General features: G+C 44.5%; 2 protein-coding genes across 5 annotated transcripts in view; both read left to right on the top strand.

The window, feature by feature from the left end:
* The window catches only part of NDUFA9 (NADH:ubiquinone oxidoreductase subunit A9), a 12,338-nt gene extending 8,971 nt beyond the window's left edge, over positions 1-3,367 (top strand). The window contains exons 10-11 of the mRNA XM_039720384.1: positions 1,633-1,699; positions 3,091-3,367. Of these exons, the coding sequence (XP_039576318.1) occupies positions 1,633-1,699; positions 3,091-3,258 (235 nt within the window). The 3' untranslated portion in view covers positions 3,259-3,367. The remainder of the gene's footprint in view (positions 1-1,632; positions 1,700-3,090) is intronic.
* A 29,164-nt stretch (positions 3,368-32,531) lies between these two features.
* Positions 32,532-58,860, top strand: LOC120507609 (potassium voltage-gated channel subfamily A member 6-like). 4 transcript variants are annotated; one of them, XM_039720495.1, is made up of 4 exons: positions 32,532-39,302; positions 39,605-39,691; positions 41,313-41,387; positions 56,418-58,860. In XM_039720495.1, exon 1 carries the CDS (start codon positions 33,158-33,160, stop codon positions 34,718-34,720), a length of 1,563 nt encoding a protein of 520 aa, XP_039576429.1. In that variant the 5' UTR covers positions 32,532-33,157; the 3' UTR covers positions 34,721-39,302; positions 39,605-39,691; positions 41,313-41,387; positions 56,418-58,860. The 4 variants fall into 4 exon arrangements, with proteins under 4 accessions (XP_039576429.1, XP_039576418.1, XP_039576409.1 ...); XM_039720484.1 differs by having other exon boundaries at positions 41,218-41,387; XM_039720475.1 differs by having other exon boundaries at positions 41,197-41,387.
* The last annotated feature ends 12,210 nt before the right edge of the window (positions 58,861-71,070 follow it).

Below are 71,070 nucleotides of genomic sequence, written 5' to 3'. Positions count from 1 at the left end.
ACATGAAATGTATGCTTGTAGTGAGCTTAATATAGCCATTCATTCCAGAGTCATTTCTCCTGACATCTAGGGACAGGATGAGAGGACGTAGCCTCAAGCTGCACCAGGGGATGCTCAGGTTGGACATCAGGAAGAATTTCTTCACAGGAAGGGTGGCTGAACATTGGAATGGGCTGCCCAGGGAGGTGTTGAAGAAACAAGTGGGCATGGCAGTCAGTAGTCTAGTCTGGTTGACAAGGTGGTGATCAGCAGAGGTTCGACTTGATTATCCTGGACATCTTCTCCTACCTAAGTCATTCTGTGATTTAATGGCTTTGCTGAGCCAAGAAGTAGCAAAAGGTCCTAATTCAATAAAATTAGTAGCAAACCAAATGATTTTTAACAATACCACAGGGAAAATCTGTGTGTATGTTGCTGACTGCAGGCCCTGACAGATAGTTTTGCACAACCTTAAGGACCTGCTACTGAGCCTGGGCCTGATTTTTAGGGAATAGTCACATCTTTTTGAAGAGCTCAAACAATACATGCCATTTCAGAAGTTGCCCTCAGCACGATGGGGCTGTGTTATTGTTTAGCATACTAGTCCTCCTCATTTTTAGTACAATGCAAATTAATAAGCTTAATCAGTTACCAGAGTTAGAACCCTTTTAGCAGTACGACTCAGCATTGGATCCATGGAAGTGCTGATGAAGAACACTTAGAACATCTTAAACTGTTTTGGCTGTTCCTATATTGGCTGCAAGAGGCACCAGGCACATGGCTCTGGTGACAGAGCAGCTTGTTAGAAAGGTGCTGTGTGGATGCTTCTTAGTTTCATTCACATTTGCTGCAGTCCATGTTATGCTTTTTTATTTATGGGCTAAACTAAGTGATAGTTCATATTTTTGTGAAAAGAATGCACCTAAAAGGCCGATGAGCCTGGTTGTGTTTGTGTGCAGTAACTCAGTAACACCCTGATCTGCCAGGTGAGCACTTCACCAAGAGGTCCTGCCTGTTCAGTGAGAGACTCTGCTGTTGGTCCCAAGACACTGAGCAAGAACTGTACCATTATTTTGTTTTCCCCATCAGATTTCATTTCTTTCAAGGGAAAATTCATTTCTGAAAACTGCAGATACCCCAGTCCTCACCCTTTTTATAGATTGCTCCAGATTCCACCAGCATGTTTGTGTTGCTGATAACTGCTGATTAGTTGTCAGCAAGTGTGTTTTCTTCTGGAGGCATTGAATCCAACATCGTGACTAATTGGATTGCTGCCTACACTGGCAGGGAACAGAGTTTGAATGAAAGGCAGGGGCAAGACTCAGCCCTCTGGTGTGTGGGGAATTGGATGGGGGATTTACTTTCCCCACCCACTAATGCTCATTTTAACTTCTAGAGATCTGCTTCTCCATTCATCCAAAGTAAACTAATACAAGATCCAATAATTCAGGAACAGTTAATTAACAGAAACACAAGGAAGAACTTGGTGGCTGGCACATCTAGTGCTTTAATGAACTCAGAGCTTGCAAGAACAGCTGCTTGCTGTTGGAGCAACCTCTTGCTCACCATCTATTAAGTCTGAAATAATTTTTACCAGATTTCTATGTATCTGGATAAATGACTGCGCTTTTATACTATTTCTTCTGTTCACAGTTTAGTTGCAAGATTCTTTGAGATTAATCCGTTTGAACCGTGGTTGACACGGGACAAGGTGGATCGGGTAAGTGTGGGACCAGCCAAAAATCCCTCTTGGGAAATATTTCATGGTGCATTTGTTACTCCCACTTGCAGTTTTGCATTCTCCAAAACCACATGGAATTGAAAACAGCTGAAAGTAGAGGTTGGATGAGCAAAATGAGGGGGGAAGTGCTCCCCACTCTTAATTTATGTTCCTCTAGATGCACTCAAATCACTTCCATCTTCCAGGGAATGGTGTTTTTAACAACTGAAGTTGAACTGACACCCTGTACACATTCCAAAATCTCGCTTAACATTCAAGTGTGTTTCCTGCAAGAACATTGCCACTTCATGTTTATTCCTGACTTCTCAGAGTGTTTCATTGGGGGTGGAGAAATAAGTTGCAAAAAACCAACTGCAAGCAAGGAAAAAGCAGGAATTGGCAAGGGTTAGTGTCAAAATTTGGCATATGTGTAGGGTAGCAAAGATAGTCATGTACATTGCCTAAACTTTCTGCTTTCTGAATTACGGAGTGACTCTCCCAGCTGTTTTGCAGCACTGGAATTTCAATATATTTTGTTACAACACAACATCAATAGCCTACTTAACCTGATTGTCCCCCTGGATATAATTGTAACATCTCCAAAAACCTTCAGCTGCCTTTGTAGTTTCTTTCATTATATTTCATAAAATAAGCCTGCACCAAATCACTAAAACTGCTGCAAGTCAGCTGTAGCATAGGTAGTGTAAGAGGGAGTTTCTCCATGTCACTTCTGGGTCTGATTGTTCGTCTTTCCAAGCTTCTCTTCCTTAAATAATATGTACAATATTAGATGTATTTGATTTAAAAGACCTTTCAAGGAACACCAGCATAAGAGAAATCTCTGTTTTCTATGGGTTGCATATATAGAATATAGTTAATATATAGTAATTCTATAGGTAATATAATTATATTATATTATATAGGTAATATAATTAACTATGGTAATAGAATCAAATATTTGTACCAAGCCATGTTCTAAACCATAAACACAGCAAAACGATTTACCAGAGGTGATAATTCAACACAACATTTTCTTGACAAATCAGAATATCCATAATTGGAGTTCAAGTATAGCCTTGGAGTTTCACTTAATTTTGCTGTTGTGATGCAGTAACCTCCCTGATAATGTATGGAGAATAAAGGAAGGCACTTCGTGCATGGTATTTATTCCTGAATTAAAGCCTGAAGGACTTCTTGCTGGGTGCAGAATACCTGTACCTCCTGTTGAAGGTCTTGGTACTCAAGAGCTTGTGTAATTGTGCCACAGTTCTGTGTGAATCTTTCTTCCTCTACTTCTTTTGTCAGGAGAGTAATTGCATTGGGTGCAAAGCTGTTCATTTCAAGTGAATTATCTTTTGTTTTTTTCCTTACCCTCCCCATTCTTGTTGAAGTTTCACACAACAGACATGACATTTCCTGACCTTCCTGGTTTTGAAGAGCTGGGGATTGAACCAGCCTCCCTGGAGCAAAAAGCCATCGAAGTCCTGCGCCGTCACCGCAGGTTCCGCTGGTTGGACGCTGAGCTGGAGGAAGCAAAGCCAAAAACACAGCCCATGTAACAACTGGCAAGGGGGATATTTAAAGCTTCTTAAACTGCCTTCGGATGACCCAGCTTCTTTGGAGAACTGTGTACATACTGAGTAAAATGTATTAATCATGTAAACTGTATTTCACCAGTGTTGTCTTTTCAGTTAAGGGGGGATTGTCAGTGCAATGTGAATTTTCTCTCTGCCACAGAAGGTAATAACATGGTTGCTTAGCCTGGTGAGCACTGTAATGTTTTGAAGGTTGGAACTAGAGGGAATATGCCATAGTACTTGTCCCTTTCTCCCTTGGCTCTCAAAGCAAATGTGTCACTGAGCTGTAGGTGTTCAAACAGTTTCAAGAGGGTTGCAGTTCGGGACTAGGTCATCCAGAATGTGCCCTTTCCAGTAGGAATTGCTGGGAATGCTGCCTATTCAGACTACGAGATCTCAGACAAAGCCCTGGTTTGAAGTTTTTGACTCTTCTATACTTGGTTTTCTGTGCTGAACATGGCTCTTAAAGAAAGTGCCAGCCTCCTTTCAGGGAGTTGTAGGGAGCCACAGTCACTGAGCCTGCTTTTCTCCAGGTTAAACATCCCCAGCTCCCTCAGCTGTTTGCTGTAGCCAGAGAACAGGATCTCTCACTCTTTCTATATTGCCAAAGTACAATGAAACTCTTGGGCAAAGTGTTCCTCAGATTTCAAGAGCTTCCACATCAAAACTGCTGCTGCTAATGTTTACTCTGTTAGAAGGAGGTGGGCTCTTGTGAGTGTTTTGATCCTGCCTTTGAAGGAAGTATTAAATTTGTCTCTCCCGTGGATTGTTTATTTTTTTTTGATAACGTAAGTTCAAAAGCTAGGGCAAACTGGAAATGAAGTGCATATTGTTAGTAATTTGAACATAAACTTCTATTATTTTTGACTGCCAGCTTTTCTCTATCAGACCCTAACTATAGTCTCATTAGCACTCATTTGCTAAGTGTGGCCCTGATCTTGATTTATTGCACGTTGCTCTCATCCTGCTGTGAAAAGCACTCATGTTCCTGAGCTGCTTCACAGGAGTACAGAGATGCAATTATCACACAGCCCTACGTCTAACGAGCAGTTTCCATTTTCAGATAGCAAAGTGCTGCAGGGAAAGCTGGCAAGGGCAGTGTTGGAATGTGAGGTGCCAGTTCTAGAAATATTTACCATGGTGCAGTGATTTATTTTTCCTGCCCCCCTCATTCGAAGCACAGCTTTTCCAGTTGCACTGCTGAGCTCTCCTACAGGATCTTAGTTCAGACAGCCATTAGAGAGTGGGAAAGGAGTGAATATCCATGAGAAATTTACTTGAAGTAGCTGTTGCACATCAGGAATATAGGTAGAGCATCACACCACAATGCCTTACACAGCACTTCCCCTTCCCACCTTGCAGAAACTGTGCTGTGATTTCTCCTTAGTTACCTTTCTGAAGCAATTCCTTTATTTTGTAATACAGCCCTGAGTACAGAATTGCTGTAATCCATAGAATTGCTAAGGTTGGAAAAGACCTCCAGGATTGTTGAGTCCAATCTTGGGTTACCACCTTGATAATTAGACCAGAGCACTGAGTGCCACACCCAGTGGTTTCTTGAACACCTTCAGAGATGGGGATTCCACAGTGTCCCCATGACAACCCCTTCCAATGCCTGAGCACCCTTTCCATGAAGAAATTCCTGCTGATGTCCAACCCAAACCTCCTTTGGCACAGCTCGAGGCTGTTTCCTATTGTCCTGTCTCTTCTTATTGGGAGCAGAGCCTGACCCCCACCTGGGTGCACCCGCCTGTCAGGGAGTTGTGGAGGTGTCGAGAGCCAGAAGGTCCCACCGAGCCTTTTTTCCTTCAGGCTGAGAAATGCTTAAGAGTTTCTCCAGTTGCTTAGAGGGCAGATTTTAATGACTGAGAGGAGCATTCATGCTGGCAGTAATTATTCTGTAGTTACTTCTCTCTCCCTGCTGTTATTTCTTTTTTTTTCTTCTGCCCTAAGAAATGCACATGGATACAATTCTATGAGATGAGATCAGAGGACTGATATATTTAAAGCAATCCAAACTTTGAGTAATTAATGAGAATCTTATTGCAGCCTCTTGGAAGTAGGGGAGCAGAAGGTGAAGGGCGCTTACAAAAAAACAGAGAAGCTGGTGGCAGAACTAAGAACAGTGATGGTGTGCTGCTATAGGATTTCTTTCCGGGATCTTACTCCCTAAATACTATTCCGTCTTGAAAAAGCTTAACGTCAGTTGGGCATGTTACTAACTACAGAATGGAAATTGCCTTTCTCATTGTCGCTAGGATACGAAAGGGATTTTGTTATCGAGATTCTGGTTTGAAGCAGCACACGGAATCCACAGCTGGAAGAACATATCTAGCAACACAGACCTGGCTTACACTTAATCGCCAGTAGTCGGAGCTGCTGCTTAGCAAATCCTGATCCCAGTTTTCCATTCACCTCTTCTGGAACCTCCTTCCCCAACGTTCCCCTCTGGGCTGATACAACTGATTAAAAAGCCATAAAATACCTCCCTCCAAAGTTTCTTGTGTATACACATCCAGAGGGGAGTGGTCAACAGTTCACTGTCCTGATGGATATCGGGGACAAGTGCTGTCCCTCGGGAGTTCATGCTGGGACCTGTGTAATTTAATACTTTTTTTAATGATGTAGCCAAAGGGATCGAGTGCACCCTCAGGAAGTTTACAGCTGACACTAAAGCAGAGTTGTCACACCTGAAGAACAGGACGCCATCCAGAGGGACCTGGCACAGGCTGCCCACAGAGAAACTGTGACTGCCCCATCCCTGGAACTGTGCCAGACCAGACTGGATGGGGCTCTGAGCAACCTGGGATAGTGGGATGTTTGCCTGCCCATGGCAGGAGGTTGGAACAAGATGATCTTTACCCTTCCAACCCCAACCATTCTGTTATTTTAGGAACTGAAGTGTACGTTCCTTGCTTTAAAACCATTGAGTTCACTTGTCTCAAGATTATCCCTGAACCTTACTATTGCAAACCTCCTACATGGAGGAGATGCCTCTCAGTTTCTGGTCCCTGGGCAAAGCAGTCTGTACCAAGAAACAGAATCTCAGTTCTGCCAGAGGAGCATCTCAGGTGCTATAAGGGATTTGTCCAACTGCCTGCACCTCAGGAGCCTTTCAAGCGTGCTCAGGTGTGCCTGGAGGGAAGAATGGGGCAAAGGTGACAACAAACGGCTCAAAGCAGCCCTAGATGGGGGAGGTAGGTGCACAGTGAGGAGTCTGGCCCTGACAGTGGTGGTGTGGGAGCTCTGGTGAGATGCTGTTTCCCTTCAGCCAGCAGTGCCTGTGGTAAGTCACTCTTTTGCCCTTTTGTTATCTGAATTATTTGTTGTGGGCTTTACAGATTCAAGAATGAACGGTTTTGCAAGCTGGAGCCTCAGTGAGCAGCTGAAGAATTCTCCCGTTTCTTCCAGTTTTGTGTCTTGTGCTTGGCTTCTCAGGGCTATAATGGCATCATTGCCTCATTTTGTCCCTGTTAAGGTGTTTGTGTTGTCTCTCTGCCATGGAATTAACTGGTGTGTAAGGCTTAAATTTATGTTCTAGTCTTTCTATGAGTGGGTAAAGTGCAGGTTTTGTTCTCTGTAAATTTGTCCTGTCTTTGGCCAACAGGACTTTCTGAGTGAAGGGTGGAGAATAGGAGCACATATGCATTCTGTAGGTACAATTTCCTTAGGAAGTTCACCTCTAACTAATGTTGTTGTTAATTAAAATAAAGCTGATGCTATTAAGGTGTTTGTGTTGTCTCTCTGCCATGGAATTAACTGGTGTGTAAGGCTTAAATTTATGTTCTAGTCTTTCTATGAGTGGGTAAAGTGCAGGTTTTGTTCTCTGTAAATTTGTCCTGTCTTTGGCCAACAGGACTTTCTGAGTGAAGGGTGGAGAATAGGAGCACATATGCATTCTGTAGGTACAATTTCCTTAGGAAGTTCACCTCTAACTATTGTTGTTAATTAAAATAAAGCTGATGCTGCCACTGCATTTTTTGAGCCTCTGAAGTCTGAGGGCAGCCTGGGCAAAGCAGAGGTTGCATCCCAAGAATGTGTCAGAGCAGTAATTTAGTAACACAATTGAGTGAAAATAAAAGCAAAATATGTTCGCCTGTTTCCAGTTTTGCCAGCATTTTTCTTAACTTTTCCTCCCACATACACCCCATGCTTTATACCCTTAAGTTGGGCTTGGGTAGGAAAGAAAGAGCCACTCATTTTTCCATGTTTGTTGCTCCCCAGACCACCTTATTCCTTTCTTTTTGTTGCCTTAAGAGTTTTCCCAGCCTGAACATCAGCGTGTTTATGAATCTATAACAAAACAAGAATAACCTCTCGCATCTTTGTGAAACAAGAAAAATCTAGTTATACAGCATAAATTAAAGACCAATCCCCTTCCCTGTTAATTAACTTTTACTCAAAATATTTGACATTTTTCATTCTAGTCTTCAAAAACTGGCTCAAGTCTATTCGAAATTCCTAATCTGACTCAGGCCACTGACTTAATTTTAGAACCACAGACTCATTGTCCCTGGGCAGCCTATCCCAATGCTAGGTAACCTTTTCTGTGCATAAATTCTTGCTGAAAAGGAGAACGTTCTGAAATGCAGAGGAAATGCTTCCCTCCTTGGTTGTGTGCTCAGGCTTGCTTGGCTTTACTGTGTGTGCAGCAGGAACCTGCCTTGGGAGGAAGAATTTAAAAAGGAAGAAAAGGTTTTATTCAGTAGTGTCTAGTGGAATGGAAAGAAGAGCTGGTCTGGAGACAGGAGCTATTTAAGGGCCTATTAGCTACCATTTTTTTTAAGGGGAAACTAAATCAGAGAACAGACAGAATCATTTAATCTGTTGCTGAGGGATTTGATTAGTTCTGATCAAACCTTGTGTGGTGAAACTATTATAATCAATAATAAGATAATTTAAAAAAAAAACCCCACAGTGCTTTCATTCACATCTTTTTTTGCTTGACTTCTCTAAAGTCAGGAGATAAATTTAGATTTACCTTTTCATTTTCCTTCTTTGTGAAACTGCAGCCCTGTTGAAATATCAAGTGTGCTTGTTATCAATAGGGTATAGAGCCCTGTTTGCATCAAGTGTGCTCCAGTCAGGACCAGTGGGCAACGTTGAACCAAATTGTTATTTGAATTTCATCTGTCTCTTGTTAAAAGCAAGAGAAGAAGAATTGTAGTTTTCAGGAAGTTAGATGATTTACAATTGGTTTCACCTGTTTGTCTCTGTTCCTGTCCATATCACAGCACAAGTTTCCCATTCCTACACAAAGTACAGGGAGGTCCCATCATTCTCTGGTTCAATTTTTTTTTTTTTTTTTTAAATTTAGTTGATGTTCCTGGGCTTTGTTGATGCTGTTTAACCTGCTGTATATCTCTTTTCCTGTACCCATTTTCCAGTGCAGTGCATTTTGCATTAATTTTCTGGTATGTAACCTGAGGGATTTTTTAAGTATTCAGTAGACTGGGAGTCTTTTTCCCTTGTGCTGAGATCCAGGTGAAGTGAGGACAGGACATCCACCAGCTTGGCAATTAATTACCAGCACTCAGAGGGCTAAAGGGCAGAACTGCTCGTGGTCAGCCACCAAAAAGCCCTCAGTAAACTGTGGAAGACCAAAGTCTGCCAGTGACAGAGAGGGTCCATCAATCCCACAGGGCAGATCAGGGTCATATCCCATCCTCTGTGCCTGGAATCTGGAGTTTTACATGGAGTTCCCTGCTTGAAACCAAGCACTGACAGTATCTGGGTGTTCAGCTCAACTTTCTGTAGCAAATGTAATTTTAGAAATTGTTTTATACTTCCCAGCAGATTCTGTCTTCAGTTACCAGTCATGACTGTAATCTCAGATTAGATTTCAAACAGTGTTTTTTCTGATTTTCAGGAGACTCGGTGTTACTTCAGAGCATGTTTTTCCATCTATTTACTGTGAATCTACTTGGAGTCCCTAGTTCTCCCAGACAAGGCAAAATAGTACCTGGCAGTGTGTGTTTGCCTGCAGAATTCCCCAGAAATGTGCCATCTGTTTCCAGTGCCTAAAGGATCAACGGTAATGGCAGCAGCTTTGAAGCTGAAACCACACCTTACTTGAGCCCTGCTGTGGTGGGCACAAAGAGCTCTGAAGTCAGTGCTGGCTTCTCATTCCATTTGTATTTCTCTTGCAGTGGTTCAAAAGAGATTTGCAAATGTAGGTCAGTTCTGTGTGGATTATTTAACAGGAATTCTTGCTGGAAGTGTTATTTATGCAAGTGTCAGGACTCAAACCTGGGAGCTCCATGGTGAAATGGTGCACATCTTCCAGCTACTTCTTCTGTGGGGAGTTTGGTAAAGGGGAAATTCTTGTTGTACATAGGCAGTTTGAGGAGGTATTACCAATTTGCTATTATTCAAGGAGTAGTGCTACTGGTATAATTACTAGTGCAATTCAAGATGCTGTGCTAGAGCTCTCTGCTGACAGCCACATCCAAAAAAGGCTGAAACAAATATTTGCAAAACTTTATGTGTGACTCCATAGCATTGCCCAAGTTTGTTTTTGCACCTCATTTAGACTTTGAATTTGTGTGTCTGCTGTGTTTTTGGTAGGTGCTATTAGTGTGGATGAACTGAGGCTGGCTTCTTCTTTACCCCACCCTAGAAATGCTCCCTAACGTGTTCAGCTCAGTTTGCATCGAGTTCCATGTCTGTGGGACTGGCATGCAAGTCAGTTGGTTTAAGTAATAGCACACTGTGCTGCAATCTGCTGCATAATTATACACTTAATTAGATTCACAGTTTGCTACCTGTGTCACACTGTGACAGGGCTTGCTGCTCTTTAGGGAAGGGAAAAAAACCCTCATCTGCTTATAGCTCAGAAAAGCAGCATAACAGTTGATTTTCTCCCTGAAGGTTTGAGTTCCTCTTAGAAGAACCTGCAGAACAGATTAAAGATCAAGTAATTACTGTTTATTAAATATGAGTGGTGAACACCCCCCAATTAAAATAGGCCTTTGGGCTTGCAGGGGAAAAGCCCTAAGAACAAGATGATGATGGCAAACACAGAGCTATGGGATAAACAGAGAGAAAATTTCAGTGTGTGAGTTCAGAGGGACCTGTGATTGTGAGGTCTTATATGACCACCACAGATGGCCTAGGTTAGGAGGAACATTACACATCATCCAGTTCTAACCCCCCTGCCATGGGCAGGGACAACTTCCACTAGCCCAGCTTGCTCAGAGCCCCATCCAACCTGGCCTGGAACACTGCCAGGGATGGGGCAGCCACAGCTGCTCTGGGAAACCTGTGCCAGGGCCTCACCACCCTCACAGGGAGGAATTTCTTCCCAATATCCCATCTAAACCAGACTCTCTGTCAGCATGAAGCCATTCCCCCTTGTCCTGTCACTCCAGGCCCTTGTCAGGAGTCTCTCTGCATCTTTCTGTAGGCTCCCTTCAGCCCTGGAAGTCCGAAGCCATTCCCCCTTGTCCTGTCACTCCAGGCCCTTGTCAGGAGTCTCTCTGCATCTGTAGGCTCCCTTCAGCCCTGGAAAGTCCACAATGAGGTTGTTATCTCATGAGGTGGATCACCATCACACGGGGTAAACATGTTCTTACTTGTTATTCTACAAAAATATCTCTCTTCAAAGTATCTTATACATGTTTAATCTGCCTTAAAACTCTCTGTGATGGGCACTGCTTGTGTGTGTCAGCAAATAGGAAAGAGCCTTAATTTACCATTATTCATTTTAAACAATAGAATGCTTTGGAATGGAGGTATCCATGGGGCTCTGAGCAACATGGTCTAGTGGAAGGTGTCCCTGCAATGGCAGAGGAGTTGGAACTGGATGAACCCTTCCAACCTAAGCAATTCTATGATTCTATAATTATGTCATTCGATCCTTCACAGAGCAATCTTTCTATCCTTCTCCGTGAAATGAGATGAAAAAAGGGCATAAAAATTTTATTTCTCATTCTGTTCATCCTCTTCCTTTCAAGACAGAAACCTTAGAAGTGTCTGACTGCTCAAAGCCTCCACAGATGGGCTGTTTCCCTAAGCATGACACTGCAACAGTGCAGCATTTCAGGGACTGTGTCAAGCTGTCCACACTTTTGAGTATTCAGAAACATAAGCCAACATTTCCCTCTGTAAGGGAGGAGTCCTTCACAACATCTTGCTGCTGCAATTATGGCAGATTGCGTTTGCACAGACCCTGCTAAGATATTGTGAAGTTGGTTATTGTGCATTTCACTGAGCAATGCCAGGATTTAGGAGCCTATGCTGTTAATTAGGACACTGGTGAGGCCACACCTCGAGTGCTGTGCCCGGTTTTGGGCCTCTCACTTCAAGTAAGGTCCCTTCTGTTCACACCATCCCACTCTCTTTGCTTGATAACCCCATACACCATTTCTACACAAAACTGCTGGTCACACTCTCTCCCTCCTCCATCATTCTTAGTTTAAAACTCTCCTAAGCAGGTTGGACAGTTCTCTGTCTTGGCCTTTTGAACTCTGGTGTTTTCATCACCTCAAAAAGATTACTAGGAGCAGGAAAGATTCAGTAAACTTTGACCAAAAAATAGAAATAGTAATAAAGCCTGTGCAAGTGTTTCATATCTCTGATCTGTAGCAGTTTCCTATAATGCTGTTTAAGGTAATTTCTCATGCAAGCACAGTGCACACAGCCTATAAATCTTGTAATGGAAGAACGACTCAAGCTCTGTGTCAGAAAGGTCTCCTTTGCCCCTGCTCATGGAAGGCTGTTCCAGAACTTCATAGTTCTGATCCTTAGAAACTTCAAACCAATTTTCAACCCATGTCTTTCCTTGGAGAGTGGAGATGAACAAGTCCATATGTTCTTCTTAAGCCAGGAATGTCTTTTAGATTAGAAATTTCTCTCCTTTCTATTTTTCCCTCCTGGGAAACCAAAGAAGCAGTCAGTTTCTTAGGCAATTTAATTTCCAACTTCATTTTCTTAGACAAAGTAAGCATTTTTTTTCTTCTTAGTTTCTTTTCATTCAAAGGATTTTCTTAACTGCCTTCGTAGTCTTGTCCTATTGATCTCTCATAGTCATCCTGTAATCAAGCAACAAATGGAGCCTTCATTTTTTTTCAGTCTGAACACATAACAGAGGAGAAATTCTGTTCAATCTCTGAATAGACACTGTTTACTCCGTTTATTTCATGTGATTTCTATAATTATAGTCCTTTAGGTCACCCAATTTTTTTGACTGATTTCCCAGCCTTTCTGAAAAAGCCTGATTAACAAACTAATGCTATGACTCTTAATTGTCATGGCTATGTAAGCAGCATTTTAGAAGTGATATCTGGAGTAGAAACTATCAAGTATTTTTGGCAATGAGAATGAAAAACCAAGTAAACCACAAAGCAGCCAGATCTCCTTGTCTTTTGCACTTAAATAATAATGTTTTATGCAAGACACTGCTGGGGGGGGTATGACCAACAACAACAACAAAAAAAACCCTGAAAATATGTAACTGCTTAAAGAATAAAAAGGGCAGGAAAAAGTTTGTCTCCGTTTCACTTGGGAATATAGGGTGGTCCTCAGCTTTGAAAATAAGATCAAGGAAATTTACAAATTGGCACCTGCCTGAACCAATTTTGGAGTTTAAGGAGAGTGTGTTTCAAGGTTGAATGAAGTGCCTTTGGAGTCCACAGGCAAGGACAATTCATTTTATTGTCACTAGGACTGAAAATTTTTAGAAGGAATTATGACTTTTGCAAAATTTGCTTCTACCCAGTCTCAAGGCTTGAAGTCCTCTGGCTCCTGCAGAGCATGGGTCTAGAGAAAACTGTCCACAGGAATGACAGGGGGTTTCCTGAATCATTTCTTTACAGCAGGAGCTCTGGGAGGTTTTGGATGAGGAAAACCTATGCTGTTCTTGAACATGAGGTGCTTCACAGCTGGGTACGGCTCAGGACAGTGTGAGAAGCTGCTGCTCTGAGTTGGATGCTTCACAGCTCAATGAGCAGCCTTAAGCTAGCTCTCAGGGGTGAAACATGGGAAAAGAAGGTAAATGCATTCCTTAGTGTGGAGCTACCAGAGTGGGGACTCCTACCAGCCAAGTTGGGGAGTCCAGTTGCCAAAAGGGACACAAATTTGGAGGTCACTGTGAGTTTAGCTGAATGTGAGGCAGTGGTTCAGCCAGGTTAGTCCAGTGCGAGTGAAGTAAACACAAAGCCAAGCACTGAAATACTTGCAAGACTTTAGGAAATATTCAGAAAACAGAGGCCTTGCTGCTTTGTGTCTCTGGTAGTTTTGCATTACCTAAATTCCTTCCTAACCTGGAGATTTGTCTCCAGGTAGGTTTGTTCCTTGTAAATACTTTTTGAAAATGATGAAGAGCTGCATAATTAATCAGAGAAGAGTTCTGTTTTCTAAATAGTTGAGCTGCATCTCTTCCCACTTCCTACTTCTGTTTATATTCCTCCCCTGGTGAAAGCCAGAAACATGCAGTGAGATAGGCAGGCAGGGATTTAGCCCCAAATGTCCTCTCTTTCCAAAATGTTAACAGAGCACTCACACAAGATCCCAGCAGGCTTAAAACATGGCCACCCCATAAGAAGAGCCTTTACTGAATTTCTTAGATACGGATCAAGAGGCAGGCTCTGTGCTGCTGCCCCTGCTCAGCAGCCCTTGTGTAACCATTGCAAACCTGATATTTTCCTGAGGAATGTGTGCACAAACACCCAGGGCACACATCAGGAGACACCTGAGCACTGGAGCTGATCTCATCTTATTTCCTGCACAGGGATGAATTGTGGAAGGATTCTTCTCTGTTAACAAATGTTGAGGGGTTTTTTTTTTCCTTTGGAAGAGGAATTTCTAGGCTTTCTCTCCTCTCTGGAAACTTGCTATATCAGAGATTTATGGCTTTCTGGTGCTTTTAGTTGAAATCAGGCAGTGGTGGCACACTAGAGAGACAAGGGCAGCTGCTTGGGCAGAGAGAAATCAGGTGGCACTTGAGTAAAGAGCAGTTCTTGGACACTTTTAGCACAGGTCCTGCTCCGAGGCTGTGTTTTATGGCCTCTTTGTAGATGTGCTGGTATATGAGCTGACAGGGAATGAGCTAGTGAGGGTTTGTAAGACTGATTTTGTTCGGGTTCTGCTGACAGTGGCTTAGAGGAACCTTTGTGTCCTCTAGGGGAGCATCAGTGCTCCTGGGGAGTCATTTTCATCTCACAGGTAGGAAAAGTTGTGGGAGCTCAGCTGTCAGTGGTTGGTGCCTCAAGATTCTTTGACAAGGGGTAATTTCACACACACTCCTATTCAGTTTGGGAAATTGGTCTAAAAATGTTACCATAAACAGGCTCAATTATTATAAAATACAGTTTATACTAACATAAACAAAGCCTGCCATGGCCTGCCTGAGCTTCTACTAGCTCAGGTTGCTTAGAGTCCCATCCAACCTGGCCTTGGATACTTCCAAGGACTGGGCAGCCACAGCTTCTCTAGGCAACCTGTGCCAGGGCCTCACCATCCTCACAGGGAAGAATTTCTTCCTGATATCTAATCTAAATCTTCTTTCAGTGTGGAGCCACTCTCTTTTCTCCTGTCACTAAATGCTCATGTAAATAGTTTCTCTCTTCTTAGCAGATTATTATTAAAATAGTAAAAAGTTGAGGAATAGATACTTGGCTAACAGATAATATGTCTGAAATTGATTATTCCCTCTCCCCCCCCCCCCCCCCCCCCCCAGGAATAAATCCAGCTCCCTGGATTTACCTCTTCATGATGGTGTAAGAGTGCAAATATTCACTTGTATAGAACTTCCAGGTGAGAAAAGCTGCAGGTCTTGGTGGAGTAAAATTTCATAATGAAGTTCTTATTATAGGGTTTTGGTCTTAAAGGTCATTTAAGGTTGGCAATTGGTACAAAAATGTTGGCCTGGCCTCAGGGTCAAACTTTTATTTATAATACAACAGATGGGAGCAAAACTGGTTGTGCACCTCTCATGAGCAAACAAGTTTCAAGATAAGTGTATGACAAAGCTCAGCTGCGTGGGATTTGAATGTGAGTGACTGTCTGGGGCAGGAAGCATATCTGGCAGTGTTTGTACAGCATAATATAGCTTGGATGTTGCCTTTGGGAAATGTTTTAACGGGGGCTCGAGGTATCCACTCACTTTATTTTGCATAGAATAGTCCATCTAACATATCTAATGATGGTGGGTGAGATAATTTATCTAATTTTTCCTGTATTGAACCCAGGAACTAATTCATATGGCCTCTCTAGTTAGGTATAATCATCACATTAAAAAAAAATATTGAGAAAGAGTAAAGTCATCCATGTGAATGTCAGGGTATAAATGCAGTTTTTTCTTTTGCAGTAAAACTACTAAATCATGTCTTCTCAGCCTGAAACCTCAGGGTTTGCATATGAAATTGCAGAGAAGAGGATATTTACTTTACCTGATCCCTTTGCTTCCCTACTGAAAGAGTGAAGAGCTTTGATCTGTAGTTAATAAAAAAGAAGCATAATCTATATAAAACAGATGTACGCAGGGGACTTTTCAAATAGCTTTAAAAAAAAAAAAGGGTTTTAATTGATGGCTAGGAAGTTGTGCCAAAAAAAGAGAGACCTTTTTCAAGCTGAGATGCACAGCCATTTTTCTATCTGACTCTTTAACAGAGGCTACGTGAGGAGGTATCAGTCCTTTGACTCCTCAGCTGATCCTTCTCCATGCAGATTTGATTCCCCACCTTCCTGCTGGAAAATTCATGTAATAGAGAGTAGGATATTTGTGATTAGGATGATAAGTGGAGTGGCTGTAGAGTTTTAAGAGGTCTGTTCAATATTACTTTTATATGCACTTCTGTATGATCAGTGAGTTGCCAGAGTTCTTCTGAGGAGCTTTTGAAAACTCATGGAAGTATTGCTGGAGGGCACCTCTGGGAATCCTCCTGCAAGGGCAAATTGCCACCAGGTCACATCAGTCACGGCTTTGCCTGTCTGGATCTTGATGGCTTTTGCTGATGAAGTTTCTGTGACAGAGGAGCCCTTGAAAATGATACTTTGTCATTTGTGTTAACTCATTCCCCACAAAAGCTTGCAGGAATCTGTGGCTAAAGGAGAAAAAATGTGCCCACAGCTGCAGAAATAAAGATTAATTGGTTTGTTGCCTTTCAAATGAATTGGTGCATTATATTTTAATAGTTTAAGCTGGTTCTATATTTAGCATCTATACTTCTAGAAAAAATTAAAAGGCTTTTGTTCCACTGATCCTGAGAATAATCAGGCTACAAATTAGACATCAGGACATGCAGAATAGGTTAGGGGAGTTAATTATTCAGAAACTGGATGGCTCAGATTTTTTCTTGTCTTTCAAAAGCTCTAAAGCTTAACTGTTTTTCCCAAAATAGGAGATTTTCATAGGATCAGAGAGTTATAGAATGGTTTGTGTTGGAAGGGGCCCTCAGGATCACCCAGCTCCAATTCCCTGCCATGGGCAAGGACAACTTCTACTAGCCCATCTTGCTCAGAGTCCCATCCAGCCTGGCCTGGAACACTGACAGGGCTGGGGCAGCCACAGCTGCTCTTGGCAGCCTGTGCCAGGGCCTCAGCCCCCCCACAGGGAACAATTTTTTTCTAATATCCAACTTAACCCTCTTCTCTGTGAGTGTGAAGCCATTCCCCCTTGTTCTGTCACCCCAGGCCCTTGTCAAGACTCTCTCTCCACTATGGATGCACAGTTTAAAGAAACATATGGCCTTGGTCTCCATCTTCTGCCTTTACAGGGGATGGTTTAGAGGACAAGGAGCCACACCCTGTTCTTTATTAGTTGCTGTGTGTTTGCACAAAACAAGTAAGAGCTTCACAGGCCTCTGAGCTACTATCATTTTATGGCATAATTCAGGGCCACAGGGCAGAATGACAGAATTACTCAATTTAATCAAGTGTTTCTGGATGTCCATAGTCCAGCCTGTTGCTCAAAGCAACATTATATCTCAAGTGAGGTCAGGTTGTACAGAAATGTGTCAGGTTTGGTCTTGAAAACCTTTAGCACTGTGTAGATTGCCTGTCCCCACAACATCTCTAGGCAACCTGTTCCTGTGTTTTGATATTTTCCTGTGCCTTTTTCCCCACCCTTACATCCAGTAAGAACCCCTCTTGCTTCAATTCAGAACCCTTATCCATTGTTCTGGAGCTGGGAATGTGAGATCCCTGCTCTTTGGCCTTTGCAAAAGCCTGTCAGGGATTGGGAGGTGGCTTTAACGTTTTATTTTCAGTGTAATCAAGCTCCATTGCCTCAGCGTCTCTTCACAGGACAAACTCTCAAGGCTGGACAACTTTGGTGCCATTCCACTAAAGTCATTCCAGGTTACTTTTAAAAGACTCCCTGAAATAGCTGTTCATGCTTTAGAAGTGGTTTATGATTCATCCAAAAGCATGGCTAATCCTGGTTAAAACATTTTGACTGGCTTTCCTACAGGCCTGTGCACAAATATATGAACACAGCATCTGTTTTGTGTTCCCTTGACTTCCTGTCTGGGTCATCTCTTTAATTTTGTGTCTCTCCCATGACACCCAAGAAGTCCTATCTTGCCACAGAGAAAATACAGAGGTTTTGCCTTGGATTTGAATGAAACAATAAAAGGGTTCTTTAAGTTTTTGCCTTACTTCTATTGCTTGTGTCATTAAATAGGCAAAGCATAAAGAAAATTCTTCTTCGAAATGTACATCTATGGTTCTTCAGGTAGAAAAGACCCTGGATATCACTGCATATGTCTTATTATTATGGTAAATGTTAAAAAGTGCAAGTAATATATGTTAATGTTGAGTTTTCCGGTTAATTCAGATGAACACATTATGAATAAAGCCTGGATTCCCAACTTCTCATGCCACTACAAAATAATGTTCCTTCTCTTCTCAGACTCGGTCAAGAAAATCACTTCAGGAATAGAAATGAATTATATAAGGCTGTACCCTGGCTATCTGACAACCTCACATCTTCCCAGTAGGCACAGTACTAACTTTATCCCAGCACAGTGCTCGGGCTAATATGAGTCATCTGATAACCTCCTCATTGTGCACTGACCTCAACCTTGGACCAAAATAAACAGAAATGCAATTACAAACCTCTCCTTGGTGCTCTCACCCTCCCTCCAGTGTGTCTGAAGCTCTGAGCAGTGTGGCAGACTCGGCTTGGCTTTCTTCCCCATCCGGCTGTGGTGAAATGGGAGCTGAGCCTTGGGATGGGTTGTGTTTGTCCTCCAAAGAGACTCAGGCTCTGATCCTGTGTTCAGTGGGTTCAGCACTTGGTCTGCTCACTGCAGGTGAGTTGCTCCTGCCTGATGTTGAGCAGGAGTCCGCTGTGATATGGGAAAAGCCTTGCATCTCCCCCTCAAGGCAGGACCTGGCATCTAATAGCTAATTTCTTCACTTTCCCTGCTTGCATTAACAGCTGGGAAAGATTTTATTTTTAGGTTTATAATTTTTTTGCCATTCTCCCTTCCTGATAGCCAGATGCAAGTTGGGGATCTTCAGGAAGAGAATAGGGCACTTGGGGCAGAGAAAGAGCAGGGAGGATCAGTGATAGGATATTTTTGGGATTAATTTTCCTCTGAAACAAGTCCACTTTGAAGACACAAACCTCTGTCTGTATCCAGGAATGACCACCTCAGATGTGCTGTGTGTGACAAGAGAGGGATGGCACATTGCCACACATGGATATCAGCTTGTTAAAGCACTGCACTGAACAGAGATAATTCCAAGATAACTTCAGCCCTGCCACTGGACACTCACCTTGTGCCTCTTCCCCATCTACAAAACAGGGCCCACCACTAAGCCTGTTCCACAGCCATACCCTTTTAATGGAAAGATTTAGGGTTTTGTAGTTAGTCTGGAGAAGGTTCCATGGGGTCAATTAATGGAGGGTGCTTAGCATCCCTGCACCAAAAACAAAGCTGCTCATCTTCTAAAGCCTTGATTTAAATCTCCCTGAGCTGTTCTCTATGAGTAAATTATAGAACAAATTACCTTGGTCTCTAGAGCGATCCAGTCCTGATCTGTCTTGAAATAAATATTTGAAACTTCACAGTGAAAAGCATATGTTAAATTCATGTTATTCTGCATTGTCTCTGAACTGTTTGCTTGAAGATAAGCCCCCTTTCCTGTTCTTGCTGATCATTGGTCATTTGTTCTTCAGTATCTGAAATTACTAAAGCAGGAAAGTCATGCATGAGGGGGAAAAAAGGTAATGCAACAGTTTTAAAGTGCATTTTCAGATGCATCATGCAAAAATTCCCTAAAAGATTTAATAACATTGTCATGTGTGAATTTACAAGGACACATGTATTTCTACAGCCAGGGGATAATTCTGTAAATAAGCACAGCCCTGCAACCAAACATGCATGCAAATATGCCCAAATATACCTTAAGATTTATACAAAGCTTGCACTTATTTGGCTTTAATAACTACCCACATATCTGGGAAAAGTAAAGGTGAATCTGACAAAAATTCTAAGGGTGAGTCAAGAAGTTTGGGTGGAAGGCACTACTGAAACATGGAATCATTCTGTAGAAGAAGACCCTTAAAAAGTTGGGACTTGCAGACACCAAACTTTCAGCACTGAATGTGATAGAGAAAGAAAATATGGTTCTGTTCTAAGAAAGAGCCTACTCACTTAATTTGTACCCAAACCACCCTGGAATGAAAGGGTTCTTTCATCTAAAAGCTTCAGGCTCAACGCACCTTTTGTTTTACATGAAGCCTGAGGCATTCACCTCCTGTCACTTTGCTGGTGAAGTGTTTTACCTCCTTTATGATGCAATCTGAAGATCTTTGTACTCAGCAGAAGATTTCCTTTTCATGTCAGTTGGGGAAGAGCTGTGCACCTCGTTCCTTTGAAAAATGGATTAATGATTCAGAAGTGCATTAACATTGAATGTCCGTAGTTAGGCACCTCAGAGAATGTGATCTTGACTAGCTTGGAAAATTAACTTCCTCTTTCCAACGTGGACGAAAACCACTCAAACATAGCAGTTTCTTGTGGAAATGAAATAATGAGCTCACACATAAATTAAAGTTTCTCTGGAAGCAACATTCTTTGAGTCTGGGATAAGATTTTGAGCTTGAGATTGAGTGTAGTGCCTCTGTAATAAGCACAGAAGGAAAAAAAAAAGAGGTGGAGATAATGGTTTGCTTCCTAAGAAATCAATATGAGATGATTTGGCATGGTGTAGTGCTTGGAGCTCATTATGGAATTCCTTGGTGAAAGTATTGGCAATCACTTGGGAATAGCAGAGAGAAATCCATTTTGTGATGATCCCTAATAATTTTTTGTTCCTCACACAATTATCTGAATTGCAATGTTGGTCTGTGCCTCTGACTTTATGTGTAGTTCACCCACTGAGAAGATTCTGGAGCACACAAATTCCATCCCTCAGCAGTACTTAGGTTTTTTTTCTCTTGCCACAAATTCTACCTGTTTTAATACCCTTTAAAGGAGCAGCTCTGTAGCTTAAACAACTATCAAGTTTATATTTTAAATTTAAACTTGTGTATGTTAGAAGGTCCCTGTCCATTCATTTTCTCTTCTGATCCAGGACAAAGTTTTGCATACATTTGCCATCCTGAAAGCGAAATCCCAGTGTCCTGTGGGTCCCTTGGACCTCAATTACCTTGATGTAATCCTGATGGCTGCCAGCAAATGTCTGCATGTTTACCCAGGGATAATCAATAACACTTTGGGCTCAGAAACAATGATTGTTGACTGGAGCCTCTTCCACTTGTCTTCCTGTGAATTAAAAATTGGTGATCAGAAAAACCTCCTTTCAAACAGTGAGGATGGTAGTCCTTCCTTACTTGCAAAGATTTGGGAATTACATTTTAACCAATGCTGTCTGAGAATCTTCTGTGAGGACAGTTCTCTGATGAAAAATGCATATTATTAGGCATCAACAGCAGCTGAGATTTAATGCCAAGAAAGGTGTTTATTTGCCCTCTCTAGGATGAATATAGGGAATGATCCTTGGTTCTCTGCTCAGAGGAAACTCGGGAGCAGCTGCTGGGTGGGAATGAACTGCAGCCACCTTCCTGCTTGTTCCACTCAGCAGCATCCTTGGAAGCCAGGCACTGGGAAAGGGCAGAGCAGAAAGACACAGGAGGCTGTTCCTCAGCCTTATGGTTCTTACAAACAGCCACTGTTGGATCCTCTTTCTCCTTAGGAGCAGGCGGGGAAAAGGGGGCAAGAAAGAAATGCATAGGTAAGGCACCAAACCCTTAATGACAAGCACGTAGAATTTCCACAGGTGTATTTCTGGTGTAGTGAACTGATAAAAAGTGGAAGACAGGCATATGGCGTTCCTTTAGATTATAATTTCCTTGGCTGTCAGAGGTTAGGTGAATTCATCTGTCAGGAGGCAGGAGTGGACATAGAAGGAGTGGTTTGGATTGGAAGAGACCTTTAAGATTGTCTTGTTCCACCCCACTGCCATGGGCAGGGACACCTTTCACTAGCCCAGCTTTCTCAGAGCCCTGTCCAACATGGTCTGGAACACTGCCAGGGGTGGGGCAGCCACAGCTTCTCTGGGCAACCTGTGCCAGAGCCTCAGCACCCTCACAGGGAAGAATTTCTTCCTAATACCTAATCTAAACCTCCTCTGTTTTAATCTATTCCTCTTCGTCCTGTCACTACATCTCCACATGTTTTTTGTAGCCTCCTTTCAGGTAATGGAGGGCTGAGCAGTTTGATGTTGCTTTGTTGCCACAGTGCTCAGCTGGATCCAGCTGCAATGTCCCCATAAGTCAGAGATAATCATCAGAGGAGACATCTCAGAGCAGGAACAGCATGGCCACAGAAACCTCTGAATCTGTCACTGCAAACTGGATAGGCTTACATGTAATTGAAGGAATGCTGGAAGCAAACCCATTAAGTGGGTTTTCAGTAGCACTGATGTCCTTCTAACAATACAGCAGAGGAATGACTCTCAGGTCAGTGTTACCCCTGCAAGGAGGCTGGAGCTCCTTTCTCAGAACATGTTCTTGCATTACCTTTGCAGAAACGTCTGCCGAAGGGGCTCACTGGAGTGGAAAGCAGCCTGATCCTTCCAGTGTTCCTGGGGGATGTGCTTGGGAGAGAGCACTGCTTGGCTGCAGAGAAAGAAATCTGTGCAAGAACCTTCCTCTGAAGGCTTATCAAATATTCTTGTGTGTAACCTCCCTCCTACATTGTTTGGGAGCACACAGGGAGTGTTTTACTGGGCTGCAATGATCTCCACAGCCTGGGCATCAGGTGCTGCAAAGAGCTCAGCATTTGCAGAATTAGCTCAGCATTTGCAGAATTATTGGTCATTTTGGGCAAACAAAAATAGATGTGATTTTTAAGGCTCCATTCCAATCGCTGGCTCTGATGACAGCTCAAAATGTCTCACAAAATGAAGTGCAGTTAATGCTATTTCTGTCCTGAGCTGATCTATGGGGGTTTTTTTAAAATTATTATTCTTAAATATTAATAGCAGTGTCTCCACAAATGATCTGAAGTTCAGAATTCCACATTTCTTGATCATTTAGTCAATCCATTCCTTAAGCTAGGTGCTACTTATGCTAAAATGGCTGAAAGTGCACTTCTCAGCAGGGTAAAAACCTACAGGATTGGGGTCACTGTCCTTAGGTGAAATGGTTCCCTTGAGAAAAATCCTAGAGAAGCTGCTCCTGAGAACCTACTGGGAAATAAGAGGAGTTTTGTTTGCTTTTTAAAAGTCCAGAATAATTCATTTATTTTTAGATGTCTAGCAGTGAATCTGGCTGCTTTGGGGATGCTTAAGCTCTTCTTAAATTCAAGTGAGTTTCCTTATTTTTCCTTCAACACTGAGATGCCAGCAGAATAGTTTTGATTCCACAGACCTATCAGTTCAGTTTTGTTTGCTTAATTGACAGTCTGATAAAGCCGTGTGTGCAAATGTTTTGGTTCCAAGGGTTTGACTGGCCCATCACAAAGGCAGGGATTTATAACAGGAAAAGATTAGGAGATTATAAATGTTGTAAAGAAAGCTCTTCCTAAAAATCAGGGGCTACTCAAAGCAGAGTTCTAGAAAGGGTTAGCATGTGATGATGTATACAAACAGAAAATGAAATTTATGGGCTTTCAGGGCTGTGGAACTAAAACATGATAGGAGCTTTATGGCTCAAATTAAAAAAGAGCTTCCATGGTAAATTTAAAGCTCCTCTTTATCTTTTAAGAAATAATTTAGATATTTTCCCACAGAGGATTATTGACTTCAGTAAGGGCAAAATCAGAAAAAAAATCCAGTCTAAACAGAAGCAACTGGAGTTTGAAACCTTGCTATGCGAAAGGCATTATGTATTTTTCATAGAAAGCAATGAAATATTAATTCCTTTTAGTGACTTAGATGAGCACTATAAAAAAAAAACCAACTTATTAGAACTGGGGCAAAAGAATTGCATTATTCAACCACATCCTCTTCATTACATGTTATTAAAGAGATGTTCGATATTTTGAGAGGAAAAAGGCTTTTATAGTTCTGGTTATTAGAGTAAAAAGTTAAAATTTTGTCAGTCTTGGGAGAGAGAACTGAGGCTGAGGGAGATCTTCCCACTCCTTTCTTTCTAAAGAAGTGAGCATCAACATTATAATTAAGGAATTTTGTTTGACCTTTGTGCTGGAACAGTATTTTACAGAAGTGTTCATCAGAAAAGCCTTCAGCAGTGTTAGAGCCTGGCTCCACTGGCATTCCAGGCTCCCTCCCAGTGCTCCCAAAAGAAGTCAGAGGGATTCCACCAGCCAAGGAAAACTGCTCCCATGCCTGTACCTCCAACAGTAACTAAGTCACTATAAAAGGCTTCTCCTGGGTCCAAGATTGTGTAGTATGTGTTCCTTACAATCACAGTCCATTGGGTGCTGACATCTTCACAGCAAGCCTTGACCTGGTCAATGCTATAAAAAGTTAATTTTATGGATTTCTCATTAAACTCCAAAGGGTGGTTTAGGAAGGTTTGTTTTACAGGCAGCTTGTGCCTATTCAGGGTGGGTTTTAAAAAAAAAATAATGAAAGTCGTGCTGCTGTTGTTCCTCCTCCCAAGAGCTGAGGCCTGGCTTGGCAGGCATTAGGAAACTGTTGGATAAAAGAGGATAAGACAGATCTAATAGGAGAGGTGTAATGGAAAGAGGATGATTCACTGTTTTGGGCTGTGCATAGAGCTCAAATCCTTGGTTTAATCTGGTGTTAAGTGCCAGCTCCATTTCTGTAGCTTCACACTAGGACAGAGAGCTTTTTTCCTTGGCTCCTGGTGATCCTGAAACTCCTCTTCCCCTTTGGAGGAACCTTTCCTGCATGCCTCAGGTTGATCCCAATGAGATAATTCTATACTGGTGCTGTAGATGTGTCTTGCAAGCAGCAGCTGGAGCTTGGAGAAAACACCCTTTCCTTTGGTCTCAAAGAGGTTTTACAGCAAAATTCTCCCAGGTCTGCTTCCAGCATTAACATAGAGGGCTTTAAGCTGTATCTAGTGCTTAAAACTGTGACTCTGCCAAGCTCCAAACCTTGAAGAAACCTAACATCAGAGGTCTCGTATTAGACAAATTTGCAGTATAGCTCTCTTCCATTGCAGTTTAACACATTGCTCAGATTCCATTAAGTTGTAGCACAGGACATAGCCAGGGAAGTGCAATGGCTTTTGTTTCCTAGATAATGGACATTAAGGATGAGGCAACACTGTATTCCTGGTAAAACAAGGAAGGCAACATTGCTGGGAAAACTAAAGAAAAACCCCAAAAAGCAGTGCGCACCTCAGATTTTCTCCTGTCCTTTTTCTCTACCTTCCCTACCTCACTGAGCAATTTATGTATTGGCTTTCCTTTTTATTGCCCGTTTATTTATGGAGCCAGTTCCTCTTGCTCTGAAATCTGAAAGAATCAGAACTTGTGGCTCTGCAGTGGTTTCCAGAAAGTCCCAGAGCAGACACAGATGATTTTTGCATGGGCGACTTCTGTCAGATATTTTTCATCCTCACCCTATTTGTGACTCTTACATTTTTTTTTCAGCTTCCCTGCAATGCCCCACTACTTTCCAGCAATTTTCATGCAGGGGAAGAGATGGTTTTTGTTACAGAGCTAATCTTACATCTGCTTTTATCGCTGTGTATTTGAAGATTGACTTTGTGTTTCAGTGGTCAAGAAGAGGGGAAGTGATTTCTGCCCTTTGTAGCCAAGAAGGGTGGGAAGGCTGTGTGAATGGGTTTAGTCTGGTACTGGGTTTTGTACATCAGGTTAAGATTTAATTGAATTTGGTGTCTATTTGGTTTATATTTAGTAATAATAATAATAATACCAAAATACTAAGTTCAATGATCATGCTACTGTTATATTTTGAGGAGTTTGATAAAGCCCTCTCTGTCCCAGCTGGAAGGTTTCTTGTTGATATTAAAACTGCTAAAATGAGATCTTTTTCATGTTGCTTGTCTACCTCTGAGCTAATTTGCTTGTTTGTTTTTATTTTGAAAGCTTCTGCTAAAACAAACCAGGGGAAAAAAAAATAGGTTTGGCTGTCTCTGAAACAAAGTTGGTAGAAAATGTTCTGCTCTGCCTGTCAGAAGTTATTACACTCATTTTGCTACAAAGCTCTCCTACTTTTTGGGCAGAGCCAGAAAATTTGGCAGGGAGGCTATTCTGATGTCATGGTGCTCTCTGCCATCCTTGAAGAAATTTTCTCAATGCATTTATTTTTTTAACACGTATTTTATTAGAGACTTGTCAGAGCTTTACTATGGAAATGCATGAGGATTTCTTAGTTCTGGGAAGACCAGATGTTCCCGTATCAGTAGGAGGGAACTGTTCTGGCTGGCCAAGACCTGCTGCTCCTGGCAGGAAGGGATGGGATAACAAGTGGCAGGCTGAGAACTGTGTCTCCAGGGCTCTCCATGCCTGCAGGCAGGACACTGGGAAGTGGGAGGGCACAGAATGGGATGAAGGGAGAGGCAGCCTGAGGTGAGAGAAGGAACACAGTGCTGCCAGCTGTGTCCTCACAGGTGGGGACATAAACCTGTTTTAGCCAGATGACCTCTGGAAATCTCATCACTTCCATTCCAGGGCTGAACAGAAATCCCTGTGAAGAGCAATTTTAAGTCACAGAAAGGCCAAATTCTTTCCCTCCTCCTTGTGGCTGGGTACTCTGGACAGGCAGAGGGGGCAGGATGGACGCATGACACACAAGGGGTGGGGGCTTCTCTTGCAACAGAGAGTTCCCTTCACATCAGAGCAATACAAATCTCAGTAAAATCTTTCTTTATTGTTCCTTCCTAATAAAAGAGAGGGTGGCATAAAATAAAGTGAGTTTAGTGATGATACAGGCAACATCTAACAGACTGTTAGAACTTATTAAGGACTAACAAGTTCTAACAAAGTAATGCATTTAAATGTAACAAATTTCCACAGCTGAGGTGTTCATTTGCTACTGTTGGTTGCTTTTCTCTTGGGATTTGTCTGTCTGTTTTGGTTTTGTTTATCTTTTAAATAAAGTTTAAACAGGCTGCAAGTGCATGTGACTGCAGAAATGACCTCAGTGGAAGTTTCTCTGGGTGATCCCAAGCTCTCAGGGATGGGTGTTAAGGGATGCTGTAAGTGGCCAGCAGCTCCTAAACTCTCCCCAAGTTTTCCATCGTTTCACAGGCACCCCTCAATTGTCATGGCTCCTCCTGTTCCTCATTGCCCTCATCCATTGAAATTAGTGATGGAAAAATATGGTGTTTGTCATGTCTCGGCTATCCCTTTGTGTCTCTGTGTGTTTTTATTTTTTTTCCCCCTTTATTATCACCTTTCATAGAATCATAGATTCACAGAATGGTTTGGATTGGAAGGGACCTTAAAGATCATTTTGTTCCAGCCCCCGGCCATGGGTAAGGACACCTTCCACTAGCCCAGCTTGCTCAGAGCCTGGCCTGGAATATTTCCAGGGATGGGGCAGCGACAGTTGCTCTGGCCAACCTATGCCAGGGCCTCAGCACCCCCACAGGGAAGAATTTCTGATTTCTTCCTGATATCCCATCTAAACCCACTCTCTGTCAGTGCAAACCATTCCCCCTTGTCCTGTCCCTCCAGGCCTTGCCAAGAGTCTCTCTTTGCAGTGAAAGGGTCCTTGACTGGGTTGCCTTAAAGAAGCAGAAGCTTTCTCCTTCCACATAGACTTACACAGGATATAAGCCACTGATCATTTCCTGGACCACTCAGAAAACATTACACCACCAGCTAAAACCATCAGAGTTGCCACTGACAGCATGTACGACCTGCTCTTAGCCAAGACTCCTTGCAAGGGCATTCTGGACTTTGGCTAACATAATTTTCCTCACTGTACATTTGGAAGCAGTGGATGGGCACCCAGATGTAGAGGGACTAAATGCCACAGCAGAATTCTCAAGAATATCTTGTCATTTTGGAAATAATGCATTTCTCTTGCATGGAAGCAGGGCTTCATTGAACTATTGGGGTTTTGGTGTGAGCCAAAGTTAAATGAAAGGATTGGAGCAGAAGGAACTGGGAAATGAGGAAGGATAGAACAGCAAACTGAAAAGGCAGGGAGAAGATAGAAAATGGGAAGGAGGATGGGACATGGACAGGAGCTGAGGGACAGAATAAAAGGATAAACAATTGAGACCACCTCAAGGCCTCTAGGATGGAAATAAATTAAAGAAGGGAAATTGAATATTGGAGTGCAGGAGCAAAAGGGGTTGAACAGACCCACAAGAAGACAAAGTCCAGCTGAAGCATGACCAGAGTTGTCCAAGCAGTTGCATCTGATGCTGCAAAACCTGACAGCAGGTTTTTATGCAACTCAGTAATTTTAAGTTGCCTAGAAAAGAACTGTGAAACCCTCCATCTTTCCCTGGTGAGGGATCTGCATGCTGCTGTCACTGTCTGTCACACTCATTCATTTGCTCACACACCACAGGGTTGTGTTGTGAACCTAAAAACTATAACAGACCAGAATGCTTTTCATCCTGTGATAAACAGAAATGTGAAGTCCCTGAAGTACATCCACAGACTCTCTCTGGGAAAGGGCATCTGAAAAAACCCCAACATGTTTACATGGGAAATACTGCAGGGATTTAAAAATAAAGATTTAAAAGTTACTCATCTGTAGATAGAATTTTGGGGGGAAACCCAAGACAAACACAGTATTAAAGGCATTTTAGGTTAACAGAAGTACTTGAAAGATAGGAAATATATGTGTGAAAGTTTCTGGTACAACCTGTTTCGTCTTCCCCTCCCCCATTTATCCCTGTATTGTGACAAAATCTTTAGTTATATCATTATACATTTTTTCCAGTACAAAGACCTGTCTTTAAAGGTTCAACAGACAGAAAGGACAGCATTCCAGGAATAGTCTGGGTTGATCCAGAGAATGGGACTGTCACCTTCACTTCGTGGAAGTGCAATTCTTCCTCCATCAGTGAGCAGTGAAACAAGCACCCTTTTCAAAGGGCAGCATAGAGACTGCTCAAGGCCTGGCTGCATGGGACTCTCAGCAACCTGGACTAGGAGAAGATGTCCTTCCTGCCCATGGCAGGGCTTTGGAATAGGATGGTCTTTAAGATCCCTGCCAATCCTGGCCATTCTATGATTCTAAGACTGGGATGGAGGGTTTCCCATCAGAAAATATTCAGGGTTACTTCTATTTTGAGAAAATTGGGATTTTTTTAAAATCCCTGCTCATTGTGGTGATGCATGAAATCATGATTGATACGTAGGTATTGTTAGATGCCCCAGCCCTCCTCACCTTGTCTGGTTCTTTGAGATCTGCATTTACATGAATTGAGAACTCTTTGAGTACTTTCTTCTCTCTAGGAGTGTAAAAAAATAGGAAAGCCAAGGTTTCATTGCCAATATGCAGTGAAATCACTGTTCTTTCATACCCTAAGTGAGTCTGGCATTCTGTGAGATGCAATGTTTCAAACCCAGGCCTTCACTTGGACTAGAATAAGGAGGCTGAAGGCACTCAGGGATCTGACCATGAACATTATGCTGCAGCAGGTGATGCCTGGAAGGACATTAATAAACATCCTTCAGGTTTCTCCTGCTTTCTGGTGAGAGAACAAACCAGGAGAACTCCTGTTTCTGAGTGGTGTGCCTAACAGCTCCAGGGCTCAAGCTAATTCTTCTTCCCTCCCCTGTTCAGCACTCTCATTTACAGATTTATGGCTCTGAGTAAGAAGGGAAGTATGAAGTTGGCTGTAATTGGTACTGTGTATAAGTGTAAATTACCATTTGAAATGGGGATGCTCTGCCAGCTATTGCATGTTTTTTTCATTTTCCTGTCTATTGCTCTTTTTAGACTGTGGGGATTTGTTTGATGTGTGGAATATTTTGGCTCCTGGGAAATGAATCCTACCCCAGGACCTCCGGCCTGGGGGAGGTTTTGTTGTGCCTCCCAGCCTGTGTATTAGGGTGCCGATGGATGATTTTAGATATACATTGATCACCAAAATATACTGCAGGCATGGAAGGTGTTCTTGTGTCTCCATTTGATGGGGGTGAGAGTTACAAGATGTCACATGAGCAAAGCATGTCAAGCTGTTCTGATGAAGGCCCAGTGGCCAGCCAGCATCCCCAGCACGTACTGAGCAGCCTTCAGCCAAAAGGAGTTTTGGAAAAGGGATATGAAAAGTATTTTGCTGCAAGCAAGTGAAGAAACTGTAGTAGGGTTATAGGAATGAGAAGCTCAATAACTGGGAAAAGTACCTGAATGTGGGAAGCAGAAGATAGGGCTAGCACAGGAGCCATGAAGGAGGGAATTGGAAAGGTCAGGAGACGATGGGCTGACTGGGAAATGCAGGAAGACAAGGAAGTGGCTAAGAAGTTTTGCATGCCCTAGCCTCAAACCTGGATTCCCACTTGGGATATGTTAGTTTTGGAGGGTCTCTGGGTTTGGCTTTCCTGAGAAAATGCTACACAGACAATTTTTTGGCAGTTTCAGTGCTGATCATATCAAATTCTGCAGAAAGGAGCTAAAGGAAATCCAAAGGGTGACAGTGTTACCCAAAATACTGAGCCATGTTTGGGGGTGCATCCAAAGGAATGGTTGAAGCTGAACTCCTATGCTGCAGATTGACAGTGCCTGTATGAACCAGGCCTGGAAGGAAAATGTCCCTCCAGTTTTTGGAGCAGGATGAGAGCCCAGAACTGGGTGTCCTGTGCAAGCCAGAACACTTTTCCCTGTGAATCTCTGAAGGGATTTTTGTGCACCTTGGCATTAGTGACCAATACAGCCTGCAGGGGGATGTGGCCATCATAAACTCTTGAACCACTGTGAGGTGCCAGACTTGAAGTGGGAGATGTGATCAGAGCTACTGCCTCAAAGAGGAGCTTAATGGCACCCTGAGGTGGCACTGGCCTCCTGGTGTTGGCTTCAGAGCCAGCACCCAAATCTCTCTCCAGGGAATGTTATGGTATAGCAGTGTGGCTTTTGCGGACACTGTTCTTGTCCCTCCTGACATCTCCAGGTCTCCCTTGCCTCCAGCTCTGCAAATTGTGTGCCATCGGGAGCTGCTGGCCCAGCAGGATCTGCACGGAGGCTGAATTGCGGCAACTGGTATTGCCTCTTAATATAGAAGTGAGGGAGGGGTGAGGCTGCACAGGCAGTGTGGTGTGGAATGGCTTGGGAGCAGGCTGAGTGCTGAGAAGAGTTGTGTTGCATACTGCAAGGGCTTCTGGCTTTAACACCAAGCCTGAGCGCACCAGAGGGACAGCGGCTTCTGAAGGGCTGTCAAGAGCAAGCCCAGGTGGTGCAGAGCAGCTGGAGCGCCTGCTCGGAGCTGGGCTGTGGCAGGAGGGTGGGAAGGGATGGGATGCGAGAGCACCTCGGCTGCCTGGAGCACTGCTTGCCCAGGTATCGGGAAGCCCAGAGCTGTGGCAGCACAAAATGTCTGTATGGGCTAGAAAATGGTCCTGCAAACCTTTCTGGAGCTCCACACTGACTCTGCTTGGCTGACTGAAGCTTGCTCCTTCAAACCCAGCACAGGGTGAGCTCCATCATGTATACATGCCCTGTGTGTCCTCTTAGAAACCTCGGGAGCTTTCCCATCCCTCCTGAAAGCTGTTTTGAAAGGATTTCTCAACAGTTAAGCCTGCAAATGAAATTATGATTCAAATAATCTTGGGAATGAATAATTCATTGTAATAATTGAAAAAGAAATTTCAGCAAGAAGCATTTTACTATTACAAAGGCAAACAATGATTTTTTTTTTTCAAATAGGTATATTCTCCAGCAAAGTCTTTTTCATCTGGCTGCCATACCCCAATTATGTATAATGTGAAACAAAAATACACTTCCTTGTGTGACAGCCCCATAAATGAAAAAAAAAAAAAGCAGCTTTCTTTTGCAACAGCCATCTTCAATGCTAATGAGCAAGAAAGGAAAGGGGATTAAGTGACATTTAATTCATATTCACCTCCTTCCTGAGAACAGAGACAAAGAAAGCAGCCACAGTCAGCTGGTCAAAATGTCCAGAGTCTGAACCAGGGATTGCCAGCTAGTTAGGAGGGACTGGGAGGAGGGAGGCATAAAAAGGAATGTTTTCCTCTAGATCCGTGCTGCTAAGAGATGGTGTAGGCTAAGCACATGGCTTGCAGCCAGCACAGGCATCAGATGCTGCAATGATAAAAGCCTGGTTAATAATATTTAGCACTGACAAAGAGCTTTCAAGGGAAAGACAGACTTTTGTCCTGGGAAGGATGGAACCAGAGTCACCTGTTAGCCCATTTTCTCTCTTTCAGGAGAACGTACAGTGTCGTGAGTTTCTCTGCGCTTTCAAATGCCGAGCGTGATAGGGACGGGGCAAAACACAGGTTTCTAAAGACAAAAAGAGCTGGTAGTCTGATTGCTTGTGAAATGCAGATTCTAATTTTGGGAAGACTTAATGCTAGCTGTGTGGTGATGGACCAAAAAAAAAAAAAAAAAAAAAAAAGCAAGCTCACCTGTTTGGTATGTGGGAAAAGAGGCAAACTCTATCCACCCCAAATGAGGAGAGCAATGCATTTACCTGTATCTTTCCCCGGTTGCACTGTTCACCGTGACAGGCTGTGGATGGTCCGATGCTACCGTCGTGCTTGCATCATGACAATGACATTTATAAATGGAGGTCCACGAGCCACAGGCATGGAGTGACTGGCTCAAGGTCAACTCCAGCCTGCGGCGGGAACGGGAACAACACCGAGGTCAGCCCGGTCCCATGGCCGAGCTCTGAGCCCGGCCCGGAGCCGGCGGTGGTGGACAGCCCCCGGCAGGGGTTTGCCTGAGGGGACAAGGGCAGGACTCCAGGGGGGAGAGGTGGGCGAAAGAAGGGCGGCGGCGGTGCCGCCCTTTGGACCAGCTGTTGCGAAGCTCCTGGCGGGAGGGCTGATCCCCCAGCGGCTTCCCCTCGGGGGTCTCCCCCGAAAAGCCGGCGCCCCTGGGCTGGGGCTGCCGCGTCCTCCGCGGCGGGGGGAGAGGTGGGGCGAGCATCCCCCCTTGGCGGGTGCGCGCATCCGTCTGTAGCTGAGCGTGTCGGCGCTGGCGCGGCGTGCCTGTCTGTGTCTGTCTGTCTCCGTGCGGGTGCCTGCGTGTGTCTGCGTGTGCCCCTCTCCCCGTGTGTGACACCGTGCGTGTGTGCTCGCACACCTCCCTCTCCCGCTCTCTCCCGCGTGTCTCCGTGTCTGTGTGTCCCTGTGTGTGCGCGGGGAGCGCAGCGCGGAGCCGGGCGCGGCAGCAGCAGCAGCGGCGCGGTGCCCCGCGCTCCGCGGCCGGAGGAGGAGCCGCGCCGGGAGCCCCGCGGAGCCGCCGGGCGAGCGCGGCCGCACCGAGGCGCAACAGGCGGATGGCTGCGGGCGGCGGGCGCTGAAGGCGAGCGGGGCGAGGCGGAGGGGCAGGGAAGGGCAGGCGAGGAAGGGCAGCGCCGGGCAGAGCGGGCGGGATGCGGGCGGAGGAGCCGCTGGCGCTGGCGGCCCCGCGGGCGGGCGGCGAGGCGGAGGCGGAGGCGCCGGGCGAGGAGCGGAGCGGCGGCAGCTGCTGCAGCAGCGAGCGCCTGGTGATCAACATCTCGGGGCTGCGCTTCGAGACGCAGCTGCGGACCCTCTCCATCTTCCCCGACACGCTGCTGGGCGACCCCAGCCGCCGGGTGCGCTACTTCGACCCGCTCCGCAACGAGTACTTCTTCGACCGCAACCGGCCCAGCTTCGACGCCATCCTCTACTACTACCAGTCCGGGGGTCGGCTGCGCCGGCCGGTCCATGTGCCCCTCGACATCTTCCTGGAGGAGATCCGCTTCTACCAGCTGGGCCAGGAGGCTATCGAGACATTCCGGGAGGACGAGGGCTTCATCCCAGAGGAGGAGAAGCCCCTGCCCCAGCACCACTTCCAGCGCCAGGTCTGGCTGCTCTTTGAGTACCCCGAGAGCTCCGGGCCAGCCCGGGCCATCGCCATCGTCTCCGTGCTGGTCATCCTCATCTCCATCGTCATTTTCTGCCTGGAAACCCTGCCTGAATTCCGCCAGGAGCCCAAGGGACCCCAGCCTGGCTTCGGGGAGGCTGTGCCTCTCGGCGATGAGGCGCTGCTGCTGCCGCCGCTGCCACCGCCGAGCGGGACTCCCCCGCCCCTGCATCCCGGCGCCGGCTCCGGCCCGTTCTTCACAGACCCCTTCTTCCTCATCGAGACCCTGTGCATCATCTGGTTCTCCTTTGAGCTCCTCGTGCGCTTCTTCGCCTGCCCCAGCAAACCCGAGTTTTCCCGCAACATCATGAACATCATCGACATCGTGGCCATCATCCCCTACTTCATCACCCTGGGCACCGAGCTGGCCCAGCAGCAGCAGCAGAAGCAGAAGCAGCAGCCCGGGAGCAGCAGCAACAATGGGGGCCAGCAGCAAGCCATGTCCCTGGCCATCCTCAGAGTCATCCGCCTGGTCAGAGTCTTCAGGATCTTCAAGCTCTCCAGGCACTCCAAGGGGCTGCAGATCCTAGGGAAGACTCTCCAGGCCAGCATGAGGGAGCTGGGCCTCCTCATCTTCTTCCTCTTCATCGGGGTGATCCTCTTCTCCAGCGCTGTCTACTTTGCAGAGACTGATGATCCTGACTCACTGTTCACCAGCATCCCTGATGCTTTCTGGTGGGCAGTGGTGTCCATGACCACCGTGGGCTATGGGGACATGTATCCAATGACCATCGGTGGCAAGATTGTGGGCTCCTTGTGTGCCATCGCGGGTGTGCTCACCATTGCCCTCCCTGTCCCTGTCATCGTGTCCAACTTCAACTACTTCTACCACCGAGAGACTGACCACGAGGAGCAGTGCCAGTACACCCACGTCACCTGTGGCCAGCAACAGTCACCCTTCTCTGAGCCCAAGAAGGGGGACAGTAATCAGTCCCTCAGCAAATCTGACTTCCTGGAAGCAGAAGACCTGGAGTCCATGAAATATTCCAACTTCATTCCTCCCAATAACCAGGGATATAAAGAGAAGAAAATGCTGACAGAGGTGTGATGGGTTTTGTTGTCCTGGGTCCAGACACAGAGCTTCAAGCTGCTGTTACAGTTGTCTTCCTACAAGCAGCTGGATCTATTCAGCATTTACATGCCAGACTGTGGATTGTGATACCGTAAACAGAATGATTGTGATAATGGGCTCTTCTGGCCTGATTTGCTGTTTCTCATTACTGTGTGCAGCCAGAAATGTTCTTGCTTTATTCCGTGGAGTGCTAGCTGTCATCCCCACTCCCTTGTGCATTTCTTTCTCTGCTTTTGATGACTGCTTTAATCCAACATTTGCTCCGAAACCGTCTTGTAACTCCACTAGCAGAGAAGTCCTTGCCACTACTTCAGCAGAGGCATTCAGCAGAGTAAACAGTTAAAGCAGCTACAAACATCTGGCTTGAGCCATGCTCTCAGTCCCTGTGCCAGCACAGTGCCCTTGGCTGTGGAATCAGTCACGCCTGCCATGCCATTGCCTTTGAATAATGGAAACGCTGCAGCCAGGATCACAGGGTGCTCTGCAGCTGTAGGGGAAAGCCGGCAAGCAGATACCTGCCTTCTTTTCATGGCATGCTAAAAGATCCTCCTGCTTTGTGTTTCAAAAAAAAAAAAAAAAAGAAAAAAGGTGCATAAATCTAAAAGCTCTTTGCTATTTGTGACCATACATCATGTATCAAAAACAGGCTTAAAGCAGTCAACAGGCTTGGTGAAGATTCTCTGTGTTTTGAGCTTATCTCAGCCTTATTTATGCCAGTGCCCTGATGTTAATTGGCTTTTATAGTACTAACACTAACTTAGTCTTCATAGTGGTAAGTGCCTTCTGATGCAAGGCATGTTTGAGTAAATTCATTTGTTATCTGCAGCGTTCATCTTCACACAATAGTGGTTAATGAGATGTGCTTTGTGCTTCAGATACCCAGCTCTATATTCAGGCATGGGAGAGCAGTTGACTCCGCTGCTTTTTTTGATTGAGCATTTGTGTAGCTGAGGGAAGTTTGCATGTTGGCATTTTTTGATGTGGCAGGAAAATCCCAACCACAGAGAGCTCTGCACCTGTGCTGTGTGAGGATCTTGCTGCTTTAGCAAGTCAGAGGCATAAAATGCTCTAGGGTGAGTGTGTCAACATTTGAAACTGAGACTGGCACAGATACAAACTTCCCTAAGCCGTTTGCACAAAGCCAGCAGCATCCTCCAGACCCTTTGAATGAGAGGAGAAACAGCAAGCCCTGAAGAGATGCTCTTGCTGTATTGCTGGCCTAGCCAGTTCCTGGTATTTCATGGATAGGAGTGACAGCAGTGTTTTTGTACTTGGTTTTATGAGAGCAGTTTGTGCCAGCCATGCAAAATATGCATAGCTTGGCCTGCAGAGCCGGGTTTGTCAAGGGACCAGAGATTTCTATCCTCAAATACATGTTTTGCTTCCCAGATAATTTCATTAGTTTCAGTCAGCTCTGCCTTACACCTAACTTTAAAAATGTTTCAAGCTCTGCCAGCAGGTGAGAAAGAAAAATGTATGCTTTCAGATTCCACTGGCAGATTTTCCTGCAAGAAAAAGTCCTTGTTTGAATTCTAAGTGTTTGTTCTGCATTCACATATCTGCATGTGTACGAAAGCAAAGGCAGCCATTAATGCCTTGCATCACACTGTATGAGATACATATTGGAATGTACTACATATTGCATGGGGCACGTGTAATACATAAACCAAACGTAATGCCAGGATGCAAAAATACAGAGAATATATTTTGTATCTATATTGTGCTTTCCAGCCATAAGACTAAGAATGCTAAAGGCATATAATAGAATCATAGAATGACCTGGGTTGGAAGGGACCTTAAAGGTCATCTCTTTCCAAAGGACACTTTCCACTAGACCAGGTTGCTCAGAGCCCTATCATTTAATATAGTCAAAACTGGCTATAGAACTGGTTGTGAGGTGGGATCTGTTTGCATCTTCATTACTCTGCCTGTTTTCAGTTGTTTTGAGATATGGCTCCATGCCTAGAGTGCTTTTATTGTGGTCTCTCTCCATCCTGGCCCTGCTCATATGATAGAAGTTGTTTGTGTAAATCCTAACTACTCAATTTCTCCAGAGTCCTGTTGCCTTCTCAAATGTTTATAGTGTGCAGGGATTTCCCTTGGGGTCAGCACACAACCGTTATATTAAAACCTCTGCCCTCTCTCTCTCTTGCTGAAATCAGAATCATAGGAAAATTCCACTTCTCTCCAGTCTGGGAGACACAAGTTTGATGTGGTGAGGACTCATAGCTCAGAGGGGTTTGCCTGAATAAAGCCCGATTTATCTTTGCTTCATGTGACTGAGACAAAGGTTTGTGAAGGTCTGAGCCTTGGGGACCATTCTGCATTCCTTGACACCTGTAATCAGCTGTTGGGTAAATTGTCCTGGTGAATAAGTGGGACTGAGGGGCATGGTGCCACCTCTGTTGCTTTTGTGTAAAAGTTGTCCAGTTCTTAGTGTGTCTTAGTCTTGGTGGTGTTCTTAGTTGTGTTTGGGGTCACCTTAATGAAATCTTTACTGTGAGGCCGAGAGAGGGTCTGTTCTTCAAATTTTGTATTGCTTGAAACTAGCAAAAGAAGCTGCTATTTAAAAGGGATGTTTCGAGGCTGCTGCCCTCTCCCAGCAGAATGCCCATGTTTGGGGATATTTTATGCCTGCGTCTATCAGCTGGTAAAAGTTCCCCCAAAGTAAGATATAAAAAACTCAGGTTGAACACAAGTTCAGGAGGAGTCATGAGACATGCTGAGCCTACGTCAGAAAATTCCTGTGCTCGTTTCTCCCCCTGGGCCTGGCCCTGTTGGCCCTGCCAGGCAGGAGTCCTCCCTGCCCAGAACAGGTTGTTCTCCTGACCAGCATGACAGACAGCTGGACACGGAGACTCTAGCAAGAAAAAACGATCACTGGTAGCACAGTCCCAGCATGTCTTACACAGATCCTCTTGGAAAGAGGTGTTCTGCCCTTGGGTGGGATCCAGCAGTGAGTTTCCAGGTGGAATCCAGCAGGGAGTTTCCAGTGGGTATTGGATACTCCCATCCACAGATCGCCCCCAAGGTGTAAAGGTATTTTGTAGTGAGCAAGGCAGCTCTGTGCAGTTTTTGTGAGCCACTTTTGTCAGTTCTGAAAAGAAAAGGGCACATGAAAATGTGTAAAGCAGGAGTGGTGTTTGCTCCCTGGGTTTTCTGTGTTGGCTCTAAGAGAAATACAGATCACCAACAGAAGCATGGAAACTATAACCTTGGGACTCATCTGGGACATGTAAATCCTTCTCAAAGCACCTCCTGAAAAGCAGTGAAGTCCCAGAGTCATCAGTAATGCTATATGCTACAGAACTTGTGGAATCTGACTTTTTTTAAGGAGCCTTCAGATTTTTTTTTCACGTGACTGAAATGACACAGTGGCACCCATTGACTTTACCAGAGGTCTCATACCACCAAATCACAGAGATGCTTTCAAAAACCTTACCTCAAGTTCTCAGCCCTTAGCACTCCCCCCAGCTGCTCAAAATGCAAATCTATTTCCTTCTGAAGGTAAAGCACATCCCTGTGAAGCCAAGTAGGCACCTCCAGGGACTTGTTTCCATAACAACCTCCTGGACTGTTTCTCTCTCTGTGCTGTGATTGTGGCTACAAGCAAAAGCATTTGTTGGATATTTTGTGTTCAGATATCAGCACCTTATCTTTACAGATGTTTTCTTTGCCTACTGGAGCTGATCCCATCACCTTATATCATGTATAGCTGCCCTGTCCAACTTCAGGTGGGCAGTTTCCAGACTTTGAAAGCAGGGAGAGCAAACCTGGAGATGGGAAGAGATTTTATTTGTTCATCTACACAGAGTTGGAGAGTGTGTGAAATACAATCTGAGCACTCAGCTAGGGAGCTGAGGGACAACTGGTCTGATGTAGAGTCATCTGGGTGCCTGGTGACAAGGAATACAGGCTAAAGCATTACTTTAAAGATCCAGAAATTCCTCTTGCAGCAATCTCATTAGGAAATAGTTTTGGAGTGGAAGAGACTATTGCTCCTTCCAGATCCCCTGGCTAGTTTGTTACAGTTGGTTCCCCTGATCATTTTCCCTCAGGATGTTTTTCACCAGAGCAGGACAGGGAAGAAATAATTTCCTTGGAGGTAGGGTTAGAAGGAAGGATGGAAGAATTTTACTGAGGACACCATTTTTTTAATCCACACAAAGGTCTGGAAGCATGAAAGGCATGAAGACCTGTTCTGTGGTGTTTTACTGTTGGACTCTTGCTCTTAACACCGAGATGAAATTCCTGTTCTGCTCCTTGTTGGAAAACATTGGAATTAGGGATTTTTGAGTAATTTTCTGTTTGGGCCTTTTGATCCAGCTTTTGTGGATAAAAATTCACTGCTACAGCAGATGTGGGGGTGAAGGTGACTGAACTTGGTCTTCTCTCCTGCTCCCTATGGGATAAAGAGGAGTGAGTGTCAAGAAAATTCAGGGCAGCAAGAGACAGGGTAAGGACTGAAGTGTCTTCCACACAGTGATGGAAAGAGCAGCATCAACCCTAAAAGCAAAGGAACAAACAGATCCATCATCTGCTGCTATTGCAAAAATAGGTAAGGTTTCTTTCTGTTCTGGGAAATTAACAACTAAGAGTTTCTTGAAATTAATGAGGAAGGATTTCCTAATTAAGATTTGCAACCTAAAGGGAGAATCTGGTTATAGGTGAAGAAAGAAAGATAATTATAAACTACAGAAATGTAGTATGAGCCAAATCCTCACCATCTGCTGATTCAAGCTTGCAAAACTCCTTTTCGTACAACTGCCTTGGATTATATTGGGCTTCAATCTTCTGTATCAAATTCAAGCACATGTACTGTTTGTTAAACTGCTTCTTTTTGTTTGTTCTTTTCTTGAGGTCCTGTTTACATCAGGGAAAGATCTGCAGATTACAGCAGGAGTCAACTGCAGCTTTCCCAAAAGCTCTCACCTGACTCGAGTCCAAGTAAGTCCTACCAAACTTGGCAGAGCTAAGTTAAATTTAACTTTAAGTTTATATTGACAGAAATTAAGAGTAGCAGCATTTTATGGATTTTTTTCCTCACTGGTGGAAAGATGTGGATGGATTAATGGGGCATTGGAAGATATTGCCCTCCTTGGCAGCCCTGTGAGCATAAGATATCTCTGTTGGTGCTGCTGTAACCAAGAGCACAGCCTTGAGCCCTTCATCATTGCTCTTTGAAGCTTGCTCTAGAGGCAGATCCCTCCTGAAGAGATTTGCAGCCATGTTATCAGCAGGTTCACAGGAGAATGCCTGAATTGCAGGCACCTGCTTTAGGCATAAGGAGGGGAGCAGGTGTTGGCAGGATGAAAAGACTTAATCCCCTGATGAAAGAAACCAGGGGATGCTGCGTGTCCTTAGCTGCCACCAAAGACAGTGCCTGAGGAAACTCCCTGCCAGTTTCAAGGAGCTCTTGCTCAGGCTGGGGTCCTGCAAGACCCTACCCAGGGAGATAAATCCAGAAAAATATTTTTGGGGAAAGCAGACAGGGACTGTGCTAATTAACAGTACAGCATTAACAGTGCAGCTGTTAGTTCATGTTAATTCCACGTGCTTTTCCCTCTTTGAGTCGGTATTCCCTTCCTCCAGGGAAGTCTGTCTGGGGCTTGTTGTCTGGCACAAGGAGTTTGAATGTCATAACATGGCTTTACATTTTGGGAAACTCATAGCTGAGGTCAGTGTGGGTTTTACTGTCCTACAACATTCACTGATGAACCTTCACCACTGGACATATCCAGGCTGTCTGTAGTGCCAGTTAATAAGAGGGGGCCCAAGAAATAATTGAGCTTTGCTGTGTAGAACTTCTTCTTAGTGAAAGGAAAGAAAGGATTTGCAGGAGGGAAAGTGCTCATCAATTTCTGTGGTCACCATAAATACTGAAGCTGTGTTGACTACTTGCAGATGAGAATTAGGGGAAACTTTTGTGTTCACACAAAGAAAATTCAGCAAGTCCTTCTTTGGCTTCATTTTTACTAAATTAATATAAATATATTTATTCAGTGGTATAAAATTTTGGAACACCCTTAGTCCAAAAGTGGCATAAGTCACAAATTTATCAATTTAATTACCTAATCTAGCCATTGTCTGTTTAACAGAATGAGGGCCCTCAATTCTGCTCTCTACCCAAGATTAGATAAAGGTTTCCATAGGATTGTGGATGGTATGACTCCGGATTTAAATGAGTATGAGAGAAGAATCAGGCTCAAAGAAGAGGGCTGTAAGTGCACATGATTAGGCTGGATCGCTTTAGGGTGCTGTAGGTGCACTTTGGTCCATTCATCTAAAAGGTTGTATGCAATTTTACACCAACAAAAGTTCTAGCTGTTAGAGTACATATTGGTTTATTCTCTTACATTCTCTGGAGGGAAATTAAATGGTATTTTACAAGAAAACTGGAACATTACCATCCCTTCTTGCTGCTCCTTGATGCATCTGTTGTTTTCAATTAGCTTGATGGCATCCATTTTCAGAAAGCAGATGCTGCCCTCTTTTACACTGGTTCAATTCTGGAATAACTCCACTGACGTCAGTGAAGTGACTCCAAATTTATCCCCGGCAAAAGCAGAATTGGACCACAGTCTCTTTGTCTGCCTCTCTGCTCTGGAGCTCTGGGGAAGGTGTGCCACTGCCACAACATAAGGTGAGGGTGAGTGCCTGTCTGCTGTGCTGTGCTTGGCATTTTTGTGTCCTTGACACCCCCACTCATGTGCCTGGCTGTAGCAGGAGTCAGGCTGGCCTGGGGCATGCATGGCCACCAAATTCCTGGTGCTGAATGTAGCACTTTCTGGCTCTGGATTCCTGACCACTCTTCATCTTAGCTTCCTCTTGCCTGGATATGTTTTCCAAGGAGACAGAGCTTTTTAAGCTGAAGAAATGTAGTTGCAATTCTTAAGTAATAGAACAACAGAAGGGTGGCAGAGGTAGATGTGGAGACAAGCTCTGCGCCTCCTACATTTTTTTTGCTGATAGGGCTATGTGAAAATCATTGCAGTCCTGGTAGGTTGGCTTTACATCTGCTGGTTTCAAAGTCTCCATTTACAGGGACTACTAGGTTGGAAAAAATGGGACTTAACCTGCTATAACTTTTCTGATGTCAGTCCTGCCTTCCTTGAAACTGGTTAGAAAGCTTTGTGTAAAATCACCAGTTTGCTGTAAGAGAAAATACCACTGGAGATGGGACAGATGAGGGTGAGTAGAAGGAATAGTTGTGGAATCATGGAATGGCCAGGGTTAGAAGGGATATTAAAGACCATCTCATTCCAACCCCCTGCCATGGGTGCGGACACCTTGATTGCTCAGAGCTCTATCCATAGAGCTCTCTCCCAGAGCTCTATCTCTTCACCTTTCCTGTGGGTTCCCTTCAGGAACTGGAAGGCCACAAGGAGGTCACCCCAAAGCCTTCTCTTCTCCAGGCTGAACAATTCCAAATTCCCTCAGCCTTTCCTCCCAGCAGAGCTGCTCCATCCCTCTGATCCCCTTGATGTCCCTGCTCTGGCCTGGCTCCAGCAGCTCCCTGTCCTTCACTCAGCCAGAGTGCCAGCATCACTAACTGGGCCACCATAGTGGCCCAGTTTAAAAAAAAAATCAAGGTGCAAGTCTTGGAAAATCTCAGGACAAGCATGTTCAGTAACACCTGGAAAATCTTAATTCTGCAAGGCCTCATCTGCAATGCTGCGTGACCTAAATTTGGTAAGACAGGATGCATAGAAGAACAGCAAGAATGATCAGGTGGATGGTATGTGCTTTGCTAGTGGAAGCTGGAAGAGTATAACTTCTCTAAGCCAGCAAAGGACTGACAAGACCTGTAGTTAGGAAAGAACTGGGGGCAAAATAATCAAAAAAAGGAAAAAATATGAAAAATTTTAAGATCTTCCCACATTTCTTTTGTCTCCAGATCATTTGCCATACTGCATGTTTACCTACAAAACACCAAATCCTGGTGATTTTACTACTAAATACTTGGGTTTTGTGGGAAGAAGGGAGAGGTAGGAGAGGAATTGTGAGTCTTGGGAAGGTTTTTTTCTCAGTGGGACTGAGGAGAGAAAAGGAAGTCCAAGAGTGCAGTAGAATGGTTCAGAGGATACCATCCCTCTAGGAGCTGGTCTGGAAGCAAAAGGGCAAATTCACACCCTTTAAAGATACCCCACCAAACTCTGTTCGCTGCTCTTCCCCTCAGCCTGGAATGGCTGCTCACCATATCCAGTCCTTTCTCCCTATCCAGAGCTCTCCAGCTTTTTGCTGACCTTCCTTCTTTCTGGAATCTGTGGTCATTCCTCACTCCCATGAGCTCCCTGGAATCATTGGAATGGTGCATTGCATCTAATGTTGGGAAGAGCCTTGAACACCTCTGCTGCAGCTCAGTTAGATTATCTGATTTGAGCAACGTGCCCTGGTGGAAGGCATTCCAGCCCCTCTGGCATGAGTGTTGGAATGAGGTGACCTTTGAGGTCATTTCCAACCCAAATCAGTCTGTGAATCTGTGGTTCGTCGCAGAAATAAGCAGTGATGCATGGTCTTCAACAGAAGACCATGCTCACAGAAGACCATGCTCACAGAATCATTAAGGTTGGAAAATACCTCCAAGATCATCAAGTCTAGCCTTCAGTGGAATATCAAAATGCCCAGAAAATGATATAATGAAGTGCTACGTCCACTCATTCTTTGAATGGGTCCAGGGCTGGTGACTCCAGTCAGTCTGTTCTAATGATTAACTGCTCTTTCAGTAAATTTTTTTTTCCTAGTCCAGTCCTGTCCCTTGTTCCCCTGGAGAAGAGGCTGACCCCCACCTGACCACACCCTCCTGTCAGGGAGTTGTGGCAAGCAGCATTGTTGGGTAGCTGGTCAGAGCAGTTGATCCCAATGGCCACTCTGGCCTGAAGAGATGAGCAGAATAATTTCCTATTGCACGCACTGTTCTGACACAGAACAAAATTTCACATTTCCACTCTTACCTCTCTCACCTCTCTCAAATCACAGAATTCACAGAATTACTAGGTTGAAAGAGACCTTAAAGATCATTGAGTCCAACCCATGCCCTAACATCTCAAGTAAACCATGGCACCGAGTGTCACATCTAGTCTTTTTTCAAACACATCCAGGAATGGTGACTCCACCACCTCCCTGGGTGGCCATTCCAGAACTTTATCACTCTTTCCATGAAAAACTTTTTCCTAATATCCAACCTGTATATCCCTTGTCACAGCCTGTGTCCTCTGGTTCTGTCAGTTTCTGCCTGGAGAAAGAGACCAACCCCACCTGACTACATGCACCTTTCAGGTGGCTGTAGAGATTGATAAGGTCACCCCTGAGTCTCCTTTTCTCTCGGCTAAACAACCCCAGCTCCCTCAGTCGTTCCTCACAGGGCTTGTGTTCCAAGGCGCTCATCAGCCTCGTTGCCCTCCTCTGAATGCGTGCAAGTGTCTCAACGTCCTTCCCAAACTGAGGGGCCAGAATTGTTTCCCCTTGTGGAGGTGAAACTCCTCTTAAGCTCAGGAGGCAGACAAAATATTGACTGAGGTGGGAGCTTCATCTATTCAGCTAGCTCTATGTCACAGAAGTGCCAGGAAGGAACTGTCCTTAGACTTTGTCCTTGAGCTTTCCTGCTTGTTGATGCTCTTTGTTCACTTCAGTGAGGAAACCATTGTTTTGTGATTTCCATCTCTATTTTGGCCAACCAGTTCTGCTCTTTAGCTTTTCTCCTGTGAGTAGTAAGATGGTGAAGGGCCTGGATGGGAAGCCACATGAGAAGCAGCTGAGGGCACTTGGTCTGTTCAGCTGGAGAAGAGCAGACTGAGGCCAGAGCTCACATCAGTGCTGCAGCTTCCTCACAAGGGGAAGAGGAGGGGCAGGCCCTGATCTCTGCTCTCTGTGACCAGGGACAGGACCCAGGGAACAGATGGAGCTGTATCAGGGAAGGGTTAGGTTGTTTAGGAAATTTTCTTCCCCCAGAGAGTGCTGGGGCACTGAATAGGCTCCCCAGGGAGTGGTCATGGCCCCAAGGCTGCCAGAGCTCCAGGAACAGGATGGGATTGTTGGGGTGTCCTGGGCAGGACCAGGAGTTGGACTTGATGATCCTTGTAGGTCCCTTCCAACTCAGGCTGTTCTATAATTCTGTGATTCAATGAGGAAAAAAAGAAAAGCCAGGCAATGGAATTGTTATGAATATCCATGCACATCACAAAAGCCTATGAATGTGGACACCACTTGTGCTCTATCCGTGGCACTGGCAGGATGGTGCACACAAATCTGATGGTCCTTAAGATATCTTAAGGACCTGTCCCAAGCACTTGGTATCATTTGAGTCATGGCAACAAGACATATTAGAAAGGAGTTGTAAGAAATATAGAGTAAGCCAAGGAGTTTGATTTGAAACATTAACACAGTTGTGCATTTATTTCTGATCTCCATTTACTCACAGAATTATGGAACAGCCCAAGCTGGAAGGAACCCTTAGCAGTGTGTTGTTCTCAGGCTCTGAATTATTCTCATATTTTAGCGTGTCAGAAATAGCACTGTCTGGCACATTCCTTTGAGAACTGTAGACTATGGCCTTTCGTGCTTATGACAAAGCAATTGATCTTTGTAGCCTGTCATTGGAAATGATTTTCAGAAATGTTTTGGAGAGTAGTCACTGCCGCATTAGTCTGGTATTTGATGATCTTCTAGTTTTCATCTGTAGACTGCAAACATTTCTCTTGATGTATTTTTAAAAGGTGCCCCTTCCTCAAAATCAGCAATATTTGTGTGAGAAGTATAATTTCAGTTTATTTTGGTACCCTTTACAAAAGGCATGTTTGAAAAATTTTGTAACGTGCATGATCTCTTTCTTAATATTCTAAATATTTCTTGCCTTATTTTTTCTTAAGAAAATAGATGCAAACAAGGCAAAATACAAAATGTGGCCCTGTTTTGGTTTTTGCTTAGTTGGTTTTTGTTTGGTTGGTTTGGTTTTGGGATTTTTCTTAATTTTTTTGGGTTTTTTTTTTTTTTTTTTCTTTTGGGAGGGAGGGGATTATCCTTGATTTAGGGGAGTTTATTTTTAAAAAACTCTTTTTTTAAGCAGTATAGTGGTAGGCATTGCTTGTTTCTGTTCATTACCAGTGTAGCTCCAGTGTCAGCTCCAATACTTTCTTTAATTCATCTATGTGATACTCAAATGCTCCAGAAGAGATGGAATGACAGGCCAAAGCTCATTGGTAATTACAGCTCATACTCCCAGTGACAGAAGGGATGTTCCAGTGCTTTGGCTATGGCTGAGCCAAGCCAGTTGTTCTTTTCTGCAGCTGCAACACCTGCCCAGTTGAGAAAGTTTTTTTGATGAGACCAAACTGCTTTTCCAGTGCTGTCTGACTTGCTAGAACATGTCATTCTGAATTGTGAGCTCCTCCTCTTCCCACTCAGCTGGTCAGCTTTTAGAATCTTTTTACTCTGAGATTATATGATAAGAAAAAAAATATTTAAAACTACAAAAACTTGTTATTAAAATTTTCTGGGTGAATTGAGAATGGAAGGAAAAGGTGCTATCTGCAGAGGACTGTGGCTGCTCCCTTACTTTTATCTTGGCTCTTTAAAAACCAAACCTGTGCAGATTTGTGAGCTGCCACTAACACTTAGCTAAGGGGATTTCAGAGGAGATGAGTTGGAAGTTCCTTGCACAGTAACCACTAATCAGCATCCCCATAGAAAATGTCTGAATACATATTGATCGAGCCAGCTGCAGCTGAGAGGGATTCTGGAGGCTGATGCAGCTTTCCTCTCCATCCTCCATCCCCAATCATGTAAACTGTGTAGAAAAACCACCCACTGGTACTTCTGGCCCTGGTATTTCTGCTTGTTATAATTGCACCAAAAGGTTGTGTGGGTTTTTTGATAGTTCACGTATTGCTTAGGATGGAAGGCGATTTAAATACTGGGCTTGGAGTCAAGGGGAGAGTCCCCAGTTCTGTCACGTGGCCTTTGGATGTCCCTCACATCTCAGTGCCTCAGCAATAAGATGGGACAGTATAAAGCCATTGGTTTCCTTTTTTTCCCTAAACCTTTTAGACATGGAGATCTTTCTGAGTATTCCTCATCTCCCTGACACCTGGATAATGTCAGGCACAGGTTGAGACCTCTCCTCCCTCAGGACACTGTGTTGTGCTGCTGTCACAACAGCAGTGACAAACAGATGGGCAGCGAGGATGAAAAAAACCACAGGAAAATGTTTGTCCCTGTTCATGGGACTCATGGAATACCCAAATGCTGACAAGTCCTGCTGTTACCTGGCTCTGTGTTTGGCTTGGCTGATCTGATCCCTGTTTTCCAGGCTCAGGCACAAAACACTCAGAGCAGACCCCTCATTTGTGACTCTCCCTTCCCTTGCAGGCTGCCTGATAATTAAAAGTGTGCAAAAATATTTCTGTCTGACAAAGCCCAGAGCTGACTTAACTGCAAAGTAAATTGAAAGCTCCTGGAATGCTTGCTCCATGGAGATAAGAGGCTGACATCACTTTTCACAGTTAATTCGGAAGAAGGGAATTGAAACAAGTTCTTCTCTTCTACTCCCTGAGTTTCCCTCAGGGACCAAGGTGTTAAAACAGCAGAAGAAAAATATGCTGCAGGTGGAAGGAGTTCACTATCTCTTTCAGAGATTTGTGTCAGCTCTCCAAGCATGAAGGACTGGCACTGAGCAGTCAAATCTGCACTTCAAATCTGGCAAGACTGGGGGTTTTTTGCAGATATTCACTGGCATTGTTAGGAAATAATCCTCCTAAAGGATTTGGTAGTTTTTTTCTTTATGGTATTTCAGAGGGATGTGAGGATATGTAGAATAGCAATTGTAGCTCTTCATTGTTTATATTTAGTCATATATTGGTGATTCGGAAACAAGCATATGTAAAAAGGCCCAGATGAATCCTCTTGGAAATTTCTTTCTGTCCTATAGCACATTTAGGTGCTGGAGACTTACAAGAAATGCATGAGTCTTACAAAAACTGTATGTTTTTGGAGAGGGAGTCATGCCATGTCTTTGTGCCCACCATGATGCGTGAAGAATTTTTTTTTGATGGCTGAAATGTTTTAACAGCCCTGCTGATACAGAGACTTAATTTCAGGCAAATGGAGCCAAATTCTCAGTTGGTGTTCATACATCAGCACATTTTTCTTCTGATGCCAACTAGGCAGCATGGTACAGGGTGCCTTAGAAGCCTTTTTAGGAGGTTTTGGGGTCTACTTACTGTATCTTTGGGAAGCAATACCTGTTTATCTTAAAAATTCAGTGTTTTGAAGTGTAACTAAAATTCCCATTTGAATGTTTTTTGAATTCTGACTGTCAGATGTGCCACAGCACCATGCCAGTCTGTGGACATACTGATGCTCACAGGCACATTCTGGGTCAGGATCTGGGATGGATCTAACATTGAATTTTTCCTATACCTCAGTTCCTCTGACTCTGGAAGTAATTTTTCTCTTCTCAGCCTGCAGTTGGGTGGAAATCAGTGGTAAAGTTCTAGGTACACTCATTTGTCTTCAGATAATGCAAATGGCCATTTTTTTCCTACAGGGAACCACAAGCAGATGGTGCAAGACAGGCCTGGGAAATTAGAGTCATAGAATTACAGAGTGGCTTGGGTTGGAAGGGACCTTAAAGATGATCTCATTCCAGTGCCCCCGCAATGGGCAGAGACACCTTCCACTAGACCACTATGTTCAGAGCCCCATCCAGCCTGGCCTCGGAAATTTCCAGGGATGGGGATTGAACCTAGATGTGCAGCTGGGGCAGCTGCTTACTCTGAGATCTTCAAGGAGCTTCTCTGATCTATTCCTGATTTCACATGGTTGTAAATTCTGTAAAGGGTATTGTTGTTTTCACAGCTGGAAACAGGATAAATGGGATGTTGACCCTCTTTACATGTTTCAGTAATGTTGCTGCCATTGATAATTTTATTTTAGGAAGAAGTCCTTCCCTGTAAGGGTAGTGAGGCCCTGGCACAAGGTTGCTCAGAGCAGCTGTGGCTGCTCCATCCCTGGTAGTGCCCAAGGCCAGGTTGGATGGGGTTCTGAGTAACCTGGAATAGTGGAAGGTGTCCCTGCCCATGGCAGGGTTTGGAATCAAATGATCTTTAGGATCCCTTCCAATGCAGACCATTCTGTGATTCTCTGACTATTTCCCTGTGCCGCTACATCCCTTTCCGTGCTTTCTGTCAATAATTAGAAACCTCACTACTGTGTCTTCAGGTAATTGTAGTGGGAGTATAAATACTTAACTAAGCAGCCAGGCACTCAGGAGATACCATAAATTCACACTTCCGGAACTTTGATAGAAGGTGACATTTAAAAAAATGCCTAAACACACCACAGCAATTGTGAATTTTTTCTAGTGACTTTAGTGAAACAGAATTGAACAATAGCAAGTGCATTTGAAAATCCTGCCTTTTGCTCCAAGCAGCAGCTCAAGGAGTGATCCTGCCCCTCTGCCCAGCTCTGTGAGGCACATCTGGAGAGCTGTCGTTCTGGGCTCCTCAGGACAGTAGGGACATGGAGCTCCTGGAGCGGGGCCAGTGGAGGATGCAGAGATGATTTGGGGCCTGGAGCATCTCTGGCAGGGAAAGGCTGAGGGAGCTGGAGCTGTCCAGCCTCCAGAGGAGCCCCAGCTGAGAGGGGCCCTCAGCCCTGGGTGTCCCTGTCTGCAGGGAGGGCTCCGAGCAGGCCCAGGCTCTGCTCCGGGGGCCCAGCGATGGCACCAGAGGAACGGGCAGGGACTGATCCCAGGAGGTTCCACCTGGACAGGAGGCAGAACTTCTTCCCTGGGCAGACTGAGTCTCCTACACAGGGGACATGAACTTACTAATTGTATTCCCGTTGCTTGCTTTGATCGCAGGGGAACCTTGGAGACCCTTGGGATGAGGTGAGAGGTAAGGAGTGGAGATAACTGTGGCCACTGCCACAATCATGGCAGGAATTTCCTTGTCCCTAAGCCCCTTTTTCACATTTGTCAGCAGCAGCTGCCATCCTGTCCTCCGAGGGCTGGACTGGCAGCAGGACCATGTCTGTTTTCCTGTCCCCAGCAGGCTGTTGTCCTTAGCAATGCTGTCTTTGACTCTGCTGCAGAGGGATATTCTAGACCTTGTGGCTGAGTATATAAAGTTGGGGAAAAAGAAGGAAGAGAAAGGTATGTTCAGTATTTGTTTTGGTGGTTGTTTTTTTGTGTGTTGGTTTCTTGGGGATATTTCTAAAAGGCATTTAAAACAGCAGTGAAGAGAAGAGAGATGAGGATTTAATGAGGGCTAGCAATGAGGTTAAAGCTGATAAGGAAGGTTGGATTCAAGTTGGTTGGTTCATCTTCTCAGCCACTTTAAGCTGAAAACATTGACCTTTGTGGTCCTTTCAAAAAATTTTAATAAGGGCAAGCGTATCTTGTTGATTTTTAATTTAAAGTCATTAACTCTGCAATTGTCCCAGAATATTGCTCTTGAAGGGATACTTTGTGAGCCAAGGGAAAAATCTGAGCACTGTGTTATAGGCTCCTCCAGCACTGACAAGAAGACTTTGAAATCTGCACAGCCCAAATTTTAATGTCTGTGGTTTGGCTGCATCTTTGACCTATAAATGGGAAAGGACTGGGAAACTGTGTGAGTGCTGTACCAATTGAACAGGAGCTCATGTGCCAGGTGTGTCCATGCTTGTGAAGGTGTGGTGGACGTCAGTGCTGGAAAGCTGTAGGTTCCCCAAACTGCAAAGTTTTTGCAGTGATCTGAAGTAAAATGCAAATGGTGGTGTGGATAATAGCAAGATTGCAAAGTGAATTTGGTTTTGTACAGTACTTTGAAGTGTTTGGAAGCAATAGCTGATCATAGAATCAGAGAGTAATCGAGGTTGAGAAAGATCCCCAAGATCATCAAGTCCAGCTGTCTGATCCCTACTTTGTCCCCAGACCATGGCACTGAGTGCCACGTCCAGTCCTTCCCTGAACACCTCCAGGGGCGGAGACTCTACTCTCCCACTGGACAGCCCCTTCCAATGCCTGACCACCCCTTCCATGAAGAAATTTGTACTGTGTCCAACCTCAGCCTCCCCTGGCACAGCTTGAGGCCACTTCTTCTCATCTTGTTCCTTGTTCCCTGGGAGCAAGCAAAGAGCCTGATCGCCCCCTGGCTGTCCCCTCCTGCCAGGGAGTTGTAGAGAGCCAGAAGGTCCCCGCTCCAAGCCTCCTTTTCTGCAGGCTGAGCCACTCCAGCTCCCTCAGGTGCTCCTCACAGGACTGGCTCTCCAGACCCTTCCTTGCTATTAATTGATCTCAGGGTTTACTGAATACAGTTTCTCAGCAGCAAAAAAACCCCTAGTTTTTCTGGAGGGTTGGTGTGTAGCTTCCAATAGAGCCTTTTCTGGGGGGAAGATCACTGATGTTTAGTCCAGCAAAATGCCCACAGAAAGAGAGGTGATCTTTCTGGGCAAAGGCATAGGAGATTCTATGGAGTTCTACTGAATTCCGAAAAGCTGAAAATTCAAAGGAAATTTGAATTGCAGTGGGAAAAATCTGACTGGGAAAAATACTGACTGTTACTGTCAGAGGAGTTCTACTGAATTCCGAAAAGCTGAAAATTCAAAGGAAATTTGAATTGCAGTGGGAAAAAATCTGACTGGGAAAAATACTGACAGTTGCTGTCAGGAAGCGTCCCTGAGAGCTCTGGAGGAGTTTGTGGAGTGTCGCAGTGCCATCCTGTGGGCCAGGGAGGTATGAGACAAGGGACACCTTGTGCTCCCTCACTCCCCACCAGCAGGATACGGGAGAGAATGGCAAGGGTAAAGCTTGGAAAGGCCCTGGGTTGGGATAACGGCAGTTTTATAGGGAAAGGAAGAGCAGTGCATGCAAGCAAAGCAAGGAATTAATTTTCTGCTTGCCATGGGCAGGCAGGTGCTCAGCCATCCCCAGGAGAGCAGGGCCCCATCAAACCTAAGGGTGACATGGGAAGACAAATGCCATCACCCTGAACATCCATCCCTTTCCATCTTCTTCCCCCATGTGATACACAATGATGATGATGATGCCATAAGGTCTGGAATGTCATTTGGGGTCACCTGTCCTGGCTGTGTCTCCTGCCACACACCCCCAGCCCCCTTGCCAGCGTGGCAGTAGGAAAACCAGTTGGGTCTGTGTCAGCACAACCAAAACCATCCCTGTACTAGCAACCCCAGTACAAACCCAAAACATACCCCTGGGGAGGAAATTAACTGTACCCCAGCCAAAACCAGCCCAGCCATGAAGGCTCTGCTCACATAAGCAGCACTGTCTGCCTTAGCATTTAGTAATCCATTTCCTTTTATGTAAAGAAATTCAAGATTTTCTGTGTTTTTTGTCTCCAAAGTTAGCTTTGAAGGAGATGCTTTGGTGGCAGCTGAGGACAAGCACTTAGGCTTGGGTCAGATTTAGGGAATGGATGTGGGACTTGCCACATGGTGCATTTTCTGGAACAAGTCAGTGTAGTCTTTGTATAATGTCACTAAACTAAACAATGTCCTTTCAATGTCAGAATTAAACACAACATCTTCTGGAAAGTCAGGATTCCTCAAGGGAGTCCCAGATGGCTCCCAGGGAGAGAAGTATGAGCTGCATAAGGCCAGAACTGTGTAGGGTTAAACTGGGGGTTTAATTCGAGGAATAATGGTGCAGTGTTGGGAATTTCCTTGAATATTTTGATTTGCTCAGTTAAGTTAAATAAGCAATCTCACACGAGGCTGTGCTGGATCTTTCCACTTAGTTATGCCAGCTGATTTGATGTGTCCTTTGCAACAGAGAAACACTGGAAGGAGTTCATCCTCTTGTTAGGAACAGAGCTGCTTACTTCACAATCCTGCTGCTCTTTTCTGCTTCTCTGCTTTGAGATGGGCACTATAAATACATTAGATCTGATCTGTTTAATCACCTCTCCCTTATCTCTGCACAGTGGGATAGCCTGGCTGCCACAGGGGTCTGTCCTAATGAAAGTGAGTAAAATTTGCTTTACTGGACTTACATCCACTTGAAGTAACTTTCCCCACATTTTTGCCATACCCAAGGGACATTCAAAGCCTGAAATTATTCTCGGTTAACTCACTAAAAGTTGCTTCTGACTGTAGATCTTCTTACTTGCTGAATGTACGGTCTGAATGGGATTGCATCTCTCACCACTGAGGGGGATTCCAAGACCTTGCATGGTAGCAGGAGGCAGCAGTTTGGTTTTAAACATGAGTGTTATTCCATGTTTTCAATTCATAAATGTAGAAGGTGTCTGAAGTGGGGTTGAAAAGTTGCCCAGGTGAATTTAGATCCCATTCCAGAGCATAGTCCAATTTTTCACATCTCTGGTCTCAGAAAACTTCACTGAGAAGTATTGAGCTATTTATTACGAATTGAGGCAGCAGTATCAGGCTCTCAAAATTTAGGACAATAAAGGATAGAGAAATAAGTGCCCAAAATTAACCCCCTGCAACCCTCTACACATAAACGAGGTCCACCTTGTAAAAAATAACAGCAGTTTAGCAGGTCTTTTTTGTGTACAATACCTGCATTCTGCTTGCTGGAACTCAGCCCCTTTAGACTTCAAGCTGAGCATCCAATGTCATTCACCACATGGGAAATTCTTGGTTTAGTTTTGTACCTTAAGTAGTATTTAAAAGTAACTAATCAATAACTGAGTAATGAGTAAGTCATAGGCAAGGAGTACTTTGGTATTTTGTTTCTCTTACGCTTCACATTTGCCTTCATGCCCATTCCTTTTGGGTGCTTTGTTACTTTTGTACTTATAAAGTTATAGAGAAGGAAAAATCTTCTTTGATCCACCTGCCACTCTTCTGGCCCAGTCATAATCTTTCCTGTAGCTTTCTCTGTCTGAGTGGAAGTAATCATTATTCTGATGGTGCTTTCCAGCACTGTCATAAATTTGGATATAGGATGATTTCATGCCAGTCTCTGCTGTGCTGTGCTAGCTGAACCCTGGCTTAGTGGACAGATTTAGAACGTGAGGTTTGCTGACCATAACTGGTTGGTTTTTCCCCCAATATTTGCAGTGTTGAACAATTGTTTATTCTGCTGTAACTGGATAAAACAGCTCAGTTATACTTTCTAAGCTCTTTGCAGAGATCTGCTTAAGACTGCAGTGTTTCATCCCTGCAGATGCTTTGTTTCTAGAACATTCAATGAAAGGTTGGCCAGAAAAATTTAGACTTTGGCTTTTAGATTTACAGGTAATTCAAGAAAAAATTTCATACTAAACTCAAAAACCTGTTTAAAAAAATAATTACCTTTTTATTTACTGGGACTATGGTTCTTTTGCACAAACCTTGCTTTGAACAGCGAGGTAACATTACACACATTAAAGATGCAGCACTTCCAGTTCAAGAGGAGTCAGGTTTGCTGCCAGAGGGTTTTCCTAAATGAACTTGTAAACCATAAAGGAGCAGGAATCATCTCCCTGCAGGTCAGAAACAAGCTGTAAGAGAGTATATTTTACAATTTCTAAGCATTTTTAAATTTTTAATATACACAATGCATAAAAGAAGATCCTAGACGTCAAATATTGACTATTTAGAGTCTCATCCTCTCCTCTTTCCCAGTGGAACATCTCTACTACCTTTAGGGAAGATCCATGTCATTCATGTAAGTGTAAAACTAGAAGAAGAATCAGACCAAACCACCACTGTGATTGTTCACAATGCTGGGAAGTCCAGGCATTTGTCAGAGATTCAATTCACGCAGCTCCTGCAGACATATCTTTCTGCCTCTGGGTTGTCTGATCGGGTCTCCGCTTTACCAAACTCCAAACAATCACTGGGATTCAATTATTGCTGCTCTGAATCTCTTGAAGGCTGTGAGCTGGCCTCAGCATCTCAATTTTTTCATCCCCTGTAATCCCTGGAGTGAAAACTCTCTTCTCCAACATATAAATTCACAGAAAAAAAAAACTGACATGAAAGAAAACTCGCTGAGGGAATTTTGCTTTGAAGATCAGCACATATTTAGCCTGGAAAGCAGAGATTGCTCACAGCTATGGTGAACTCAAAGCAAGAAAGTTGTGCATTTTGTTGGTAGACCTGGCTTTTCTTTGTCTTAGAAAACTTTTTGAAGAGCAGATGTAAATGTGTTGGTGTGTATTTATGTTTATGTAAGGATGCATATTTATATATATTTTTTGTGCTGTTGACATTTTCTCCTTTCGGACCTAGGCAGAACACCTGACAAATCTTGCTCACTTTGTAGATTTCTCCCATCTCTGATGTTTCTCCCACTTCTTTCTCCTACTTTGGGCTTTGGCAATGTGACAAATAACCTTCTGGCCCAGAGCTTTCTCACTGCCACACTTTTTACAGCCTGTTCTTTTTCTTTTTTTGGCTACTTGAGTCATTGCCAAGCAGTAGCAAGAGCTGTGGGAGCTGAAGACTGGAAAGCGTATAGTTTTCATCGTGGAATAAGCTGCTTTCAAACCCCTATACTGAGTGGGAACGGGAATTGTGGTTCAAAATGCTGTGTAAAAACATAAATGGTACAAACTTCTTGCAGTGCAAGGCTTGAGCTGCTCAGTATTTTGTCAGGCACAAGCTGAACTACTTTAAGCTCATTAATAGCCCTGCTCACACAATTAAGTCTGGACCTCAGAGTTTTGTTTACCACTCAGGAGTCCTAAAAAGGTGAATTTAAGATCATATCCTATCCATGTAGCTGTGGTGGGTTAACCCTGGTTGGATGCCAGGTGCCCCCCAAAGCCACTCTGTCACTCTCCATCCTCAACTCCACAGGGGAGAGGAAATATCATCACAGACTCTCCACACTCTTCCTATGATCCACTGGGGGGTCCCTCCCATGGAAGTGAATTCTCCAGGAACTTCTCCAGCGTGAGCCTTTCCCATGGGCTGCAGTTCATGATCTACTTCAGTGTGGATCCCTTCCACAGGGTGCAGTCCTTCATTTATTCCAGTAATTTTTTTCTTTCTCCTTCTTTTGTTGTGGAAGACTGCTGATACTTTTAATAACTTATTAATAGCCCTTTAGGTTTTATGAGTCACCAGCACAGATGCAGCTGAAATGGACTGCACAAAAGTGTGACAATGGAGAAGTCCCTAAAGGAAGAAAAGTTCTTGCAGACCCAACTTTTTTTGTTCTGCTGTCTCATAATTTGTTTCAGATCTAATTAAAAAAAAAATTAAATTCCCTTATTTGCTTTGATAGACTTTTCTGCCGTGCACAAAGGGAGGGGCTAGCAGCCAAATTGTCATTACAGATCTATCTTAAAAGGACCTAAAATTAGATGCCATGAAAATGGCTCTGGGAATTCCCAAAGTCCCCGTTACAGTAAGAATCAGATCTTGTGCCTCTGTCCTTGAAGAGCACAGCACTGCAACACATCCTAACAAATTTTGCAACCTTCTAAAAAATATATTTTGTCTCATGTAAGAAGACAGGTGTGTAATTCCCAGGAGCTGCAAGGAAAAATTTGCGCTAAAGCCAATCCCAGTAGGCATCAAGGTAAGCAAAGAAATGTAGTACTTTCCATTTTAGCCAGCTGCAGTTGACAACAGATTTCAACTTCACCCCCTTCAAACATTCTCATGAAGAAATGAAACTTTAGGTTGTTGTGGCTTTACTGTGATCCCTGTAAAATAACACCTTTTTCTTGTGCATTTTTTTTAACACAACACTTTTTTTATTTTTCCTTGCTAGGCTGGATTCTGTATGCTGCAAGGCTGTCACGTCAGGACGTTGCAAAAGATGTTGTTGCATCTTCTTCCTGTAAAGTTGGTGGAGTTTCTCTCTATGTAGGAGGTACAATCTTTATGGCCAGGAAACTGTTTTCCTTGCTCTGTGGTTTTCTTGCTGCTGCTGCTTTTAAAGGGGTCAACACTCAGTTCCAGGAAACTGAAACTAAATGTGAACAGGGACTGGAGGAAGGAAGCAGGGAGAATCCCCTACAAGATTCCAATGTGTCTTGTTTCTGGGAAAACTAAATAAGCAGGATTCAACTGCTAGTGGCTAAATAGCAGCAATTTATGAGCTGTTCCTCAAAAGCCCCAGACAAGCACCGAGTCCTGTGGGAAGCTGGAGATTGACACAGGACACCTCCAGAAGAGTCTGCTGTTGAAAATTCCTTTGAGCCTTTTTTTCAAGTGGAGCATCCAGATCTGGCAAATGCATGAGGTCAGCCCTTAAAAGAGCAAAGAACTCTCTCTAAGAAAACCAAATGAGTGGCCAAAGTCTGTCCATTTGTCTGTCTGTCTTTTTGGCCTTGGATTACTGTGCTTTTCAAAGCTGTGCTTTCATAACTCGGATAAAAAGGTAGATGTTTCATAAAGCTCTACAAGCTGTAATCATCCTGTTCGTGCAAAATATCTGCTGCCTGACGGATGGGCCCAAACCAGAGGTGTTTCTCAGTTACCTACAAAGCACCTGGCTTCAGCATCTGTAGTCACTTTTTGTGAACATGTGAGTCCATTGCCTGCTCTAATGGAGTTAGTGACTTATTTTCAGTGGTTGTAGAGAGTTTCACTGAAATAGCACTGTTTGTAGTCCATTGTGTGACTTAGGAGACACAATAGCCAGACAATTCTGCAATTGTAATATAACTGTATGTGGCGTTCCCAGAAAATGCTCTGAAGTCTTCTCCCATTGCACCATGGTGATAAAAACCTCTGCTGCTTTTCAAGCTCCATGAGTCCATGCTGTGCCATGCTGAAAGTGATAGAAAACCCAATTAGCTCTGAAAAGTGAAGGGCAGAGAGGGGTGCTCTGGCCTGGAATTCCCTCCCTTTGGCAGCAGCAAAGGTCAGCCATGCAGCCAAATTTCCATGACCATGTGTGGATCCAGCTTGTTTGTGTTGCCAGCTCTCTGCACAGGGAAGTGGGAGGGGGGTAGGAAGAATTGATTCTGGAAGGGGAAAGCCTGAGGGGAAGAGTGGAGTTAAATGTGACAGCTGGGATTTCCAGAAGGTAGTTTGATGGAAATCTGGGCATCCAGCTTCCCTAGAACTCTTTATCAGTAACACCCTCTGTATCTCCCTGAGTGACTTTTAGCCTGTCTGGCACTTTTCAGCATCAGTGTGTGAGGGAAAAGAGATGGGAGGCAGCTCTCTGATTTGGCAGCTCTGGGACTTCAATGCATCTTTGTGCTGCTGGCTGAGGGTCTGGATCTCTGAGGAGCTTCCTGACTACCTGTGGCTCCCACAGGCTTGTAGGACTGGGCTTAGAGAAACCCTGAGCTGCCAGGTGAAGGCTGCTCATGGTGCAGCTCTTCTGAGTAGTCCTGGGTGTGGATGTCAGCCTGAAGTCCTTGGGTCCCTCCCTAGACTCTACAATCCCAAGGGACCTGCTCTATCTCTCAGTGCAGACCAGCTGTGGGAATCCTCCAAGTCCCTTTATCCTGATATGTGTGTCAAGGCCGTGTGACTGACCATGAGTGACCAGAGCTGCCATGAACCCTTCTTGCAAGGGCAGTTGTCTTCAGAGTCAGCGTAGGTGCAGGCTACCTTTGGAAAAGTGTGAATTATACTGGGGAAATCCATGGGGCAGAAACCTTGGGCGGTACTGTGTGCCCACACCATCAGCAGGCATATTGACAGGGGTGCTTTGCTTTTGGTGTGAAGCCTTGCTCTGATGCATCATTCCAAGGAAAACAGCTGGAATTAGCAGGCCAGGTCATGTGGTGAGATAAGTAATTCCAGCTCCCTTACTGGACCTGATTTATACAGGTCAGGTCCAATATTTCTGAGAAATTGTTGTTGGTGGGGGCTTTTTTGTTTGTTTCACTGAAAACTCAAACTCTTTCAAATAAAGAACAAATGAGGTATAGGGAATTTTTAGCTGGAGTGTGTGCTTCAGGATTTTTGCTGTGTTCAGGCTTTGAGAACACAAATTCTCTGCAGACAATCCCACACATAGTGGGAAACAGGGTTATTTGGCTTGGAAGTGCATCAGGGAGATGGGACTCGAGTGAGCTGTGAACAGCAATCATCGTCATTAGTGGTGGTGCCATAATATGTGCTTGACTCAAATCCAGCATTGCACAGGTGAGAACCTGGTGAAACCTTGTATTGCGATATTTGTGGTTGTTCCTGCTGGTGTGTTCCACTGTTGAATAGGCTAGAAATGAATAAAATCAGTATTTTTTAAAGTGTTGTGTGGGGTTTTTTATGTCAAAAAGGCTGGTTGCCCTCTTGGACTTTGCTGTGTTCATATTAAATGCTTGATGTGGAGTTAGTATGGGTCTGCAGCTTTTTTAGGACAGTCCACATCCCCTTGCAGAATTTCACCTTCCTCAGAGGTGGGTGCTGCAGTGCTGCACTGAACTCCTGCTACAGGGAAAGATGTGAAGATAATTTGGCATGTCCCCCTGCTGGTCCTGCAGGGATGGTCCCTCCATGCTGTGACAGCTCTGCCTGCCATCAGGTTGGAGTGATCTCCTGGCTGGAGATCAGTGTAGTGCTGGTGAGGGATGTGTCTGACTCCATTCCAGCCTTTTCTCAAGGAAAGATAAAGTTGGTGAAGATGCTTTTGCATCTCCTGCATTCTGTGTCTGGTTGGATACCAAGACTAAACAGAGTCAGCTTGGGCACTCTGCAGTGTGTTACCACCTTCCATGAGATCTATCCTGCTTCATAGTGGGCACTGCATGTGGGAATGCTCAGTGGCAATCTCCAAATTACTCTTCACTCAGCTTTTGCTTGCTTCTGGACTTGGGAGCCACAAAGGTAAGCCCATGTACATGGTATTTATCCATGTGCCTGCCTCATAGTCATGCTGGAAGAGAGCAAGGAGACAACAGTCAAGGAAAAAGCCTTGTTTTCCCACTGCATGAAGGAGTCTGTGTCTTGCTGAAAGGCAATGGTTCCCACACAGTTTTGTTTTCTTTTTTCTTCTCCCCCATCACTGTGGCAGCATCAAATACATGTGCTTGTCTGCTCCCTCACCCAAAGCCCTCACTGCTTTGGACACATTTGCACATTTGAGTTAATTCACATATTTTGCTTGTTTTACAAAGTCTTTTGTTCTCTCAGCTGCCACATTTTAAACTACACTTGCTTACTTCATCTCTTTCCCTTCTTCATCCAGCCCAGATGATTCTTCTCTCCCCTCTGGAGGGAAGTTGCTGTCCCAAACCCCACTGCACTAAAGTGAGTGGCACAAATGCTGCCAAGGAGCTGTGTTTTTGATCCCATCATTAGAGACCCCATCACTGCCAGCCTGCACCAGCAGTGTTCCAAACCTGCAGTAACGTGTGTAGAATTGAGATTGCTCACAACTACAGGTAGATGTATAATGTCCAGGCAATATCACATAAATCATCTTTTCACCCCAAAAAATTAATCAGATTTGGGTTACAAGGATGCAAACCCCTTTATCTCCCTATCACCACCACCTCTCCCCCTTTTGTATTTATTAAGTAAAACATAAAATACTTCTATTAAATTTTTTTTTCCTATGAAAATGTCTTTTTTATCTAGCAGGTAGCAAGGATCTGAAGGGAGGAGTGGTCATCTCACCTGCCTCAGGCTGCTGCAAGGGATCATTCATCAGAACTGTAAATGGGTGTTGGAGATAAAGGCATTTCTGGTCAGGCTGCAAGCACAGCCCTGACCTCCACTCTTGTAAATACTCATTTCATGGCTTCCTTCTGAAATCTGGGATTTAGGGAGCCCCAGCAAAAGGTGAGGCCACTCCAGAGCAGTGTCTGTGAGCCCCAGGAATCTGTCCTACATTTTTTCAGTCCCTTGCATGATGTTAAATTTTGTGGCACCCTCTTCAGTTTGTCTTACTGCAGATAAGATAAAGAGGGTTTTTTAAACCATTCCGGCTTAGGGTAAGTTTGGGAGAAGGTTTTTAGAGGGTTAATTATGAAGGCATAAGCTGTGCAAGGCTGGCCAGTTGAGCTGCATCTGTCATAAGGGCCCACAGAGTATTAAACTGCATTTGTGGCAATACAGGTATAAAGGAAGTGTCAGGAAGAAGGAGCAGCAAGGAGTATAAATTTATTAATTTTGAGTACAGCATTTGAATTTGCTGTCATAATTGGTCTGTTAAAATGATTTTCCTAGAAGTGAATTAGCGATCCCAGTAGATAATACAATTTGGGGAGTCATTGAATTAGAAGAAATGAAATCAAGGACAGAGTAGCATCTCTTCTGTTGAATAACTGAGGCAGAAACTGTGTTGCAGACAGATTGAATGCTGACAGATCATCAGAACTGAGTGATATTCACTCATGGCTTTCAAGGGAAATTGTGGAATTACGTACAACACTTCATTCACTTAACCCTCCATTGTTGCCTGCAGTCTGCAAAATAACAAAGGTGGTGGTGACTTTCTTTAAAACATTTACCTTAGGTGTACCTAAGGTATTGCAGTCTGGTAAATTTAACTTCTGTAGGAGGACAATTAATTGTATAACAAGGAATTGAATCAATGAATAACTGATAAATACAAAAAATGTCCTTCATAAAAGTCACCATAATTTCTGTTATGGAAGGTTTTGCTTTAGGACACTGATTTCTTTGAAGAGATAAACAAGCACAGTGGTAATGGTGAGTATCCTTGTTTAGGTCAGAAGGTTTTAGAGTGAAATGTCCAGTCATGGGATCAAAAGAGAAGATCCTGGAATGGTTAAAAATGGGAAACAATGAGCTTCTAGGTTTAGGTGATCTGCTTGTGGTCATTCTTCAGACTTTAGTATTAATACAGAAATTTGGCAGAAACAGGACATTTATGTCTAGATCAAAATCAGTTCAACTTCTACAGTTTAATGGTATTAACTGGTGTTATATAGCTTTGACCCTTTGGAGAGATCTAGATCTGACTTTTCCCAAGCTCTGATGGAGTAAAATAACTGCTTCCCAATCTTTTATTTACAGATACTCTACATATTGTTGCTGAGGATGAGAATAGCAGTACAGTAAATACCAGCTTGCTGACAACCCATTATTTTTCCTTTGTGACCTTTATGGACTCCTTAAAACTTGTCCACAGACCCTTAAAGAGTCTTGAACCATAACTCAATGGACATTGGCTGCACTGTGTAGAGTTCATCCCTAATTTTCAAATTTATTGCAGGCAGCAGACATCCACTCCTGGAAAAGGAGCAAGTAGTCACAAAGAGTGAGAGTCTGAAGCTCATGAATAAGGAAGAGGTCATGTTCTCACCAGAGAAATGTGACAACCCTGTGTCTATTTCTCTTTGTAAGCTGGTCAAATCTGTGTGAAGTGTTGAGGTTCTTGGTGAAACCATCAGGTCTGCACAGCACTCTCTATTTCCAAAGGGGGAAATTATGTTCCATACCCCAGACAAATCCAAGCCAGTGTGGCTGCTGTGTTTGCCTTTGAGTGGAGCAGACAAACTGTCTGGGTATCGATTTTGTGCACATTAACAGCTCCCTATAGCCCAGGCCATTTGCTGAGTAGCAATTTGCATACTCATAGAGAAATCATTTCCTTGTTTATTACTGGAAAAAATCACCCTTTCCAGTAGGTTTTGATACTGTGTTTCAGGAAGTCACTTCCTATCCTAAACTTGTTATGGAGCCATGTGTAGCTATAGCTCCTTCCAAATCAACCAGGTGCTGTTTGCCTCCTGCAGCTGCTCACTTTGTGACTTCTGATTGCTCTGCACACCCCACACAGTCCTGCCATTCCTTTAAATGTCCACATAGGAATCAAACCTAGGTATCATAGAGGGCGGGAAAAAAGCTCCCAGGGCTTTTCATCCACCCACATCCCTGACCAAGCTGCAGTTCCAGACTGGGGGCAGCCCCAGGTGTCAGAGGTACAAATACACTGTGCTGTAAAGGGCTGAGTCTCAGTGATACCTGTGCATTCTCAGAAGTGGACATTCCAGCATCTACTGATCTGCCCCTCCTCTGAGTATCCCCGAAGCCAGAGACCTGGAGAAGTTTGCAAGGATAGCTTGTCTTACGTCTGCTGCACAGTATTGTTGTTGGGACATCAAAGGACATAATGGAACTTCCTAGGAAATTGGGTGCAGTCAGTTGAGCAGCACAGGTGGAGGTGGAGCCCTCCCTAGAGGTTGTGCAGGCAGTGCCCTTCATCTATATCGCTGATTTCACCTGTGCTTGCAGAAAACATCTCATGCATGCCTGAGATTTCTGATGATGTTTTAGTAAACCTGACATTCCAAATTCCCCTCTGCTGTAGTGTCCAAATTTTGGGGTCTGGTCTTTGCTGTGAAGTGAGCTGAGACAGCCCCAAATCCCTTTGTTTGTCCATCCCCCTCCGGGTACCCTGTAGGGAGCAAGTTCCTCCCCTCATCACTTATTGTGTAGTGCTTCCTTTTCCCCCCATTTCCCCTCATTTCTCCCTCATTTCCCCTCATTCCCCTCAGCCTTTACATTGCATTATATCCTTTGAGCTTTCTCCCTCCTAACTGGCCCCTGCCTGTTCCCATCTCTGACCTTGCCATGGCACACCTGTATTTCGTTCTCTCCTCCCTGGCTGGGCTGGGATGAGCACAGTGCTCCAGCAGAGGGCGCGGGATCCATTCAGGAATAAGCTGTTCCAATGCCTGCTTTTTTTTCTTTTCTTTTTTTTTTTTTCCTTTCCTTCTGCAGCGCTGCTTCAGGTGTGTGAATACTTGCCCCTCCACACTCTGCCTCTAGGACAGTCTCTAGATTTTTCTCTCTTCCTTTGCTGATGGAAGTGTGGGGTGTTGGCCTGCCAAGGTTATTCCATTAGGGTACCTTAGAATCATAGAATCATTGAATAACAGAATAATTCAGGTTGGAAAAGACCTTTAGGATCATCGAGTCCAACCTGTGACCAAACACCACCTTGTCACCCAGCCCAGAGCACTGAGTGCCATGTCCAGTCATTTCTTGAACATCTCCAAGGATGGGGAGTCCCTGTACTCCCTGGGCAGCCCATTCCAGTGCCTGAGCACCCTTTCCATGAAGAAATTTCTCCTGGTGTCCAACCTGACCCTCCCCTGGCACAACTTGAGGCCGTTTCCTCTCATTCGGTCCCTTGTTCCCTGGGAGCAGAGCCTGGCACCCCCCCTGCAGCTGTCCCCTCCTGTCAGGAATTGTGCAGAGCCACAAGGTCTCTCCCGATCCTCCTTTTCTCCAGGCTAAACACCCCCAGCTCCCTCAGCCCCTCCTGGTGCTCCACATCCACACTCCCACCCAGCTGGGTGTCATCTGAGAAATGACTGAGGGTGCACTCAATCCCCTTGTCCAGGTTGTCATTTAAAGAGAACTGGCCCCAACACTGAGCCCTGAGAACACCTCTGGATGTACTGACCACCACCTGGATATAGCTCCATTCAGCACCACTCCCTGGGCCGTGCCATCCAGCTAGGTTTGACACAGTGAAGAGTGGATTTTAACTTGTGGATACTAACCTGCATGTTTAGAGGACAGGGAAGGTGCAAGGCTGGGAGAAGTGCTAGCTGCCTTAGTGAGCTGCTCTGCCAGTAGGTTAAGATTCCACTGCTCCCTTTTCTAAGTACAATGCATGATCATAGCAATCTTTTCTGGCTTTAAAGTTGATGGCAGATGTACTCCCCAGATAATGAGTCTCATAAAAAAACTGTATGAAATCTCCTGTTGAATTCAATAGCAGAGGTGCTGTTCCAATTTAAAGGTTACAGGATTACACCAAAAAAAGAGCTAAAGAAATGTTCTCCTTTTCCACTCAGCCTCTGGAACCTGGGTTATTACAGAGCTGACTTTGCCAATACTAAATCAGATGCCTTTGGATGACTGAAAGCTCTCTGTGGACAAGGAAATGCAGGACTGTTCCCCATGTGTGAAGTGCACAGAACTGCAGAGGGCCAAGAGCTGTTCCAGCATGATTTGTCACCAAGTTTCTCATGGCAGAGCAGTGCCATTTAAAGTTTACTGAAAGAAATCGAAAAAATCCTTTTTTTTTTTAAAGTATTCTATCACATGACATCATAGAATTTTAAATTACTGTTAATCTTGGAGGTATGTACTAAAATACAATAAAATAATGGCAGTACTGTTATACTGTCAGCTATTTTCATTATTAGGTATGAATGCCATCTTATAGATGTGTGTAGCTTAGAGATTTGGCAGCAGGTGCTCTTCTGCTTCTTTTCACCACAGTCTTTGCTCCCCTTATCAGTGAAGGATGGGATGACTCCATGGACCAGGTGTTTAAAAAAGGCTGGATGTGGCACTTGTGCCATGGTTTAGTTGATAAGGTGGTGTTAGGTCATAGGTTGGAGATGATGATCTTCAAGGTCTTTTCTAACTTGGCTGATTCTGTGATTCTCTAAATCTGTGACTGAAGCCATGCTCTGACACTGGTGCCACCATGGAGCTGTCTCTTTTCCCCGGGGCAGTGGCAGCAGCGGCAAATGCCTTTGTTATGGTGTGAGACAAGTCTTTGATCCCATGCTCACACAGCTGTTTGAACACAAACATTCTTGTTAAAAGTCTCAAACACAACTGTGGCTGAGGCTTCTACAGAGCAAGAGAGCAGAGAGCCTTTGTGTCTTAACACACCTGATGTCAAAAGGCTTTTTTTTCTTTTGGCTACCACAGCTGAAGTTATCCCGAATTTGGGGTGGTGGGGAATGCTAGGGAGCACAGCAAAGCAGATTCAGGGAAGGGAGGATATTTGCTGGCATGGGAAGGGTGGGAGATCTTACAGACATCCAAGGTTTAGTGACTGAAATCCCATTTTGTGCCACTAGAGGATACTCAAACTGCTGCCAGCTTGTAAGAAACAGCTCCTTAATATCTGCTTTTCTGGAAATCAATTGCTAGGAGAAGGAAATGTCTTTGAGAGGAGTAAAGGGAGTAGATGTTTAGGCACATTAAAATCTTTCTTTTAGGTGGGAGTTCAGTGAATAGAATCACATGCACAAAAATTGAAGCAGTGAGTGACAGCAAACAGAGTTGATGAGCTGACTGTATGTCAAAGCTGCAGCTTTCTCTGCGTGAGAAAGTGGCTGGTTCCTAGGAGGTAGAACTGATGGAGCAGCCACATGCTGTTGTGAGAGAGGCTGGAAAAGCTGGTGTGGGAGAGAGAAGGACATATAGAGAGGCTTAGAGAAGGTGCTGGTGGGACATTTTGTTCTGGTTGGATAGCTGGGATCTGGTGGAAGCCAGAGATGTGGTCTTGATTCCAGTTAACATTGCACAGTCAGAGCAGAGCACTCAACATTCACTGCAGGACTCATTGCTGAGCTGAAAGGCAATGGGAGTCTTATGTGGGGATCCAAGTGTGGTTTAACTCCTCCAAAAAAATCAAACCATTTCAGACAGGGCAGAGCCCAATGCTGTGATGAGCTTCTCAAGGAACTAACAAGAAACCACTACTTTCTGATTCCAAAAGTCAGGCCAAGCAGGGCTTAAAGCATTTTCTTACCCTGGCCAAGCTTGGCTGCATCAAACACACCAGCAGTCTGCTGCTGAGTCTGACAGTGTCACCACAAATCCTCCTATTGGGGTGGATGCAGGGAAAAAATTCCTCTCTGACCACTACTAACATTCCCTGCTCAGCAGGGTCCCAGTTGTAGAGGACCGTGATGGGGATGGTTATCCTGTTACAGTGTAATTTGCATCTTTTGGGGATGCAAAAATGCATCCCCAAAAGATGCATCTGGCAATTAGAGCAACACAGACTTCTTTGCTGCTAATCACTCCTCTTAAGACCCATGGCAGAGCTCTGTCATGGTAAAGTCACTTTCTAGCATTCCCATCCAACACATGCAGGACTAATGTCCAGGACACATTCTGGGCCTGTCTTTCCAGTCTGTGTCTTCCTTTTAAAGGCTACAGTACTGAGAATGGGATACATACCAGGAAAAAATGTCTCCAAACAATTCCATCCAGAGACTGGAAATAACTTTTTTTCACATGGAGTGGTCAGGAATGCAGCAAAAGGATCCCAGGCCAAAAGGCTGTGCTCTGGGATGGAGCTGCTGGAACCAGTCCAGAGCAGGGACACAAAGGGGATCAGAGGGATGGAGCAGCTCTCCTGGGAGGAAAGGCTGAGGAAATTGGGAGTGTTCAGCCTGGAGAAGAGAAGGCTTTGGGGTGACCTCCTTGTGGCCTTCCAGTGCCTGAAGGGAACCCACAGGAAAGGTGGAGAGAGATTCTTGACAAGGGCCGGGAGTGACAGGACAAGGGGGAATGGTTTCACACTGTCAGAGAGCAGGTTTAGATTGGATGTTGGGAAGAAATTGTTCCTTGTGAGGGTGGTGAGGCCCTGGCACAGGTTGGCCAGATAAGCTCTGGCTATCCCAAGCCTGGCAGTGTCCAAGGACAGGTTGGATGGGGCTCTGAGCAACCTGGGCTAGTGGAAGGTGTCCTTGCCCATGGCAGGGGCATGGAACTGGATGATCTTTAAAATCCCTTTCCAACCCATGCCATTCTATGATTCTGTTATATTATAAATTATGTGACTATTATAAATTAATGTGACTCCCTTTGCTAACGAGGTCAGACAGACACTCAGTTTTTCCCTTGGTCCTGGTGACAAGGATCTCGTGACTCTCTGTTTCTCAGTGTTATTGTACCTGCCCACCTGGATATCATCTGTATGCTGCTGGCATGAGGACCTGTTTCTACTCTTCTGAGGGCTGTATATCAGTGTTGAATAATGCAGCCAGAAGTCTCTAGAGCTCATGTCCTGCAAGTGATTAAACTGGATTGACTGGCTCCATGCATGGTGAACAAGCTGTAAAACACTGATTTATTGTCTCGATTGCAATAAATTCTGCTGTATAAAACCAAAGTATCTCCAGTTTGCATGGAGACAGTTTGTTTTAAGGTATTTAAAGACACTTTTTTGCTGTCTTGGTTAAATTCTGGTAATTTCTCCTCCCTGTCATCTTGATCTCAAAGCAGTATATAACACACCTGAACATTTTTTTTCTAGGTCATTGGAGTGCTTTTTCACCCACAGGAAGTTTCTCCAGATGCACCTCTGTAATCTTTCAAAATTTCTTTCACAGTTCTTTCTTTTTTTATCACCTGTTTGATCTCCTTTTGTCTTATGAATCCTGCCAAATGCTTCCTTGAGTTCTTTCAAATGCAGACACCACTTTCATTCTGTTGATGAATTGTGGCAGAGTGAAAAGTCTATTCTGGGAGATGTACCACAAAAACAAAACAAAACAAAAACAAAACAAAACAAAACAAAACAAAAAGGTCATCATTTTAAAGCCATTTTTTTATAGGGCTGCTGGGGGGAAAAAGGATTGAGATACCTGTGGTGGGAAAGAAGAAAAGAATGAACAGATTTTCTACTAATCTTCTTCTGGCTCTTGGGTTTTCATCTGTAGAAAGCCATACCAGGCTCATGACTCTGCAAAACTGCATTTCTAGATGTTTTCCCATTGTTTTCCATTGTTTCCCCCATTTAAAGTATATTGAGGTTTCTGGAGAATAAGTAAGCTCATACTTCTTATGTCCTGGGTTGTTTTTTAAATGGCATCTCTGTATTCAGAGATATATTGATTTTGAAGGTCCATGAGAGAATATTTAGCATGGGCTGAAAGGTTGATCTTCTCCCTGGCATCAAAAAGTGCCAGCCCACTGTGCCAGCTGGGAATATCATCCTGGTGTCTGGAAGCTCTGTGGAATGCAGCACTCCTACACTGTCAGCATTTAGGAGTGGGCAGGGAAACGGGACTGGAACCTTGTGGGGAAAATCTGCTTCACACTTGGTAAAGTTTCCTGTTCCTCTGGAGGGTTTGTCCCAGGAGCAAAGAGAGCTGGGGCAGGGTTGAGGCTTACGCAGCCTATAAGGGAAGACTCTGCCATGGCATTCCTCAGCTAGAGAAACCCATAGCAGCCTGGATCTGCTGCTGAGTGTACCCACCCTGTGAGGTGGGCACTGACAATTAGGAGACTGCATGAACCCTAGATAACCCTAGGTAAGAAAACCTGCTTTCTTTTGCAACAGAGAGCACCTGACAAGGAGGATCACAGGAATAGGATAATCCCAAAAAGGAAGTGCTGTGACACCTTCAGGATCCACCATTAGGAGATCCTGAGACTCTGAATCACACACACACACAAGGCTCAGCTTCTGCTGAATCCAATCCTTGGTAAATAACTGTTGTAGGTTTGCCAGTTCCTGTGCTGCCTTGGAATGTGATATCGTGCTGGCAGCATGGCCAGCCAGAAGTGAGGGATGCGGCGTGGGAAGGTGCCCGGCCACTGTGCGAGTTCTGGGCAGACAGAGGTGAAGATTTTAATTCCTTTCTAGAATAATGGGAACTTTACAAATACTGATCCTCCTGAATCAGAATGAGGAGAGAGAGATGAAGCAGGAGGAAATGACCAGGTGTGAGGAAAGTTGGTGCATGTGAGAGGTGCATGTCCGAAGAAGTGGGAGGAGACAATGGAGTCACCTTGGGCTGGACTCTCTCTTGTATGGCCATGGACAGACCCATGTTTTTCCTGTGACCCAAAGATTGCATTTAGGGGGAAGCAATGCCTTGAAGCCAAAGAGAGCGCAGTGAAGCAGTGGCATGAACAGAGACGGCTGAGGAGGGTGTGGGATTCCCTCTGTCTTCAGAGAAGAGGAAGATTTCTGTTCACGAGGCCCCTCGGCCCCAGGGGGTAAATTTGGGGGGGACTGGTGTCCCGAAGTTGAGAGACAGCTGCTTTTGTTAGAACTGGGCGGGGCATCCTTGAAAGGGGAGCCCTAAGAGCAGTTCTGGTCCATGTGCAGTGGTGAGAGCACTGGACATGGGGGGGGGAGAAGTCACAAGTCACAGATGTTATTCAGGCAGTGCCACGAGTGACATGGAAACACACGAGGTTTCAATTGTGTTTCTGAGGGAAGTCTACAGTACAAGGGAGTCTCCTCTCTCCCTGATACACTTGAGAGTTGATTATTTGAGGGGTGATGATGGACTCAAAAGTTGATTATCTGAGAGATGGTGACAGTGTGGAAATCTATGGTGTTATTTCATGCTGTGGAGGAAAAAAGAGGGAAGAGGAAAAATGTATTTGGAGGGTTTTCATTCTTAGTTTTGTGGCTGTTCCTTTTTAGATGTTGTAATTAATAAAGTTTGTTTCCTTTATTCCTAAGTTGGAGCCTGCTTTGCTCTGTTCCTGATCACATCTCACGGAAGCCACTAGAGAAAGTGTATTTTCATGGGGGCACTGACATTGTGCCAGCCTCAAACCATGACAATACCACAACACTGGAGAAAGAAGAGGTGCATTTAGGCAACTGACCTAGGAAAAAAAACATCTACACTAAGCAGTTGTTTGTAAGGCAGCTGCCTATAGCACAGGCACAAATTCCTTTGCCTGAATTTGGTACCTACCTTACAGGGAGAGAATTCCTTGGAGGTTCACAGCTGTCCTCTGAGGTGGCAGAGTGGCATTTCTAGGGTGCCTGACCTGTGGCTTGGCTTTCCATTGTGCTCCTGTCCAAAACTCAGGCTAGCCCCTTCCTCCCCTGCCACTTTTTAAGGGAAATCAAGCTATTCCAAACAGGTGACCATGGCCGTTTTAAGTGGCTCCCTGTTTTCATTAGTGTCTTCTCCACCAGTGATGCCAGGATTTTAACCCATGGGATCCCACATGTGTCTGTCCCAGTATATCCAACTGACTGCAGCTGTCCAGCCCTTCCCAAACCAGTTGTTGGCTGGTGCCAAGTTAAAGTAGGGCAGCTAACTTGGATTCCATCTCTGGTTAGCCTCCAGCAAGGTTACTGGTGTGCTTCTAGCCACTGGAGGGCTCTGGTTTTATTTGATAAAATATTTCATGTTTTCTCATTCTATGAGAGAATGATACTAAAAATTACCAGTGCTGTGGGACAAAAGGAGGGTCTAAACTCCTGCAGAAGCCTCATGCTTTATCTTGATACTTGGGCATGAAAGTTGAAAATGGGATGTCCAGCTTGCTGCATTACGAATAACCAAGAATCTGGGACGCTTGCTTGCAATTATTTGGGTTATTACAATGATTTTCTCAGCCTCCTGAGGTCTGTCTCTGTGCCAGTGCAGCAAAGATGTGCTCACAAAATCTGTTTGTATGAGAAGGAACACTGGCACTGGAGAACAGAGGCAGGGGTGTGTGTGGAGGGAGAAGCAAAGGGAGATCCACCCCACTTCTAGGAGTCATTTTTATCAAGGGCTCATCAGGGGTATGAAGAAGGGGAAACCCTAGGTTGTACCTACTTGGATTTGCTAAAATTGTGCCTTTTCCCTCTTCCCCCCTCACTGAGAGACCCGTGTGGCACAGAAAAACCTCAGAGAGGGAGCTTTCATTCATTGCAGAGCACTGCACTGCATTCATTATGTGTCCTTGAAGGAACCTCACATTTTGGAGCTGACCCTGAGCTTTCACATCAGGAAAGCTTTTTTTTTTTTTGGCCTTCC

This window comes from Passer montanus, unplaced genomic scaffold (assembly GCF_014805655.1).
Source record: "Passer montanus isolate IOZ18808 unplaced genomic scaffold, ASM1480565v1 scaffold106, whole genome shotgun sequence".
In the NCBI taxonomy this organism is placed as follows: domain Eukaryota; kingdom Metazoa; phylum Chordata; class Aves; order Passeriformes; family Passeridae; genus Passer; species Passer montanus.
Note: the sequence above shows the minus strand (reverse complement) of the source record. Positions and strands in the feature narration are given on the sequence as shown.

What these genes read in the sequence shown, in the direction of transcription:
- LOC120507609 (XM_039720468.1), top strand. Translation starts at nt 33,158, where the DNA reads ATGCGGGCGGAGGAGCCGCTGGCGCTGGCGGCCCCGCGGGCGGGCGGC.